Below are 72,089 nucleotides of genomic sequence, written 5' to 3'. Positions count from 1 at the left end.
TGTTATTAAATATCTTTTTATATTATTTGCAAAATACATTACTCACTGAGGCAATTTGTTTACTATAAATTGTTGATCGATTTATCAGTTTACTCTTGTCAGTTTGCAATTAATTTCTTAATAAATACACTCATATCAGCCACTGATAACTTCTGCATTTCTTTTGAATTCTATAATTATTTTGTTGATTTCTTTGATTCAAATTATAAATGCTCCATTATAATTCAGTTTTATTAATTTATATCACGTGATGCTCAATCAAAAACCAAGTGAAATATATTATAATTTATTTATTTTGATTTACATTTAGTAAATTTGTTTGCGGGTCACATTTATTAAATAAACTAGGAACTTACTATAGTTATATAGTTATGTAAGCATAAACCATTCTATAAAGATGCAATAAAATATTAGTAAATAAGATAAGTGGTCACTACTAGATTGATTAATAGTAATACTGTCAGTATTTCTAATAAATCATATAATAACAGAAAATACTTCCAATGCCAGGACGTACCGATAAATATATTGAAATTGACTAGTAATTAACATTGTCGAGATAGATACATATGTGATTGAAATCTTTCTCTAAATATGTCAATTAATTTAATATAAGTGTTCAAAATGAGAATTCTTGTAAATGGGACACATAAAATTTTACTGAAGAATTTATTTGATTTTATTTATAAGATTATGAGTTGAATTGGATGCCATGCATATTTGATTCTACTTCTTAGTAAAGATTTATAAACTACGTTTCTACTTGATGTTTTTAGGTTACTAAGAAGAAATAAATGATTATCAGTTTAAGATCAGAACGAGATCTCCTGGACTTGTCGCCTATGGGTCCAGTCAGAAAATCTGATATTAATATCAAACAAATATTTAATGCTTATCTTAGAAATAAGAATTAATATATTCTTTAATTTATTGCGAAAAATGAATATCCTGTTAATGTTTACATGTGTATTTAAGGATATTCCGAGTCTATAAATAACACACTGTAAATAAATAAATATTGGAAAAACCAATATGCAAATATAGGAAGATATGTTTATATAACAGTTACAATGATCTTTGGATAAATGCTATTTAAACTTGTCGACAATTAGTAGTACAGTTGTAGACTAAAATTGCATGCACTTCTGAGTCTTCATTGACACGCTCAATTAATAACCAGGCTCGCTCGGTTGTTTCGGGCAAGTGTTTTGTAAATTTAAATCAGCCCGGTTTGCCATTTGCACGAATCCCGGGCGCCAAATTAAAAATTGGTGCTGCTGGTTTTTTGTATGCAAGTCTGGCTGATGGCGACGGCGGCGGCTGCGTGGCGGAGGTCGACCCCAAACTTAAGTCTACACTTTTTGTTCTCCGTTTTCATTTTGGCTTGCCATTCACTAATTTGCAGCTTTTAAAAGCAGCAAACTTGTTTGCCGCAGACCAACCAATTGATTGGGTTAACATATGGCAGTGTTCTTCGCATCCCATTTCGTTTCGTTTCATTTCACGAGAGTGACGAGGGAGAGTGTAGCGTAGTTCCTACATGGATATAATAGCGCAGTTTCGTGGATTCACGCTTAATCTCCGATTGATATGTTTCAGCGGCTCAGATCAGTCCCCGAATCTGGATTGGATGTATGCGTGTTTGGGGAGAAGATAGATCTGCATAATGCCCTAGTTTGACATGTTGATGAACGGTATGGCCGTTGCACTCGGTCCCAAAGGACGCCCAGGTCCCGACCTTGCGAAGGGCTCTGAATATTTATTGCATTAGATGCATTAAAACTGTCTGCCCATAAATTGGGTAAATATAATATAATCGAAAGGGGATAACCCTTGGAAGCGAATGCGAATTTTATACAATCCTCAAAAACGCTACTACTACTGCAGTCACCGAGACTCGACAACATCGGCCTGCGGTGCTTTTAATAACTTCGCACTTCCTGAAAAATTACAGGCCATATGTTATAAATATAATATGCAGAGTGAGCCCATTCGTCGTCCTTCCTTTTTCTCGTCTCGCCTGTACATATAAATTGGCTTAATTGAATGCCTTTTACAAGACATGGAACAAAATAAAACCAAACGAAAAGTATCCAAGATTAATTAAATGTTCAGCTGAAATTGTTAGCTCCATTAAAGCGAGTGCATTCTAACTAATAAAAATGTCAATTATTAGGATTGTAAACGGTGCGGAACACGAATTAAAAAAAATAATAAAAAGAATATTTTCGTTCACTTCATTAACTACCAAGATTTTCCAATTAACATTTGTACGGACATTAATTATTGTCGTCTAAAGAGGTAATTTGAGAAAGTAATGATACGTGAAAGTGTTCTGGATTGAATCGAGGAGGTCCAGATGACGATAATATATATTGGTGGCGTATTATTTTCGGGTAACCGACAAATATATCTAAACTCCGTCTGCATTCCTGGCCTCAGGTCTCTTTCGATAGCCGCATTATGTTGTTGTGTGTGGCAAAAAACGATGAAAAAAAAAATAAAAGAAGCAACTAACCCCGAAGAAGTTTGCTTCACAATACACATTATACTCGAGAAAGAATATTTTATACATAAAACTCAATATCAATAGCGTATACCGTCAATATGTTATATTTTAAACCAATATAAATTTAAAATTGTTTGTAATTAATTGTATTATGTTTCTGAATACGTTATAAAATATTTATTCTTATAGTATTAATTTATTTTATATTAAGATGTGTTAATCTAACAAATCTTCTTTGTTACAATAATTCTATTTGTCTCGAATTGTTATAACTTTTCAAAATATGAGTAAAATTTGATTAAATATTAAATTATATTATAAACATAAATAAGTTCTCTACTATCTCATCACTATTGTGATATATAATTTGGGAATTAAATTATTTTAATTTTGACAGAATATTTTGTAAATCGATTCGGTATTGAAATTCATAAGCAATTTGTAGATCCAAGGGCTTGAGACACTTCAATCTTCTTGTTGTCAGAAACATGTTGTCATCAATAATTCAATATTTTTGTCTACAAGTTATACAATTATGATTTTAAATAAACACTGTATCCTAACAAAGTTGCAATGTATCAACAAAATTCAATATTTATTACTAACCTAGACAAACAAAACCATAATTATATTCTGTGCGTTCACCAGTTAATATTTAATCATTTTCTACTAATTATTAAGCTTATCCAAAGAATTTCATTACTATTCAGTTAAAATGAAAAATTGAACAAATATTAACTTAGAACGAAAGAAAAAAACAATTGAATTATGTAATTGTTTTCAATGATTAATGAGATCATCATTCATTACTACCTCTTACAAAAATCTGCTAACAAACAAAATTTCTTCTTCTTTAGTATTTTATTTTTTGTCTTACAAAAACACATCAAAATATATAGCAGTTACAGGACACTAATAATTAAGACATCATTTCTAATCTGTGTAGGCAGCATTCTTTCAATTTCCATGTTTAATTATTATTTACCATTCTCGGAACGGCGGCTTCCGATAATTAACATTCAGCAAATCTTTATTGTACCGCTATTTGCGTGGAAGCGGTTTTAATAAATAAGAGACGAAATTAAATATTTATTGTATAGTTGGCCGGAGAATTCAATTGATTTTAAAACGAAAAGAATGTCTAAATATTTCAAATGGATATTTCTGGATTTACCTGCGATGTAAATAATTGGGAAGGCTAAGAGGATATTTTTAAATTCACCTCCACCAATAATAATAATCGCCTTTGTTTTCTTTTTCCGTCTGGAATAATGATGTGCTGTTCCGAATTTTAAAAATAGCATCAGCAATTAGTTTTTATAGCCGTTGCATAACTAACGGCATAATTAAACTTGTTTTTGTATTCGTTGTATTACATTTAATTGGATTTTAAAATAGATTTTCCGCAAAAAATAATTATTTAGCATATAAATGAACTGTATTATTGGGTCGTAACCACTATATTATTATATAAACAATATAATTTATTCATTTTAATTGGATCATAAATGAAGTTCTCCAAATGAAAACCATGGAAACCTACAAATTGGAAACGGTAGCAATTGTGGCTTGAATGACGCACACGTGTTTTAGCTATAAATCTCCTTGACAACACCTAACACAACCCAACGACTGAAATAGTCCAAATCATTGGAAGTTTGTAGATCATTTTCTGAATGTTCACTAAAAATGCATGGATTACTAGAAAAGAGTTGGTAAAAATAAAATGTTTATTATTGATGAATATCAAAATGTTGAGTAATATAATTGAAATTTTTGAAGAAAAGATCGAAAAGATTACGCATAAAAGAAAATCAACTACAAAGGTGCAATAAAATACGAACGGTTCATCCATAGCATTGCTTGGTTACCAAAATCCATTGCGTAAAATGCATTCTCATGGGTCCAACTAATGCAGTCGATATCACTGAATATTAATTGAAAATTAGTGAATGAATAAATGGAAGAATAAGAAGTTATCCATTGATGCGTGTTGTTAAATTTGTAGATAAAAAAATGAATATATATGAATGAGTTAATTAAAATCTGCATATATATGTCGGAAGAAAGGGATAAACGACCACGAGAAGTGTCTGTTCGTAATTTAGATATCTCCTAAATTATTCCGAAGAAGATTCACTTGAGATTCGGAATTATATATAAGCGGTATATGAAGATGAACATAAAAAAAGCGCTTAAGCTAACAAGATCGTTTCGTATATGCATTTCGACACATGTTTATAATTGACTGCATGAATCACTTTTCAAATCAAGAGTTTTATTAAAACGAATGCATGTATACATTTCTTTTGAAAGCAAATAGTAAATCGTGTTTCGGGGTATCAAATCGGATATTTAAGTCTATGTCAGAGTCTGTCATTTTTTGATTACTCGTTGATTCTCTTCAAAATTAAATAAAATTTGAAAACTTTTTATTATAGAAAACGATATGTTGCAGATATTTTATAACACCTTCTTCCATCTGGAGTTTTACGATCTTTGCGAATATGATATACTATTACTTGGCTTCAGTCCAAGAGTAATTTCTGAACTTCCTTGCTTGTAAACAACAGTGTCTTCAGGTCGCCTCACGTATTCTGATCCGTAGTTTAACCTTAATATTTGTCAGCCTTTTGTCCATATATTCCATGTGTGTCTTGGACGTTTCTTAGCTTTCATCGCGACTTAATTGTCTGACATAAACTAAATTCTCCTATTTTCCACATCAGCATGTTTCTGGCGCAGCACGTGATTGCCATTATTTCTGCTTGGAATACTACCGTAGGGTAATTCCCAAGGTTCTTCGAGACGTCTGTTCCGAATCGTAGATTTTCGACATTTCCCCTAAACTTTGATACGTCAGTAAACTATATCAATCTTCTTTCTTTACCATTTTACTCCAGAGACATCCATTTTATAAAATTACATAGATAAATATATAATTCTCAAAGAAAAGATTATGTTCATCATCAAATAAAAACAATGATTTCCTTTACATTCTTCAATAGTAACTTATTTTTTTTAATTAAAGTACTTCATTTATTAACCAAAAAGTACATATTTTTATATGTTTTCTCAGATTATTTACATTACTAATAAACTAAATTTGTAAAAAGATAATACTAAACTAATAAAGATTTCATCTTTACGTCACGACAAAAAAAATATAAATAATGAAACACAATGGATATTTTTTAACTATATTATTAATTACCTTATATATCGATTGATCTGAAACAAAAAACGACATATAATGCAATTATCAAAAGTTAATAATATTTAATACGTTTTCTCTTCCTTTTCTACACCTTGAGAATTAACCTCAACTAGACTTTGAATCTATTTTTAATATATAAATTTATTACCATTAATGTATTGGTTTTAACTTGTATTGGTTTGTTCTTGAAGATTTTTTCACTGTATTTTTATTATGCAATTACAAGTAATAAATCGGAGAGTTCACACAACTATAATATTTATTATCGCCCTTGACATTTAACTCAATGTTAATTACTGTGGCACTGTCGTTTACTGATGGGAACTCAGACATATATGTTAGGTATTTAAGTTAAGAAATTTACATATCTAGAATTTCTATTGAATTTAATATATTATAATTAAGATTATATCTGTAATTAAGAAGCTTTCTTTCTTATTCGTATTTATTTGTATAGTTATAATTTAGAAGTAAAAAAAAACATAAATTATTAAAATAAAATTGTAAAAATAAAATATTATGTTATATTAAAATATTTTCTACTAAGAATTTAAGATCTATTAGTGTGTAAATATAACTGTAGGATTGAATAACAGAAAAACAGAGAATCATGATCAACCATTGAACCATGATCATAAGGAAAAATGAAGAAGAAAAAAATCATTTTAGAAGAAATTAACATTTAAGAAACTACTACAAAAATGAAATTGACAATTGAAGATAATTTAAATGATAAGATTACATATCTAACAAGCACAACCATTATATATAGTAGGATTATTGTCTTCCTGTCATCAATTTTATTCAACTTCAGAAGCCAAAACTAACATGCAGCTTCATTAATAAGCGATCAAGATAGTAAACCAATAGGATACTTATCATTTATCAAGTTTGATAGTCCAATATTTTTTTTTTGTAGCAGTATAAATATAAAAGTTTAATATAATTTTACCAATATTATTGAAACTGTATCAGTATTTAATGTTAAATAATTATATGTTCATCATCAATGCTTTAAGAAGAGTGGTATGTGTTCTTACAACTAAGTTGTAGTTTTAGATTCTCAGTTAATAATCTGTTGGTTCTGTGAAACTAATGTGATCCAGTTTGGATTTCACTGTAAACCAAACGTGTTTTTCTTTGCACTTCAAAAGTTTAAGTGGTATTAAATTAGTCCAGCTACCGATCCTATCCAGAAAACGTGCGATTCGGTTCTAATTAAATGCAACATTTGTTTATCGTCGATGACTATTTTTACTTTATAGCCTTTAGCTCTAAAAGAGCTTGGATCAAAAATAAAAAAAAAAAGAAAAGGAACAAATAAATATGCACTCAACACAGGCGGATGCGTGAATAAATAATACATTTTAAAAGCCAAGATGCGGTAAGTAGTAACCATGGGGACCAGATTTTTTCCGAAGCTCCTGTGGAGAACGAGAAGTCCAGAAGCGGAAAATTGGTTTTAGCCGTGCGTCCATTAATGGAATCGAACCAAAGACGACGAGATGTGAGATGAAAAGCTCCTTAACATGTAACATTCTAACGGAGTTCACGTGGTTTTATTGTTGCACGCCGCTCAATAATAGCTAATTAATAAAATACCTGAGTCTCGTGCAACGTAAATAAAGGAAGCACAGCGAGCGTACCGGGATTTGCATTTCGAATCAATATAATTTGTAATGCATTTCCCTTAGAATCAATACACCTTAATTTATGCCCAACGGCAAAACCATTTTCCATCAAAAATAGGTAAATAAATCCGTCGTCCGCAAAAAGGTCTTATCTATCATTCATTCGGTCTCATAAAACCATAACATCCATAACAACCCATCCCCCAAAGAAAACATTAACTTGCAACCACCCCATATAAAATTCATGAATGCCGGCCGTGTTTCGGCCAATAAATGATGGATCTTCGTGTACACATTTCAGCTGTTTTATTATTACATGGGCCAGACAAATATAGAAGTGAATGATTAATCGGGTGGAATTTAATTAAAACCGACTGCATCTATTTTTCTACCCCTCAGAATGCAAGCAATCTTATCGGACGACCATATTTTTTTTTCTCTCCAATCTAATTAGCTATCAGTGTGTCTTGTTTTATCAACCCTCGAACAGACCAACGGGGACGTTTATCTTACCACCGAAGCTACTGCATTTTATTTTCTTCATCACATGTAATATGTGCGCGATAAAGCACTGCTCTTCCACGATTTATAGCATTTACCTGTCAACACTTATACAAATATGTATTAAAGTGTCCTTAATTACTTTCAAAAAATCTTTTAGCTACCATAATAAAATGATACAATTTACACCTTTACAAATTTACAAATACATTATACGGTTGGACTGAAATGATTAATTATTCACATATTTCTAATATAAGCAAAGAAGTTTTTCGTGGAAAATAAATCACCAAAGACCAACTAAATACTCTAATATAGTGTTTCTCAAACTTTTTGGTCCGCGACTCCCTTTTGTACTTAAAAAAGACTCCCCAAGTATTTTTAGCGAGTCCCACTTGAAAATCACTACTCTAATAGACACTAACAACTAGAAAAAATACATCAATATCATTAAAATTTCTAAATTAACAAAATAATAAAAAAAATCCTTTATAGATTTAAGTCTCCTTTTGTGCAGTCCATTTTAAAGTCTATTTTTATACGATTTCAAGCAATTCTGAATATGATGGAACCAATAACCCGGACTATACAAGGTATTGATAAAGATTATTTAAAATTAGCTAATCTAATATACAATAACAGATTACTCTCAAATTTTAGCAAGAATCTCCCACATATTTCTAGCAAGTACGTGCATGAATACAGTACATTACTTTATTATATAAATGTTAAACATTTTATATATAGACAAAAACAAATCATATAACCACATCCTGAGTATAATTACAAATATCTCAGATTAGGAGGATACTAGCAATATTTCTTAAGACTATACCAAAATATTATATAATTTAAAATAACTGGTTCCTTAATTCACTAAAACCATGAATCTTATGGTGGATTCACAATAATGATATATAAATATTGGTAATTAGTAATTTCAATAATAAACATTATAGAATATTTTATGAATATCTGAATAACCACGTAAAATTATGTTTTTATTGTTTAAATTTAGAATTTTCTATTAAATAGCGAACATTAATTTTCAAGTATATACAGTGTTAATGTTACCCCATTTTAATTCTTAGTAAAAAAAATACTAATAAATATTTAAAAGGAATTTGGCGTAAAATATGACCAGAAGTTATACTGCTTAACGCTTTGAGGAGCTAGAAATTCTTAAATGTCTAAACCTAACAAATTTTCATACAACTGAATCAGACAACTTCTTCAACTGAATCAACATCGGATAGTATGGACGATCGATTCATGGCTTTCCTGTAAATTTTCTAGAAAATTATGTCCAAAATGTGGTACATTACTTGCACCGCCGCCCCTCAAAGAGTTAAATGAGATTAAAAACTTTTTTTTTTTACTGAATATAATCTTTGTTAGAGAAGAGCTGTTATTGTTAAGCGATGAAAGAGAGACGAACATTAACTTTTTACTAAATAAAACTTTTCTTTCTTCGCTTAACAAACTAATTCAAGTTTAATATATATTAAAATATAAATAATATTGGAAATATATTTGTTCTCTTACATAAAATGCAGTCGCATTCTCTAATGTACTGCCAAAAAACATAAAAAACTATTCTCAGTTGCGATAATTTACATTATTTTTGTTTTCAAACGAAATTTCTTTTACATAAAATTTAGATAAATTCAGATATGCGCTGCCAGTACACATAAAATAGAGAATATTCTAGTATGTACGGTAATTTAAAAGTTATTTAAAACAGTATCTGTCGATTGTGCAAAACGTTTCACTAACCAGATTCGAGTTTATTTGCATTGCAGTATTTATATTTGTTTTGCACTTCAATTCCTCTGTTCATCTGCATTTATATAATACGCATGCATGTATTCATGCTCGACTAAGCAGAAAAGTATTTACTCAATCTTTGCTTATGCTTCAAACTTTTATTCAATTACAAATTTAGTTTTTAATTATTTCCTATAATAAAGCATCGACTTCCTAGATCAATTTTGATTTTAAGTTTATGAAAGTGAAAAATTATTTTAATATACAGATATTGGCAAAATCGATTACCCTCATTATGTGAAGTATTGCTATATTTTAAAATAAAGTTACATTACGAAAATTATTTTAAATTGCAGTGTTTTTTGTACCAAAAGACGCTCCTTTCTTATTTTATTTTTAAATGACTAATAAATGTATGCTAAAGTCGTGCGTTTGTAGTCTGAAAAATAGTGTATATTATTATTAAACAAGATATATAAACGATCTTCTAATCGCTTTGGCATGAAATAAACAGATTACAATATTTATTGAGCAATGGCTTTTGATGTTTAAGTAATAAAGTAACGGTTCCGAGAATTCTCTTTATATTCCATAATTCACAATTGAACGGACAATTGTATAGTTAACTTTTCCCTGACTCCGCAGAAAGTGATCAATTGGATCGAGGCCGGGCTATCTTTATGACTATTATGCAATGCCAACATATTCACAACTGCGGTCAATTGATGCGAATCAAACCTTATAAACCAAGAATTATAACCACTATAACTCAAGCTTATGCAGTTCCTGGATGGTTCCATCATTGCTATTCTAGATAAAGAAGTTTGCACAATTCCTGTTTTAAATAAGACGTAAATCTATACCAACATCATTCAAGTATAGAATTATATAAATCTTTTGTAAAGCGGATATTTCTAAAATGCGAACTGATTTACTAAATGTTCTGTTCAATAGATTGCTAATAAATATGGCAAAAAGTAACATTAAATTATAATTATAAAATAGTAATATGTATATATTACTATATAATCTAAAAATAAAAAGTTGCATAAAATAAATACGAATTTCCTTGAATTCTGTGCGCATTATAAAAAAGAATACTTGGATTTTCCATACTTTTTTTTATTTACAATGAACCATTCGACTTATAAAAAAACAAGTATTTTTATAAGTAGTTCTTTTAAAATATAATATTTCACTTGTACGTGTATAATCTTAAGAATGCCTATTTCAATGTTTACTTTAAGAGTTCTGTATAAGAGTTCTATATGAAATATTACTATTGTGAAGTAGGATTCTTGTCTTCCACTTAAACTTAACAAGACGTCAGATGCACTTTGTTAGATTGACAGAGAACACAGACAATAAAATTAGTTAATAATATAAAGAATATCAACAACATTAATTCAAAACAACAAACATAAAAACCACACACAAAAAAAATAGATATTTAAACATAGATTATTTGCAAACACAGAACAATTTACATTACAGTACAGCATAGTTCAACCTCGATTAGTCCGGTTTGAAAATTTCAAAACAAACTATTCAAAATATTAATTGAGCAAACTACAGTTAATACACGCACGTTTTTTTTTCTTTTATGCACAAAAATAGACGACTCCCTTTTTGAGGGAGAAATACAGCAATATATTTAGCTGATTCAATAATAATCGATAACTTTAGATAAAACAACAGTTTAAACAAAAATTATAATTTATTAAAATTACAAATTTACTTCAATGCTCCACTCATACATTGTACAATAAATTGTGGTAGATAAAAAGAAAATGTGTGACACTTTTGATAAGACCATTTTTAATATTAGTAAGTAATAACAATCTGATCTAGACAATATTTATGATTTATTACAACTAAACACATTTATATTACAATTTATATTTGAAGCAAAAAAAATATAATATTAATTTCAAAATTTAACCTTATATGAAGAATCAACTTACTATAAATGAAAAATTGAACTAATTTTATTTTACCAAAGTAAAATTATCATATATCGTAAAGTGCGGGTTCCGCCAATATCCCGAACTGTTTGAAACAATCGAGAATTTTAAAAGCGCATTATAATAAACTGCATAAAAATAAACTTGACTGTATAAAAGAAGATTATTTATATATAAACAAAATAATTTTGTGTACTTATTTTTTGGATATTTTTATATTGACAATTAAATTTAAGTTTGTTTGAAATTTTTAAACCAGACTATAGTGAATCCGGGATGATGAAAACCGCACTATGAGAGGAAACTGCTGAATTTGAAGATTACTCATAAAATTTGTAAAATATATTTGATATTATATAAATAACATTAAAATATATTTATTTCTCCCTGTATCAAATATTACAAAATCACTTTTTTTTCTAAACATTTTATTTTCTATATCCATAAAAATATTGTGTTTTCGTTTAGATAAACCTCACCAAAATATATCATCTTAGTTATTAAACAAAACTATGTAGATACAAATTAATTATAAATTGTTGATACAAACAATATCTATTATGTAAGAATTTGTTGAGTATGAAATAAAAATGATGCTAACTGAAAATAGATAAATGTTATCTGCGTCGAAGACAATAAAACCGAAAGAAAATAGTAATTAATTTACATTATTAATGAGCCAATGCAGAAACCGAGAAAGGTCATCATTTTAGTAATCGCAGCCGCTGACCCACAAATTTATTACAAATACAACTAGTATATGTTTTTCATATTGGATCTAATGCAACGACGACACTGTTCAACGTTTTCAAAAAATCTGTGCTTAAACGTACATTGTTCTTCAATTGATACATCTAATTTATAATTATATAATGGATTAAAGTGCTTATCATAAATATGTAGTAGGATAATGAGCATATACAAGAACCAATTTGGCATTAAAGACAATGAATTGCTCGAGTCGTTCTATTTATAAAGCACTTTATTCTTTATTTGGCTGAATTATCACCAAATATAGAATGAGCAAACATTTTCTTAAGACAAGTTAATAATTTTTGGTAGTAAATATTTTGTATTATATTAAATTGTTGATGAAATTATAGTGTAAACACGTTGTTAAGTTAAAGTCATTGGGAAAGTACAAAACTATATGGGAGAGTAATATTTGATTGATTCGTATTTGTAAAATCATTTAAGTTAATATTATTTTTCATAAATAATGCACACTAATTTCAATCTGTGTTATGTGTCGGATATAAATCAAGTTTGATACGTGTGTATATGATGATGAAACTAGTTTCTTTCGAGTGGAGATGGAAAAAATGTATGGTAAGAGTAATAATATAATGAGCTGTACCTTCGACAAAGTCCAATTGAACCGTGGAAGAGTGTTGGTCTTGTGTAACTGGTAGCAGTGAGCGTGGGAATAAATCACTTTTAATTAGTTTAGTCTCTGATTGATCCAGATCGGATTCGTATCGTGTGTCTTCTCTGTATGAGTCTTCGTCGTATCTGGAAGGACAAGAGATGTTTGAATCGCGCCACCCGCCACCTGGTCGTGTTGGACGCGCACTGAAGAAAAAAGCCGACGCGGACTCTCGCGCTGAGGAGTCACATGGCGAGACAAGGCTGTCTCGTGGTGGGGGCGATGCGAATAGGTAGAAGAGATGCATTCAAGAATGCACAGACTGAATCAGGCATTATCATCATCATGCATGCTCTACTCTACTGCAGACTACTCACTCTACTCGCTACCATAGACAACAATGTCCCAGTAGATGCGTGTCTGCACCTCGAGCAAAACCACATCCATCTTTCAACCTAATTCTACTTAACAAAACGATGATAAATACATGTTCGCTAATTGAGAATTCTTTATGTACATTAATTATCCAACGAATTGTTGATCCCGTTGGCCTTTCGACGCTTAAATCGGTAAATATTTATACCGAAAACGAGTTGTTAATCCCGAGGTGATTTTACATAAAATTTGTAATCCGTTCAGTCCAATGATACTGGCATTACGTTAACACAATTCAAAAAGAAATCTAAATCTCTAAAATAAACACATACATTGTTTCACAACTACGTCATGAATAAAAATAAATAACACTACAATCCAACAAATAATAGGAATATCTAATAAGCAAAATCTGGTAAAACCAGATGAATCTGTAGAATTATAAAGGGTTAAAACATCATTCAACTAAATGATGAACTAGTAGGGAACCATTATGGATTCTAGTGGTACTCGGTGAATGCTTGGAACTATACACATTAAGTAAAATGCAATTGTTATTGAGATACGTACTCGTATCAAAAGCAAATTTGTCAATGATCTTGAAGCAGTTTATCTTGTGGAAGTGATTTTTTCCAAAACTCTCGGAGGGTAAGGTTAGCATAGAGCCTTTTGTAATAGGTTAGGTTCCACTAGTATACATGTGACAGATTTATTTCAAGCACAAAGAGAAGTAATGTTTAGAATATGCTGAAATGCAGATTATATTTTCAATAAATAAACCCTATTTGTATCTATCCTTTACGAATTTGTTCATTCCTCTTGAATAATCACAAACGTCTTTAAATAGACAAACCATCAATTTTCAAACAAATCTTATGATAATATAATAAAACAACATAATTTAACATAACATAATCTAAACAAAAGCTACAGACGGTTGACATATTACTTTTTATGCAATGTAAATTATTTTAATAAGTAACAAAATGATAATTACTTTGACAACCTACTAGTACTTGATATTGTTGTTAATAAACATATTGTTTATTTTGTCCATAGATTATTATTTTTTGGTCTAAACTTAAAGTTGTGTTATGTATTATTGCCCACATATTATTGGTCCCGATTCACTATACTACCGTTTGAATATTTCAAATGAAACTTTATTTTTGCTAATATTGAAATAAATTCTAAAAAATAGTATACAAAATTACTTTTTTTTATTTATTTCCTTATTTAGTCCGGTCTCTAACAATCCGGAATATTGTCTATTTACAATTAGTTACAATATGCATATCATATACAAAAATACACCTAAAATAGTTTTATCTTAAAAATGGAATACACTCAAATTGTCATCTTGTTTTCCTTGGGTTTTAAAAGATGCGTTTGAATTACTATCGTCATAAATAACTGTTTTTTGTTGAGATATAACTGATATTCTTACTGAAATGTCAAGTTGTACGTATCTGATTTTGTGCGAAGTGCAAGAAGCATTTTATTTGATTACTCTACTCAGACAAGACACTACGTTTCACGATCTTTCGACGTGCTTATGCTTATCCACTACCCGGAAACTATTAAAAGATGCGCTCCATTGAAAGAATGCCCATTGTCAAGAAGTAAAATAAAATGTACAATCCTGCAAAGTATTTAATTTGTAATACACTCTTTCTTTATTGCGGCTATATAATATAATTTTATAAACTGAAATAGTATAATTCAAAAGTCATTTATTTTGTGATATATTAAAGAGAAAAACAATTTTGCACAAAAAAGTATCAAAAGTTATACTGAAAGTTGCAACAATGTTGATAGTGTTCGAATTAGTTGGATACTTACAGAAGGAACAATCCAGAAAATTATTATGCGATAAACTTGTTTTAGTTAAAATCTAGCTATAATCTTCCATCTGATTTGCTTGATGCATTTACTTATTACAGTTTTGGAATTATTTTCAAAACCTTTTTGTTCTTCAGTAGTCATGAGCAATATCCTCTATTTCTACCACCATTTCGGTTCTTATCATGCACACAATTGTTTGTGATATTCGAACCTGTCATATTTTTACATTATACACATTATATTTTACTTTTTTTTAATAAATACTGATCATCTTTTGAAATAATGTTTAAAAACTGACTGAATAAATTTAATTTTTGTGTTTGATATAAATTTAACAGAAGTGTTTTGAGTTGAGTAGATATATGTTAAAGATTCGTACATAATATGAGAACAAGAATTTTACATTAAGTACATATGAATTTAATATGTGAATTAGTATGCTGAGAGAATAATAACGAATGCTGCTGGATGGAGGAATGCTCGGCTCGTATTGGTAGATAAATGTGCGAAGGAGATATATATTAGAAGAGACATATGTGCAGAATGTGAGAAGATGCGAGGGGCTTGATAATTCAACACCCTCGGAAAATATTTCCGTACTGGAATTCTGTAAACATCAGACGAGTCATAGTGAAGTATTAGTTCCATTGGATTTGTGTGAAAAAATGTCCGTTTGTTAAATTCCCGAGTCAGCATTTCCGAAAACGATTTCCGCAGTTACAAACACATGTGACTAATTTCTATACATTTTTTGCTTTATTAATTAGAAGTATTTCACAGTTAGCGCAATAATCAGATATGGAACGCACGCTTTGTCGACGAAGCAACAACAAAAAATAATAGCAGAAGAAATATATATATATAATCATTACATTTTAATCTTATTTCCGTACAACGACGGGTGTGTGCATTTCAAGAAATACCGTGCGAGAACCGTTCAAGATTTTACAATCATTGTTCGAATATTATGCAATTCAAACGCATTCAAAATAAAATAATATGGATTATGCCCAGTGGCGTAACTTACGAGGCGGGGAAAGTGACCGCCCCATGCACGATGCACGCAGCGCCTATTAAACAATGACATATTCTAAGAAATTGCGCTTTTGTATAGTGGCAAATATATATTTAAAATAAAATGAAGTTGCGCCTCTGGAAGTATAATGTGATACCAAGAATAATGTGTCAGTCCATTTTAATAGAAATAACGCTAATTACATAACATTCAAGACAGTTGTATATATAAATAGTAATCCGCAGAAAACAATGTGGCCTAAAAATTACTAAACCATTTTAAATTGTAATATCTTTTTCAATTTTGAGTAATTCACATTTATGCTTCAATAAACATAAATTTCTTGGATATAAATTTTATTTAGTTTTAAAATGTATATTCTTTTTTCTCTTCCCAATGTGTTATAATTTGTTTCTTGGCTTATTCCATCATTTTCTTTAGGCCAACATTCAATTATGGTTCGTAGATGTTGTGTGCATATTCTTTTTTTTATAAATAGTCCCACAGGACGAAGTCTGGAGCATTTAAGTTTAGTGAAATTATCCTCCTTCAAAAAGTATACATTAAGAGTCCCATTATTTGATGATCAATATGAACCAGTTCCCACCATACTACAGTACGCACAAAATTATTATTTTTCCTTCTGCAACCTCAATTTACTTAACAAAACACAAAACTGGCTAATAATACAACCTAATATAACCTAATATAAGGACATTTGGTTAAATTAAAATAAATTATATTTTGTACCATGTTATTATTGTACATAATACTTCTTATAAAAAAAAATATTGATACGACGTACTTATTACAAATATATATGAATTAATTTTGTAATAAAATTTTAAAAAAATATTGTGATAATCTTAGTAATAAGCCTTTTCATTTGGGTTATTTTTTTTAACTCAACACTTATAAGTTAAACTGTAGAATTACCTTTGTGATAAGATAAGTTTGCACTGTGAGTTATTGATCTGTGCGATTGCCATGTAAAATGCATAGATGCGAGACATGTGCCTCATCGAATTAGAGGATCACAGCATGGAAATTGTATATATAATATAGTATTTAGTTGTTACACATTTAGATAGAAATACTACACTTAATAAATATTCCAATACATATTTTAATGAAGTATAGTCAGCATGAAAAATAATAAACAATTAATTTGAAGTAGTTAACTTTAAATGATTTATTTAGAATAATATTTCTAAGTGGAAAGACAAGAAATAATAATGTTTATGATGATTTGCCATATGTTTCTGACCCAAATCGTTTAGTGGGCCAAAAAAATTACTGAGCTTAGGTACAAATAAAAAAATAAAATTATTTGACACTTTTTTATTGTATACCGAAATTTAATATAGAAGGTGTAAACTTCAATTGGTCCGCAAAAAATCTTCAATTGGACCGCAGCCCATGGGCCGCGGGTTGATCATGTCTGCTCTACTGGTTATAACCAAATTTGTACCTATATTATTAATTAATTTCATACATATTTGAAAATAATAAAACGGGTTTTGGCCAAATGGCTAACGACCAAAAAACGCCTATACCTATGCAATTTATAGTTTATTTATTAAACCTAACTCACTAATGATATTAAAAAAACTAACTATAGAATTAATAAATATCTAATTATCTAATACTAAATTTATACTGTTATAATACGGTTCCAAAAATGATTAGTTCATTATCAAATACTAACCTAGAGCAATTGGAATAACGTAGTAAATATTCAAATACAGTAACGATAAGATACCAGTCAAAACACCTTATCAATTGGAACAGCAACAAAATATGAAACAATACATTTCAACAATAATGACTCCTATTATATCATAAATAATTTATGTTTTCATATTCCTATTAAAAAAAGCATTAGGGTTTTTAATAATGCACATACGTTGTGTTGTCCAAGGCATAAACACTAAATATATTCCAATGACCTAAGTTTTGATATATAATATAGTATTAATAAACTGAGCTTTATTTATATATTGTTCTAGTAGACTAATTTAATAATAATAAAGAAGCAGTAAGAAAGACGGCGTAGGTGGTTCAAGTATTAAGCCGAGTCTTGACATGAAAAGTATTGATTATGAACTATGAACTTTATATTATATACAAAGTCAAATAAGTGAGAGCCTAATAATATATTACAAGTTAATATTCTGTAATTAATTTTACTGCAATTCCAATCATTATTTGCTATATTTCACAACTTATTTATTGGGCTGCAATTTGCATAGCACATTTTTAAATATAATATAAATATATAAACATAAATACAGCGATTGTTGTTAATTCAGAAATGTTACAAAAGAATATATTAGCTCAATATATTAATAAATGGGGGCTTCCATTACCGGACAACGGTTTACTGGTCAATATGATTACAGAAATTACTGGTAAATTTTGACAAATACTGAAAATTTCGTTAACTTTTTTTACTCGAAAATTGAAAGTGTTTTGTACATGGAGATGTTTTATCAATTATAACTAAAATCCGAAAAGTGGAAACTTTTTTCGTCGATCCCACAAAATGAAGTTTTGCAATAATGATTGAGTCAAGAATGAATTTAGGGAGAAATCTCTTTGATTTTGGATAACAGGTATGTTATTAATATAAAATAGCCTATCATATATGGTTAAACTATTCTATCAAATCAAAAAATTGTCTGTAGAAGCTTTTAGTGCACCTAATTATATATTACTTAATGCCGAATTGATTTTACGTATTTAAGATCGTCGCACAAACTTTATTTTTTACAATTCGTGCACAATTCCCTATTATTTAGGAATTTAAATCAATAAGATAATTATAATTTATTTCAGTTGAATTAATCTATCATTACTAAATTTATTATCTGAAGATGCTATAGCTATCGTTGAAATAATGAAAATTTTAACAAGTCTGGGTGCTTTTAGATAGGATTTAGCATGTACGTTATAATTCTCAGTGTTTTAATTAATGTATTATATTTTCTTAAAACTTAATTAATCGCCCTTTCTCACACAAAATTTGCAATTAAAAAAATATCAGTCACCGGTTAAGCGGTTTTTACTAAATGTATTTACCTTTACTGGTAAACAAAAATCACGGTAAATTTGGATGTCCTAAATAAATCATGTTAGACTTCAAAGAGATAAGAAACTTTATAAAAATTCAGTTGCTAATATCGAGTCAATATTTATGATTTTCTGATCATTTTCTCATCATTAATTCGCTACAACAGATAATTTCATATACGAACTCCCGGACTTACGAACAAAATTCTAAAAGCTCTAACTTGTTATAGTGATAACTGTCCAAACAAAAATTCATAATTTCTTTAATAAAATATAATATTTTTGGAAGATGTACTATCTGTTTTGTTGCATTTGTTTCTTCTGTCGTTTTTTATTAAATGATAGTGATGTCTAAATTGAAAAGCAGTAAGTATTTTGTTTAATTTAAATCTATTTTTTCAAATTTATGCAGTCAGTAATACGGAATTTAACATATATAAAAGTAAATAAGGTGTGGTAAGATAATTATATTTTGAAATGTTTAAAATTCCCGCGACTTACAAAAAAATTTGACTTACGAACAACCCTTTGAAACTAGTTCGTAAGTACGTGTATTTATAAAAGACATTTTTGTTAAATAAAAACTGATAATAAACAATAAAAATATGATTCTAATAAAAAATAATAATTTATTTCATAATCTAACCTAAACCCATTTAGTATAACGTAATCTTAATATAACAACTTAATAGTCAAAATATCCAGTTAATTATTTGGTTTGTAAAAGCACAGTAAATCAGATGATTTAATAATTTACTTCATACTATTCTATTTATAATTTATTGCTCACAAACCAATTTATTTACAGAATTTAAACTGACTATCTATTTTGACCCTAATATTCAAAGTAGATTTTACCATATGGCACTTTTTTTCAAATTAAATTACACAAATATTTTAACTAACTCTATTAACAATTACAGTAATTTGTAATTATATAAGTGTAATTTATACGGATATAATGCTTTGTTAATTTGTTTAGAATGGTCTTTAAAAACTTCTCTCAAAATTCATGCGCTATGAAGAAAGATGTAATTACATCATTCAACTTTACGTCTAGACAAGTGATTCTCATAGCAGGTCTCGCAGAAAAATTGATGACAGACGGAACAGTATGTTTTTCTACGTTTACATATCTATTCTTCGGAGGTTCCTTTATATTTTAAGTGTAAAAGGGGTTGTGGACCAAAAAGTTTGAGAAATACTGATCTAGACAACCTATGTTCTTATGGTGAATGGCCAAATTTGACAACTCTCCCATGTATATTTTGTTTATAAACTGGCTTTAAATTTATGATGTAACAAACATTTTATTAATTAATTACTTATGTTTAAAATATTATATACAAGATTACACATATTTATATAATTCTAACTATTCGAACTAAACATTGCTATAAAAAAAGATGTTTATACCTATTTATAGCAATAAAATATACATAAACATTAAATGTCATTAACTATATTGCGTTGAGACAACTTTATTTGCAAAGTGGAAATTATTAAAATGTGTAAATATTTATTAATTTTGCACATGTGTGACAAATTATCGATATAAACAAATTAATTCAATCTGTACCATTTTATTTGTCATTTTTAATTGCAATACTTTGGAACTGTTTATTAATTAATGTTAATCACAGTAAACTATTCAACTTCATTTAATATCATTACTTTTAATTCATTTTCAAAAACAATTTTTAACATTCGTTATTTTTTGATATTTTATAATTTATTATATTTAATTACAGTCATACCTCCAATATGATGCATTCCACAAAAATACTTCATTAATCAAAAACTGCCTTTTATCTATTATCGTTTTCAATTTTATTTAAGCATTTTTTAATTTTATTTGTCTTTGTTTCTAACAAGGTTTTCGAAAACTTCCACTACAAAATCATCATCTTATGCATTCAATAAATTTCTAAAAGCGTTTTCATCAACATTTTCGAAACCCGTTGATCCTATCTGGAAAATTTTATTTCTAATTTCTTGTATGTTATTTTCTTCTTCCAGTACAACTTCTGACCATATTATATACCAAACTATTATTTCGTTATATCGAAGATAACGTTAACCGAGTTATGACTGTATTTCATACGATGCTATTTCTATCTTTCATTTGAAATTTAAATCAATTTTAAATAAATACTTTCAATTGATCCTCGTATATAATTTCCAACTTTCGATCGTCTACCACCAATCTTAAATGATGAATGCAATTGACAGTTAAAGCACGTACATTTTTTTGCGGTAAACTCGTAAATTTCATTTTATATCGCGGCGAGTCGCCATTGCCTTTTTCATAAATGATTAATTCGTAATAAATCTTATGCACTTGAGTTTTTAATACACCGCATCGAGCATTAGTTAAAATATTAATAAATCACTTTTTATTCAAATCCGACAGCTCTGTTGATCATATTCGAATTATTTATATATATATTTATAGATAATTCTTGTAATTATTCAAATTTGTTTCATATACATCAAGAGTTATTAAAATACACTTTACACGAGTTTTAAATTGCACGAACTAATCTAAATATGCATTTTTTCCTCCGGTTTCCTGAATTTTATTAAGACTATTCCATCATCAATCATCATCTAGCACAAATAAATACCGAGGTCACATCAACAATTTAATGTTGTAAACTTCCCACAGGTTGTTTAAGTAGAAATAACACTGATAGATTGATTGTTAAATCCACAAAGTGATGACGTAAAGTGCATATGGAAATGTATACTTTTTTAGTACATATTTTTAGTTAAAAAAAAACGGTAACTATACACATTTGTATAATTTTATATATATGTGCAATTATACAGGTGCAAAAAAAACTGCAGTTTCTGTAGAAATCGAATTTTGAAAAAGTAAACATGCAACAGTTTTACCTAAATCAAACTATTTTTCAGTGAAAATGTAGTTAATCTTTTTGTATATTAAAGTAAGTACTAAATTTAAAAATCTATAGGTTTTATATGAAAAAAATATATAGAATTACAAAAAAAATAAGTCTGTATTCAGTATATTATTTTTTGTTACATCTCCTTGGTCATTGCATCCCTCACAAATCCACCATTATAACTAGTATCTCATTAACTTCTTCAGCGCTGTCAACCAGGCCTTCGCATTATTCAGTTTTTGAAGTAGTTTATGAGTCAGCATCAACTTGTTGATTTTTGAAGATGGTTTTAAGAAATAAAACTCCTTTCTGAAAATTTATCACACCACCAACGTAGTGAACAAACACCAAAAGTAATCCATTCAGCCCTAAATGAAAATTTCATTGTATATTGTATGAGATGTTGTCATCCTCTTTGTTTTCACATTTTTTAACTTCTTCGTGTTCAGATATTTCTTCTATGAAATATGTTTTTTCAGCTTAACGTCTACTTATTTTATCTGCATCAAGTATAGCAAAACAAATCGTCTTCAAATGAGGTGGTTTGTAAAATAGTATTTTAGTTTGTTCATATTGCTCTTGATAACTGAAATATTTTTTAGAAACTTACTTTATATACTCCAACACAGAAATCGGAATTTCTTACACTAAATTTATCTAACACAAAAAAAAATGATTTTGACACAATCAATATGAATATAAAATATTTTTTAATGTACATTTTATAAAACGAAAACTTGAATTAAAGTAATAAGAAATAACAGATGCATTTTTTTAGTATTCATAATATTTGTATAGGAAATGAAAGTTATAAAAAATAATGTATGCAATGGGACGTAATACAAATAAACTAAATAAATTAATATTCTTCGTGAAGTTTGTATTAAACAAGTATTCATAATACATTAATTCATTTACTATTCAATACGTTTATTTCAATTTTTATGTCTTTTCATTCCGCCTTCAAACTATACAAGTTTACTTTTTGTTTTCAACCAATTTAATATATATACTTTTGTAGTTTTATTATAACATTATGTAATTTAATTTAATACTTAATAATTTATTAACTAAATTTTTTATATATATAAAATATTTTCACATCTTCTATAGACAGAAACAAATTACTTCCCTTAAATGTTAAATATTAGTAATCGAGAAAATACGTGTCATTTGCACCGAACTCAAATAACATGCGTGCAATTTAAATGACATTATGATAAAATAACGATTTACAATTCGTATGTATACGTGTATTTATTCATTGTACATCTTCTTCGGTTTTTGACCTCACAATATGCTTTCAATATTTATTCCTTACTTCGAGATCAAATTTCTCATGAAATGTACTTAAATATACAAAATAAGTATTCGCTAATCTAATCAGATACTCGGGTAAACGCGAACAATCCCATTATAATGTATATATTAGCAGTAGAAGGTTCGTCATCATTTTTTTTTATTAACTGGTCATTTAGAATGAATACTTATTTATAGATAACTAAGCACTTTCTTTACTAAAGGATTATTCCCGGGAATTTTGAAGATTTATAAAAAGTTTTTTTTTATTTAAGATTAATTTCTACTATACTTACACTCTTTTCTTCTAATCCATTTACGAAGTTTCATTTTTATCGCCTCTATTTTTATCAGGGTGGAAAAATATACTCTGATTTGGAGAATGGAGATGAAAATTTTGCAATAAAATTTTCGAGATAAATTGCCAAATTTGTTATTATTTAGAAATATTTCACGGCAATGTGTCGGTATTGTTTACATTAATAGCTAAATAACCTAACATATTTCACAGTCATTGCTTTTGAGTTAAGTTGTAATTTGAAGACCAAAAATTAGATTTTTTAAGAAAAATATAATAGTCACCGATGTAATTTCAAAATGAAAAATGTTAAGCCAAATGAGAAGGAATTGAACACTAATGGATAATATCATGGTATCTTGCAACAGCTATTACAGTATATAAAGAACAAAGAAAAAGTAGAACACGGTTCTCCTGTGGTTGGAATATTCAATCTACAACATAAAACTTCTCCAAACACAATTGATGAATTGATTGAATGTGTTCAAGATGCATTTAATAAATTAGAGATAAATACTCTTGATATCGTTTTTATAATATTAAAAACGTTTATGGGCTCAAATATGTTAACAAGAGGGCGAAAATTTCTATAAATTTCTTCATATGAATAAAGTAAACCTTCGTCGTGAGAGTTGATTAACTGAAATGTATACAAAATGTATATGTTCAAAAGAAGCGTTCAACAAGGTTAAATCTCACTTTAACTAAATTTGAGTTACACTAAATTTATTTGTATTTATGTGATAATAAAATGAATTTAATATCTTTTTATATTTGATTTTTTTTGGAAATGTATACCATATTTTCGGACAAATTTGTATTTACATTTTTATACCATATTTTCGAACAAAGGCAGTTATAAAAAATCACATTACACCTGCGAACATATATATTAAAAAAGGAAAGGTTACTATACATTCCCTACAATTGTTGCAAAATATTTTAAACAAGCTAACCAAAATTTGTTTACGTGATATATTTTTTTATTAAAGTATTTTATATCACTTTTACTAGGAACGGAAATAATCATTTGAAACGTAATGTATAAATTAAGAATTCTGAAGAAATGCTCATCATCAAAGTAATGTTAATTTTGTTTCAAGTTTGCTGGTACTCATTCGGCATCCGCTTCACCATTTGCATGTTAATCTCAATTACAATGCAACAAATCGTTAGGTCTTTTGTCTTAATTTCTTGTCGCTGTTGTAATTAGTTCGTCTCGTGTCGAAATTGGTGTACGCACATAATTGGGTGACATAAATCAATTAAACATTTTAATTCGGGCGATCTGTGAACTTTGCGCCTCGCGCTGGTGGCAACAATAAAGTCTTGTTAATTTAATCTGAAGAATTAAAATTTATTGTGTGAAGTCCGGGCTTGCGCTGGACATTATATTAGAATAAATTTTAATTAATTAATGATAGTCTTAGGACAGCGGCGGCGACAATGCACAGAGGAGGCCAGGATGTTTCGCTTTGTCTGTGCTCCTAGTAAACCTTAAACGAGATCTCACATTTGCGCGACTCTAGTAACAAAATACAGTAAGTGGGTAGGTAGGATGAGCCAAGATTTATGAAGAAAGATTTATTTATTATAATGGCGCATTAAATGACTCCCATCCGGGATGGATTACAGACAGGACTTTTATTTACTTATTACATAAATACGTGAGTGAGCTAATACGCACAGAAAGCGATGCTGTCTTGCATTTCTTTCATAAAGCTTAACAGGTCTGGCATGACTCACATATAAATCACTTAAATTTGTAGCTACTGTTTTTTCAGTTCTTATAAATCCTACGAAAATTTCAACACTAGTCGTTTAAACTTAAAAGATTCTTTAGTAATGTAGTTTTCTTCATTTCTATATTATTTACCTCAAAAGCGATTAATCAATAATAAACCACATAACTATTATTATTTGAATTATATCGGCACTTAGATTATTAAATTGTAGTTAACGCTATTTGTAATAATGAAGCATCATTATAACAAAGTCCGCAATTGTCTGTAAACATTGATAATTTTTGGAATTAAGTCACTAAAAATAATTTAATGAAGATAATTTGGCGCAAAATATGACCAGAAGTTTTCTAAAGATTAGAGAAGAAAATAACATCCATGAAATTAAAGAGTTATTCAGATGTATTGGTTTCGAAAACGTCGATGAAAGGGACGCTAGAAATTTGATTGAAGGATATGATTTTTCATTGTAAGATTTAGACCTTGTTATACGAAGAAAATATACAAAAAAAACTTTTCTTTACTTGTAAAATATTCTTAAATTTTACAATTTTTGTTGTTAATTCTATATTTATCTATATCTATTCTTCTCTATTCTGAAAATTTACATATATATAAACATTTAATTTTTGAAAGGGTAATCTTCGATGTAACTATTTCTGCACTTAATTCAGCATTTTGAAATTAGCTTTCAGTAATCAATACGATTAGAAATACCATAATAATTTTATATTTTTAAGTTGAATATGTTCAAAATTTGAAAAAAAAATAAAAATGGGTAGTTTTAAAGTATGGTTCTTAATAGGAGTACAAAACACCAAAGTGAGTTCACTTTAACTTAATATAATAAAAAGACAATAATTCAATATTAAATATTGAAGTGACATTGCTACATACTACCGGACGCTTTAAAAATACCGTACAAATGGCAATCTTTGCTATATTCAATTAAAATGTAGGCTACGTAGTTGATGTACAATATGAAGATGTTCATGCATGTTCACGGTATGCAACCAAATATACGAGATAGCAAGAAAGACATCTAACACATTCATAAAATAAATGTTGAGATAACCTAAATTATTTCATTGTCTTTTTTAAACCTATGACCTATCATTGATTCTTTATGTAACATTTATATTGAAAATTTATATAATTTAATTAATAAATATGACTGACTCCATTATATATTAAACTATACATCAAATAAATATATAAAACATGATGGTTTATTAAAGGTAAAGGATACAAGGATAAGAAAATATAATATTTTATGCATGAATATTTATTAACCGATGTTCTGTAATGAAAACATTATTGCCTGAAATTGAAAGATTAAATATCCAAATCTGCGAGTACTATATCAACGAGAACCATTTTCCACGAGAGTAGTATTCGAAAGAACTTCTCTGAAGAGATTTTAATAGCAAGATCTTACCGTACCTTATCCAGAATGCGGATTCCAAGAAAATTTACGTAGAACTTTGCAATACTATCAACCTAAAGAGAAAAACAAAGATTAGCTCATTGAATACAAAAGTAACATACATGTAATTTGTTTAAACATTAAAAGTAATTGACATTGAAGTATTTGAGAATAAAAAGATATCAATATAGAATAATCCAAAAAATATCTACAACTTTTATCAACAACATTGAGATAGTGCATAAATAATATTGCGTTTATATCAACAATATCATGCAAATACACATTTTGCATCAATTTACGTTTTATTTAACTTATTATTTTTTTCCTGAACATTTAAGCATGCATATATTTATTTAATGTTTATATAATACTTTATAACAAAATATGCACATCGAGTCTATATATATAGAAAATTGCAATGAACGAAATACTTTACCTATTATGCACAACCCGTTCATATAATTCCATATGATTCTGATTATAGAAAGTATTGCCTTAATTCCAATTGATTATTAAGTACTTTGGCTGCTTAATATAATTTTCAAGCATGTATCTTTTCAATATAGTTCAGTTTAATGAGCGATGCAGATACTCTAGCTTTGCTAGTGAGCAATTCCAACGTTAATCTTATTTTCCGTAATAAAAAATAAACAAAACAAAAAAATAGAAATCAGAAAAAAATAGTAATACTTCTTTAGAGAGCATAGTTTATGTTCTGGAGAAGCTTTTATATTGCAAATGTATAGTTTTCTTGCTGTGACAGCAAATAAGTAAAATTCCTGAAAAAAGTTATTTCTACTATATATTGTACAATTAGTTAAAAAGATAAATAGTAAAGAAATAAACTGTTAATAAAAATAATAATAATATAAATGCATTATTGCATAATGCTATTTCATACTTACGTTGTTTATATATCAATTGCTTTCTCATAAGTTTTTTGTTAAATAATAAAATGTATTGGTGGACATTTGAAGAAAGAACTAAATACCAAGAGATAGTTTCCATGATACAAATAAAATAAATGTAGAAATATTAATTAATGAGTTGCAATAATATAAAAGTTAGTTATGTTCATCGAAAATCTGTTTTCATAGAACGTTGTTTATAGTAGAAACACTTTTGTCCACTTTGTGTGTTGGTCAATTTTAATATTATTGCAGGAATATATTTATATATATATATCTACGCTAATAATGTTTGTACTTACATTTAATTTGTTAATTGCTTTTTATTTGTATATTTTATTTTGGTGGATTTCAAAATATTTAACTGAAAGTTTTTAATTGACTGGAAATCAGACTTCTTAGCTTTGATCAGTCAATGTATTATACAATATAAATATGACTTCCATTATATGGTATACATAATATAGAAAATGTCTATCTTTTATTAGATCAGATAATCAGATTTTCTCTATTTGACAAGATTGACATAAAATAAATTTGAAACCTGACAATATATTAGTTAATTGTTAATTATTTTGAATCCAACCAATTACGTATAAAATAAAGTAATAAATTTGTCACACCTTACACTAAGATCGCTCTCCTTGATCTGTTGGATATTATTTTAAGCAGCCCATCATATTCGCCAGCCTTGGGAAGTTATTTACTTTCAATGTCACTTGGTTTAAATATAAGGCTCCAGAGTCAATGTCTCAATGTTAGAATGTACTTAGCTTATTTTGCTGAATACATTATCACTTTGAAAAAATAAAATCTTTTTTGTGGATTTATAGGGGATGTTTATTTGTCTTTGCATATAATTTGCAATGAGGTTAAGAAATATTCTTCTTTGAATGTGGATGCATCACAAGAAGAAACCAGAATACCCTTTAGCCAGCCATCAGCTTTGATTTTTGATATAAAATTCATTTATTTACATTAACTTAATTCAAAATACATTCTTACACAAATTACATTTCTATTTTTGCCACCCACTCATTCAAAAAATTGTTATTTTTTTCCTCAGTATATATATTAAATTAAGAACTGTTATTCCTTGTATAGAAAGCAGGGTAGACTAAATAAATATGAGGCAGATTCAGCTTAAATTAATATTAAATTGTACTGTAGCTTAAACATCAACTAACTAACTGTGGGACTGCCTCATTTGCTTGATAATTTATATCCTCTCATAACTAATTTATTTGTTAAGTTTATATCAATAATGCACTCATTCAAAAACATCAATAAAACTCCAGACAGTCAATGAAAATAAAATAATAAAAATAATAAAGAGAATTAACATTTATCTAATTGACAATAAGAAAATATTCCTATTTGCATATCATAATACTTTCTTGTTTAAAATTTGTCCATTGTTGAAGGACATCAATATACACTTTCATCGTTCATTTGTGTGTAAAATATATGTTTGTATATATATGATTTGTATATATAGAATTAAAAGAAATACAAATTCTACTAAATTTTATGGGATATAAATTAAAGCCACAAGTTGGAAGTGTCTTTTGTTTAATATCGTCTACCCTGGTTAGATGCACCTGAAATATGGATTTCAAAAGTTTTTCATTAATATGTTGTTGCAATATTCAGTAAATTTTATAAAACAAAAACCGTCACTTCAAAAATTATTTGAAACTAATGAATTGATATTTTATTATAATTAATATTTTCGTACAGAAATAAATATTTCCATTCCTTTGGTACTTCCAATTTACTTAATCAAGTCAATTTCAGTACTTTTCTCTTATTTCCAACTAGAATAAATTTATAGTGGTTTGTATTATTCAATATTCTTTTGAGCTTAAATGACTCTTAATAAATGTTTCATGACTTCTAAATTATTTTTTTAAGTAAATCAAAAAAACTTACCGTAATCCTGCTTGCCATAACCCCCTTGTGCTGATCCATAGTTGGATTGAGAATCTGCATTGTAAAAATCTTCATATTAGTAATATATATAAATAATTCAAACATTAATAAACAAACAAGACATATTACAATTTAAATGTGACATAAACTTACCATATCCGCCAGCGGAAGCATATCCGCCTCTGTTGTCATAACCGCCTTGGTTGTAGCCTCCACCACCACCACTTGGATAGTCTGATGGACCAGATGGGGCGCCATAACCCTGTGAACCATAGGCATCTCCACTTGGTCCATACCCTGAATTGTTTCCTTGGTAATTGTTGCTAGGATAGTTGTTTTCATATTGGTTGGAACCACCACCACCATAACCGCCGCCTCCATATCCACCACTGCCTTGAGATCCTTGCCCACCATATGATTGAGGTTGTCCATAAGACTGTGAATTGTAGGATTGCTGTTGGCCATAACCTTGATTTCCTGGATTTCCGCCACTACCACCACCAAAACCTCCTCCTTGAGATCTATTTTCAATTAAATTATTAATATTTTTATTCTGTAACTTAAAAATAACAATTTTAACATACCTTTGTCCAAAGCCATTTGAAGAAGAACCATTTTCGAACCTTCCCCTCTTGGGTCCTGGTCCTCCTTGCATGGGACCCTGACCTCTTTTCTGCATGCCACCACTTGGTGATGGACCACCGCGTCCACGTGGTGGCATACTGGGACGAGCACCACCAGGCCTTTGCATCCTGTCTGGGCCTCCCATACGGTTAATCCTATCACCTACTGGACCGCCACGACCTCTTGGGGCACCTCTGCCTCTGAAACCACCTGGACCACCACGTCCAGCACCACGGAAACCTGAGGGAGGTCCACGGGGACCACCATTCTCACCCATTGGGCCAGGTCCATCACCCATTGGTGGTGGAGGGGCACCACCTGGTGGGAATCTGCCCCTTGGTGCTCCACGCATGGCACCACGGGGACCTCCACGACCTCTCATCATGGGTCCACCACGACCCATAGGACCTCCTGGACCACCACTAAAAAAATATGTAGATTTAAATAAATTGAATAAATACAACAAATTAATGTCCCTCAAGTTACATTAATTGTATCAAAGTTATTTACCGTCCACGCATAAATCCACCGCGTCCACCTCCGCGAGGTCCACCGCGTCCTCTGTTGTTTCCGTTGCCGCCATTGGATCCAGATTGGTTCCTGACTTGGTTATTTTGTTGGGTGTTGGCGGCTTGTCCCGATGAAGCGTTTTCAGCCATTGTCGTACTAATAGAATAAATAAGGAAATCAGTTAAAGAAGCCATTATGTAAATCAAGTGCAAAATCGATAGTAACCCACGCTTAGAGGTCATTGATCCGACGCCATGTAACATTGAATTTAGTATACGCAAAAATAACAAATAGAACGAATCGGAATTGAATTCATCTTTTTTAGGTTAATAAACAATAACATGAATATATGTTTAAACTTTTCAGTCACCGAAAATGTTAAAACAAAAGTCTTAATCAAATGACTTGGCTTGGGTTTTGAAGACCGGTGCGTCACATCAATATATAATAATTATCATAACAAAATTCACTTTCAAATACTGCAAAAACATTTATAAACAACTTGTGCACTGATACTCACATTATTTCGAAAGCGACTAGTCACAAATATAAATAAACACTATAACACAAATGAATGCCTGAAATGTTACTGATGGCGTCTCAATGGAAAATGGACGCTTTTATATAAAGCGTGGCGTCACTTCCCTGTAAATGAACAAACGCGCAAGCGCTGTCCGACAGCTGCGACCCCTACATAGACGAAAAGTACAGCATATTTCAAATTTTTAGCGGGAGAATGGATAATATGTATATTGTATATGCAATGTATATGCAGATCAATATTTTTTCTGCACCCTCGTTAAATGGAAAGTCATTATTCTGCCTAAAACGAAAATGAAATATATAAATGATGTTATAACTGTTCTCATTTATGTTTTTAAATTCATAATATTTCATGGAATTACATATTATCACTTAAATTATTCTATATTGTAATTTTAGGTATATTGCAAATTATTTATAAATTAACTAAATGTCAGAACGTCAATTACAAATAAAGTTAAAAATATTTTTAGAAGGAACTACAGTCATGGCACTAAGGTTTGGATCAATAGTTTACATCTAGGCGAAGCAGATCAATAATCTCCTACGCTTAATTCTTATATAATAATACTTAATACATTTTAAAGTATTGGATTTAATCTAATTGCATTTATTATTGCTTTGTAGCATTTATGAATTTTGAGAATTACATTTTAATGTTGCTTATGGGTATATTTTTTAATACACAAACGGACATTTTTTTTTTCCTAAAATGGTTGTTGGAGTTTCTATACATACTTGGGTACTTGGAAGTACAATTAAAAGAATCAATAGAAAGATCAACTTGTTTATTTTTCTCCGAATATACCTAAGGGGTAGTGAGGGTTTGAGGTTTACGGTGAAAGCAGACTTGATTATTAAAATTGTCTGGAAACCGTTAATATTTTATAGATTTTTTTAGTGTTGTAAATAAAATGTTTAGTAAATATACATATAATAATTATTGATAATACTTTCGTTATTATATATTAACCTGTATTTTTGTTGTATGTTTCAATAAATAATATAATTTACAAGATAAAAATATATACAGTGCAACCTCGTTTAACTAGCACCTCGCATAACGAGCATTTCGCTTAACAAGCAAAATTAATTGTAAGAAAAATGAGTCGCTTAACAATCTACGTTTTGCAAAACGAGTGACGATGAAAAGAGAAGTCTCGGATTGCGCGCCAGGTACATTATTTTTAAAACTTGTGTACATATATTATGCGTATTTTTTAATATGTTTCACTATACGTGTAAAAAATTCGGAAAATTGGAAGGGATAAAACTGTATTTATACAAATTCATAGACTAGCATAATCGTTCTTGTGGTTGGCATTTTTCAATTGAAATGAACTATTTATTGCTACAAGAGACTAATCGGGCGACTTTTCATATTGTTTTGTATGTAAATATGAATGGATTTGACAATCACAGGAGTTATCTAATATAATATTCCACTGTATTTACTATATCTCTAGACTTACAATTTCCAAAAATTGATTTAAATTAATTACAATTGTCTTAAGATTTTATCGTACGAAACTTACAAGTCTTCATCATTTTTTATTGGTTCACTCTAGACCAAGGGGCTATCGATAGTTATACCTGGTTAGAATAATATTTTTCAATAAAATCTAAAATATGTTGTCTTAGAAAAGTAATCCAATATGTGTCCTTCAATTGTTCTAAAATCAAATTAGTAAAGAAACCTTAGTTCCTTACATATTGCATCTTAGATGGTACGAGATTAGACTTATTAAATTATAAACTTATAAATAATGAGTATATAAATAAGAAGAACTGCTGCAAATAAGCAAGCCGTAGTCTTCGAAGTTAGCTCTCGGCAGGTGCAAAGAAAGAGAACCAACAAATTTTAAATATTTGTTGCGGTGAGTGTAAACTATAGTTGCTTCGTATATGCATCAGCTAATAAGAAATATTTCAATTTTAGATCCACGATACGTGATTTTTACTTAATCCGACGTCGTCCAATATGTCTGTGATGGGTGAACCGAGCTTCGCCGCCTGGTCGGCCCAAAGGGCCATGTCCGGTGGGTTTGGCGGTAACATTACAGTCGTAGATAAAGTACCTCCAGAAATGCTACACATGATATCACCACATTGGTATCAGTTTCCACCCATGAACCCATTATGGCACGCCATTCTGGGATTCATGATCGGAGTACTCGGCTTCGTTTCCATCACTGGAAATGGCATGGTGGTATACATTTTCAGCAGTACGAAATCTCTGAGAACTCCTTCTAATCTTTTGGTGATGAATCTCGCGTTCTCTGATCTCTGTATGATGTTCTGCATGTCTCCTACTATGGTTATTAACTGCTACTACGAAACTTGGGTTCTCGGTACCAATATCTATTAATTGATAATATCATTATTTTTTCATTTATAAACTTATTTAAGGTCCATTCATGTGCGAGCTGTACGGAATGTTTGGCTCCCTGTTTGGCTGTACATCCATTTGGACTATGACTTTGATTGCTCTGGACCGTTACAACGTCATTGTTAAAGGATTAAGTGGAAAACCTTTGACAATCAAGACTGCACTCATAAAAATAATCTTTGTTTGGTTATTTGCAAGTGGTTGGACACTTGCACCATTATTCGGATGGAATAGGTAAATTAAAAAAATCGTTTAATGAAAATGTGACTAAAATATTTCCTGCAGATATGTGCCAGAAGGAAATATGACTGCTTGTGGTACTGACTATTTGAATACAGAATGGTTTCACAGAAGTTACATCCTAGTTTATTCTGTTTTCGTTTACTTCTTGCCACTCTTCACAATTATATACTCATACTGGTTTATTGTGCAAGTTAGTTGACAGCTGAGAATTGCTCTGAAGCTCTTAATTTTTATTCCTTTTCATTTCGTTTTTAGGCTGTTTCTGCCCACGAAAAAGCTATGAGGGAACAAGCTAAGAAGATGAACGTTGCTTCTCTGAGGTCATCCGAAAATGCTCAAACCAGTGCTGAGTGCAAACTGGCAAAGATCGCCCTCATGACGATTTCATTATGGTTTATGGCTTGGACACCATACTTAGTGACCAACTTCTTGGGCATTTTCCAAACTGGAAATCTATCTCCTCTGCAAACCATCTGGTGTTCGCTTTTCGCCAAAGCCAATGCCGTCTACAATCCTATCGTCTATGGAATAAGGTACACATTAATTTTAAATCTTTGGAAGCCTATACTTTAGATATTCTCTTTTAGTCATCCTAAGTATAGACAAGCTCTTCATGAGAAATTTCCGGCGTTGGCCTGTGCAAGCACACCTGAAGCCGATACTAAATCTACGGCCACTGGTGCAACAAATACAACAGAAGAAAAGCCAACCTCTTAGATTGTCTCATTTTTCCTTTGGTATATAAGTACAAACAAAGGACGAAGTAACGGACGGCAAATGACGTTTTAGATTTTTTTTTTGTTAATAATAAACCCTTGCAATGTGATGAAAATTGTTTGATTAAATAATAACCCAAGTAAATACTTAATGAAATACAATTTATTTCAAGATTGAGGTACATATTAGAAATGTGCAACCAAACATATTTGAAAATATGAATAATCACAATTCGATAATCATATTTCCAATTTAGAAATAGAAATGAAAAAAGTTGCTTTTTAAATAATTTGCCCGATTAAATTAATCTCAACAGGCGAAACATGCATTCTTAACAGAAACAGGCAAATTCATTAAACAACACTACATGTGCATTCTAATTAAATACCATCACAATATAATTTTATTCATTTAAACATATATAATAGGTCTATATATATAATAATAAAAGTCTTTAAAAATAGAAATAAAAATAATTTAAATATTAACTTTTTTAATATAAAAAGGTCAATATTTAGTTTCAATAAACCGCTAATAATCAATTGGGAAATTACCAAAAGTAATGTAGCAATATGTATCAGTCACAATAATAAATGTATCTCTGTTTACAAACTAAGCTATAATTAGTTTTGTTAATTATTGAATAATATTGGAAACTCTTTGGATTATTTTTTGTTTTAAAATTGAAAATATAAGTGGGTCCAGTGGAATTAGACCAAGACAATATTTGCAACGGAGCTGGCGCAGTCTATGACTTCGTCGTAGCCGCTCTCGTCGCTGCAGGCGCTACCGTTCTCTTCCTCCGAACCTTCCTCTTCGTCGAAAGGCCGATCCGTGAGAGAACACCTTTTCTTAAACACTTTCAACGAACTAAAGTCTGGATGCGATTCGCCGACTGGGATGAGGGATACCTCGTCCGGCTCCAGCAAGTTGTTGTTCAGCGTGCAATACTTGCCGGTTTTCTCGAAACTTTTCACGCGGGAGAGCACGCAACCACCGACCTTGAAGTCCAGTTCAGCCTTTTTATTTTCCGACTCTTCGTCGAGTTCCTCCAAGATGACTGTGAAGCCCGGTTGATCATTGTCTGAGGTTACGGTGCTGGCGCTTTCGCAACCGCTCGACAATGAGCCCTCGTCGTCAGGTTTCTCGTAGTTTCTTAACCAGTTGCCCATGTTACAAGATTCTAAAAGATCACTCGCAAACGTATCTTCGACTAGCTTACCGAGTATTAACTCGCTCCTGTCGTCCATCGAATACTCGAACATTTTCTCGTCCGCTTCTGATTCGTCGATCGGGAATATCGTTTTGGTAGAATTGAGCATATTCCTCAAACTGTTCCTCTTTTCTAATATTGCACCAACACTATCACAATGTTTCAGAATCTTGGGGTTCCGCGGACGACCCTCGAAAATTTCCTCATCTTCCTCTAGATTCTCCTCGATCATGGTCAACTTCGGAGCAGATTTGGATCGCTCCAGAGGAGGTCGGTAATTCGTTGAACCTGTGCTTAGAAGAATCTTGCGCCTCGGGATCGTTGGGTTCTCGTATACCGAGTTTACGAGCGAGAGGCGGGCGTTCTGCTTGGAAATCTTGTCCCTTCGAAATTCCGTCAATGCTAGAGCCAGAGACTCCTTCAATTTCGCTTCGATTTGTCTGGCAACGGAAGCGGATGGACATAGCACGGCATGACATCTCAGTTCGTGTCTTAGGCGACGCCCTTCGTGTCTATAGACCCAGCAAAAGAGACGAGGGAACTGCGATGGGGCAGCGCAGGTGGTCAGCCGATGAGCCCAGTACTCGGTAAGACCATGATCGCGGGTGGTTGCCTTCAAACCGCCCCCGCTAACGCTCAACTGCATTCGGACGTCTGGACGGGAGGATTGCGTGTAATTACGCCAGAGGGTCGCTAACGGCTTCTCCACACAACCTTCACCTGCAACAACCAAGAAAAAGGGGCGAATAAGTAAACAGGTTAACAGGAAATGGAACAAGTGCTTCGTAACCATATGTCGTCTCTTCAACCCGTCTACTTTCTTTCACCAAACACCGAATATATTTTAATCGAAAGTACACGATTCACTTGATTTCGAGAATTATGCAATAGCTATTGTTATTTATTAATCATCATCAACTTTTGTTCTCAGAGGAAAAACAATTGCACATAATAACCAGGTATTTCCAACCACGCCTTATCGCGTGTTAGAACTAACGAATAAACACATTTTACACTAGAAATACTGAATTATATAAGTAACAATATTTGAAATTCATTAATCTACTTTAATTAACTTTAGCTGTAAAGTTCATTGGCTCAATGTTACATATTTAACTTAAATTTGTAAACTTGATTAAATATGAAAACAGACTGTATAATACATTTATTATGTGAACGCATATACTATAACTTAAAAACAAACATTTTATCATAAATTTAAAGAAATTGAAAATGGTTTATGCTTTTTATTAACTTTCACTATGATTTTTAATAGAGACGTCAAACAGCAAACGTCAATTGTACGATTGCATCCACATTCTGTCTTCTTTCATTTAAGAATCGATGGAAGGTAAATAATGTAATGATGATTTGGATCAATTACATTTCTCATTGAATGTTCTCCATGTACGTAATATTCATGTGGCGACACGCAAAGGTCATATTCATAACCGAATTGGCTTTACAGTAGCAAGTGTCTGGACATTATCGAAAATCAGAATTATACCCTAATAAACATCATTTCATTAAGTTGCGACCTTCAGGAGAGAAAATAACTAAATTACAGTATTATTCGCTGGTTTGTCATTCCTCTTGTTCTATCCACTAATGTTTTCTTTAAATATGATCTCGGTCAACACATGAAATTTTTTTCATTTAATTATTGTATATACAGAATTCAGAGTCCATTTATATACAGTGAAACACATTTATATACTGGCTTAACGAGTTTAATCCGTTCCAAGATTTTCAGATTTTTACTCGTATAGTGAAATACTCGTATAGTCAAATATATTAAAAATACACATAATATGTGTACACAAGTTTTAAAAATGACTTTTCTTCTCATCGTTATGCGAAACATCGCTTGTTAAGTAGGTCATTTTTCTTACAATTAATTTTTCTCGTTAAGCGAAATACTCGTTATGCAAAGTGCTCGTTAAGCGAGGTTTCACTGTACAGGGTAATTTAGAAATACGTCAACAAGAAAAATTATAATATTTTAGGGATGTTGAACTTATTGAAAATATATTACATAATTTTACAGGTTTTAAAGTTTTTCTAAAGAAGTAATTATATTCTGTTAATTCAAATAACATTTTATGATTGGTATACTACTCATATTTCCATCTTTTTTTTACTTTTTTCAATAGTTTAACAAATGTTTTCTACAATTTAAAATAAACACATGAAAATTATATACGAAAATTCTAATATTATCAGAAACTTTATCGCTATATCGTATATGTAGATGAGGGAACATTAGATTTTACTGCAAATGAAATAAAATCCAGTATTTATATATAGAGTGTACGTAGAATCACCGATGCAATACTCTCAAATGCACTGCAATAACATAAATGTATATACACCAAAGTGATAATATCAAGTATTGCAGGAGTTTTATGTAGATGAATTCCACAACCGACGTTGGAGTCCATTCAGGTTTGTAATGTATTCATTGTACGGTTTATAAACAATTTGATTCGATTAAAACCTCTCGGTGGCGCGGTTGCGTAATCAGCATTATTGGACGTCAAGGTTGAACCAATATTTACACTTGTTTCGAGCCCAAACAAAATCGAAATAATTAAAGGTACACGAAAGAAAGAACACACAAAAAAAATGACGATATAAAATTATCTCCGGCCTCGGACACTAATTAGGTTTCATTTTCATTTGATTAACCGGATAAAGTAACAGTAATAAATTGCAATTTTGCACGGCAAATGTGAAATTTATTTATCGAAATTTAAATAAGAAACATAAAGTTTCCCGCGACCGGAAAAAGTAAATATATAGAATTTGGAATGTGGAATTGCTGTATTATTTTTGCGAATCAGTACACGAAAACAAACAATTCCAATGCGCGCGTGTAAATTATTAGCATCTCGTTCCATCCGTTTCCGCTTTTGCTGTTTTCTTTCAACACTTTGAATATATAAAAAAGCGGGGATTTCATTCCGAGCGCATCTCACATATTGGTCAAGGTTAAACGAATACACAATGCTGCTACTAAATGCAACAAAAAATAATAAAATTCAAGTTTCACGAACTTTTTCGCAGACACTTTTTACCAATGCTATCGAATTCAAACATAAAAAGTATTAATTAATGAATTAATATTTATTTGATTCGTTTCGTATTAAAGATTTAGAGGTTATTCGACGATAAGTCTAGACATAACTCTGATTATGAGTAAACCTAATTAATTATGTGTTTTGTTTGTTTTTAGGCCTAATCAGTGTTTGTATAAGGACGTTAGATGTGAACGTTGTTTCAAGATATTATGTACAGCGTTGCGGCTGGAATTCGCGCATTTCTCTCGCAGATTGTTGATGTTGAGTAACCTACATTAAGATACGAGTTGCAAAACATAATTGATATTATATTTTAATGCGCTTATAATTAATAGACGTAACGCCGAGCAAAACACTTCCTTGTTTTACTTGAAATGCTTTAGTATTTGATTGCAGATTTATTAAATAATAATTTCAAAGACTGCAGTTTTTTTAACGTATTTTTATGTATACAAATAAGTAAATTGTACATACTTCATTTCCATATAAAAGTTTTTATATTTGTTTCACTTGTTACATTTAAGCATCTTCAGTATAGATAGGTAGGAAAATGTTAGATAGAAATGAGGAAATTACATATTTTCAACAAATGACGCAAACAGTTGATTGCATTGAAATTATCATCTTTGGATTTTCCAGAATCATTAGAAACGGATAGCAATTAGTGTAATTATATAACTTAATAATATTTGTATACGTTTCAGAATATAATTGTGATTTACGTTAAACAAAAGTTCAAAATTGTTGATGAAATGCTGTCGCGATTAAGCATATCTGACCACTTACAAAAATAATAACAGACATGTATTTCCGGAAACACAATTGTTTGTAAAAGGAAACTTTACACTTTATTCATCGTTTTTTTTTAAATTATCGTTGAACATGTAAGAAATGCTTATATGATAAACATTTCATAATAATTTAATTATTTATAAAATAGAGGTTATATAAATTCTAATATATATTCAGATGAAATACCTGTTTATATCACCAAAAACATTATTAAATATTTTACGTAATAACATGAATCAAGTCTTTAGAAATATAACATCTTAATCAAATAATAATCATTTTTTTATTTCTTACAAACTTAATCTCCTAATTTCTCTAATCTTGAATACATTTTCTCAATTTATGTATTTGGATTTTTCAACCTAAATAAGTAAGTAGTAAATGTTGTATGCACAATAAGAAATATTAATAGACAAAGATGTACAGTAGATCATAATTACAACATATTGAGTATAAGTCTTACATCGATAAGTCTTATAACGGCATCTTGCTGCATTACATCCAGATGATGAGCTGTCTACATCAAATGATTGAGAACATGAGTATTAACCCATTTTATTAGGTGAACAAAAACAAAAACCCAACTAAGACTAATGGCTCAAGTATAACATCCTAAGTAATTACATGAGCATTGAAACGAAAAAACAAGTCACATAAAATAGGTAAGCTTGTGGATGGATGTATAATAAAAAGCAAATAATAGCGCTATAAATCGAGCTCTTAAATAATTTAGAAATAAATGATGAAGCCGGTAATCATTGACCCTGGTCTAATAACAATGAAAAACTTGCTGACATGTTTGAAATCTATTAGCGCTTATTATGATTCTAATGTAATGTTCGTATATGTTATTTCCGTATATGATCGACGAGGTTAATACCAAATAAATGGAAAACAACGAACGATCCTTGACTTTGGCATTGCGGCCGAAAACATATCGATTCTATTTTGTGTATGCCGTTTCCATTAGATACCAGGGAAGGCCAGGAAATTGACATTGGCATTTGAGGAACTCATTAAACATTCCACGATTTCCTCGATTAAAGGAGTTTTTAGAAGTAATTGCTTATTTATGATATCCAGTATCCGCTCGGTGAATATCAAATTCTACAATGCACGAACGAAGAGAAGAAAATCGAAAACAAGTTGCTGTTCTCTCTCTGTGGAACCTTGGATTTCTGGTGAAAAGTGTGTCAAATTGTAGTATGATAAAACATACATAGTGAATTAAATTCAAATGCAAGCCCATTTTCTGAGCATTTTCAGAAATGCTTGATCTCCTTGAGAATGCGTTCACGTTGCTGCATCCTAAAAAAAACAACATTGCTGAATGTTGTGTTAAAGAATATGAAAGAATGATAAAGAAGGCAGACGGCTCGAGATGAGAACGCTCAGTGTCCCAGTTTAAAAACTCGTCGCTGGTAATTTAGCCAAAAGTTATGCTTTCACCGTTCTGTTCTACTCCGACGATCCGAAGAATAATACCAGCAAGATTGAAGACTCGTACGTTTTGTTCTTCAGCAGGAAAACATAAATTCTATTCAGATTCGAACTTATGCAATCACTGTTTGCGCAATTAATAATAATAATAAGCGTGACGTGTATGCGAGTGTCAGAGTCTGGTCGCAATTATTTACAATTAGAAAGAAGAAATAGAAGAATATATATGCAAGTGCATAGACGGATGATGCATGTGTTGTATATGTGTAACTACTTCCTCCATGCATTTTACAGCGGATCAAATTTCCTTCCAAGAAACGGCCTCGCGCTGAACTCGATATTCAAAATTCCTGCGGATAAATGATGTAATTGCGATTTCGTATCGCACCTATTAACATTCCTCTACTCCATTGTATTTACATTTCGCTGCGAATGCCTCAGAATCCTCTTGCAAAATGGCTACCGTTATCATAGCATCCATTATTCAATCCCAAATGCTTATTTAATCTACAAAAATATGTCTTCGCAATGTCTGACCACAATACATTTGACTCGAAAATTTCAATTATACCAGTTTTTTCGAGCAAGTCGGCATTTCACAAATAAATGAACTAGCACACTGTTTTCAACATTTTTAGACAAATTATTGGTTTGCCATTCCATTTGTTTTTGATAAAGTAATCGTGGAGCGTAGTTTATTATTTATTTTCAGTATTAGTCCTTTAAAAAGTAATAGACATCAACAGAAGTACTTGGTAACAAGTATGATGATCTAACTTTAACAGTTAATAAAAAACGTATATTACTTAACAAATATGTTATTGAGTTATTATAATGGCCCTATTGGCTAACTAGTTGATCGTGATCCACCAGTCAATCAAGAAGCAATTTTTGATCTATCATGAACAGTTAGACATAATAACGGATATTTCTTCATTATTATATTTTAATTGATATAGATTTTAAAACTCATTGTTTAAATTTTAATAAAACTCGTCGCCCCTTTTAAGCCGCCATAGATAATAAAAAAAATATGGGGCGTATGGCGTCCTTGTGCGGCGTACAATTTGCACACCTAGTTGTGACTGCCATGTTTCTTAGGAGAAACCCAAATATAGTGTATGAGCTATAAAAACCACAATAACCAAATTTGATTAAAACTATCTTAATTTTATTTCTAAAAAATAGATAACAATTAAATTACAAGAATATTATGTTGATTGTATAACCAAAATGTGTTAAAATTACGGAGAATTAATATTTTTCGAACGAAAAAAGAATGCTTACATTTCACATAAAATTCATTGGCGTTAAATCAGTCATAAAATGTATGGAGTTAAAACATTGTTCCGCAGTAAATAAATCAATTATAAGTGTATTCATGCATATACTTATGCAGCAAGTCGCATTATTTCGCTAGACAATGGAAGGAAAGAATAATTTATGGCACGTTTCATATTATAGAGATATTCTCATACCTCTCACTATCCAACTAACTAAATATTTTGCTCACTAGACTAAAAACAAAACAAAAAGTCATTAGGTATTGAAAAACATAATAATTTTAAGCCTGATTTGTTGGTGCTAAAGCTGTGCAAGAGTTTAATAATGGTAAACAAAATGGCAGGTGAAATCTCTTGAATTGTGAAAGTAATAATAAGACCGTTTACGGATTGATTTAAATTCCTGAACGTACGGAAACCGATATCGCCGTGCTCTTTTTATTCTATACTGAAACGTAACAATCTAACTAACCTTTATTAATTTCAATTTCACGATTAATTCCGAATCCCGTGTTGCTTTAATTAAAATTTATTGCGTCCTTTGTTCAAAAAATTTCATGAAGAAAAAAAAACGACGAAAAAGTCCCACGCAGCGAGTATTTACATTTTTTTTGTTCTCTCTCTTGTTATTTCGGTTATGCTTTGTCGTGAGGCGTAGGTTTTTGAGGCAGCCAAGCAGAAATCCTTAAAATTCAATAGAGGGCAAATCCTGATTTTTCCACTCGAACGAGATCAAATCTCTTTCTTCCGAAAGCCTTGAGTCATTCTTAAATGCACACATTTGAATTTTTCATAGAAATAAACAAGAAAAATAACAACTATCAAATAACTTAAGATAAAAAATGAATTAACATAAAACGTATGAGATAGATTTTGTAGTAAGGTTAATGAATTATATTTTATAATTACCAAGGTAATAACAAAGTAAACAGATTTACTAAATTGTAAGTTCTATATTCAAATTTTTACTATACAGTATCAACATGTTACCTTGACTTACTCTGTATTATATTTTAAATAATAAATGGCACAACATTTAGGTTAAAATTTGCTTACAATTGTTGCATTTTTATTTAATGACTGTCAAGATCATTTTCTTTAATTTAAATTCAGTGGTTGTTTAGTGATACTGACTATAGTAGCAGTAATCAATATTATATCAGAAATAATGAGAACAATAAATTATTTCTATAATATCGAGAAATAATAAAAATTGTACACGTAATATATTTGGCGGTAGATAGTAATTACTAAAGATTAATTCATTTTAAATTATTTAAAATTTGTAATTCATAGCATGATCTTATTACCTTCGCACATCATGCATGAATAAACAGCAGGATTTGACCTTAAATTTGGTATTTATGAGAAGCAAATGTGAGTAAATTACGTTGCGAGTAATTAAATCTGCGAACTTGAATTTCAAGCAGTTCCTAACTTGCCATGAATGACACGAATTTTAAATGGATTGATGACTTTGAAAATTACTTATAATGATTTAATTAATGATCTGAGTGGGCAATCCAATTATTTATTAGAAACACGAATCACTATTATATGCCCAAATTTGTTGAATAACGTATGCCGTGACTCCCATTGAAAAGATTAGGAAGTTTCAACCTTGTAAAGAAAAAATATAGATATTTTTACAAAATTATCATATTTATAGTGAAGTTACAATATACAATATTCAGCAATTTTCTATAATTCAAACCAAGTTGTGGTGACTCGAAATTGTTGCATGTCGGTGCCCCAAGACTGGCAGCGACTTGAGAAATAGTTAAGTTGTTCAAAAGCAACAAGTGGCACGATAAGTATAAATCTAAGCAGTTTGGAATACAAAAGATAAACAATTACAAGAATTGAAAAACAATTACTAACATAGTATGAGCTATCAAAGTACAGGCGTTAATAATAATTAGTTAACGAGGCAATAATTTCAGTTGTAATGCAAAGTAAGTGTTTCAATTATAAACATTATTATCGTGTCATCAACAAACGTGTCATTTATTGAGGTTTCGTTTAATCTAATTTGAAAATAAATGATCTTATTTATTCTAAAGATAAACATTATTAGAAATTATGTTATAAGAAGAAACCGACCGATGTAACAATAAAAACATTTGAATATTTCTACAATAAGAGAAAAGTTACAATTTATTCTAAAATAAATTTTAGAACAAATCGATTCTTACTGTTTCCAATTTTCCATAAATTTGAACGATTTTATGTTCAAATAAATTGAAAATCGAAAAATAATTAATCCTGGTTAAAAATTATAATTCAATATTTCAAAATAAATTGTTTACATTTTGGGGCTCTGGATTATTTCTTATAGATAAAATCCCACAAATTTATCTCAAAAGTCAAATTGTATCCTGTAACGGATTGATTTCACTGTATATCAAATTATTAATAGAATATTTAAATCATATTTATGAGCCGATACAAAGTTTTCTCATTGAATATCATTAACTGGAACAAAGTCCATGTGAAATGTTTCTATATAATTTAGTGTTTTTAGTTGTTAATCATATTTATATTTGAATTAAATTCTGGCTGTACTTCAAATTATTACTACCATTGTTATTCGTGTGTCTATTGTGTGCTTATAGCTACATTTTAATTTATAAGAAGAGGTTTTATGATGTAATTTTAAATTTATGATATTTTTAAATATTCTGAGATATGACATTCTGTGGAGAAGCAGCATATAAAACGCAGGAAATACTCAGCTATTCTGAAGCAAAAGTGTGTCGTAACGTTCTTCAATAATGAAAAAGAAAATTCACGTTACGCAATTAGCCGCAGTGTTGCAAGCGCCTCATTGTGTTTACATCATCGATTGAATGCATACATTTTCCGTTCACAATCGTAACCACAGGATTTTCCAAATGCGCTGGAAGGTCCGATTGGATTTGCGTTATCGGGGTTTGCGACCTTTCGCAAAGTTATTTCACTCGAGTGCCTTTTGTGAAATATGAATGCGCACTGCATTTGCATAAAATAATCGAACAATAGTTTAATTTGTTATTCATATTAACGAATTGTTGCCGTGGAATGATTTCCCACTGGTCTTCACGAAAAGAACTTCAAGTCTACAGACCGCAGCATTACGAATTCTATCGTAGGGAAACCGCAGGATGTGCGAGGTGCTCGAACTCACCTTTGGCCCAGCCAGTAACGACGTTTCCTAGGTACGCCACCTTGTAGGTAGGATCTGGTTGGGAGATCGTTGCGCTGGCACAGCGTTTCAACCTAAGCCTATTCAGGAATGATTTCAGGACCCTCTTGCCCCTTTCCTTATGGTAAATTCTTCCAGGCATTTCGCTGTTCAGCGCCTCGATGGAAGGCATCTTCTTTGGTGGTTTCGAAGGCACGAGCAGAATCGGCGCATCCACGGTATCCTCGGTCATAGTGATTGATAGCCACCGAATGAATCACCTGCGATGCTATCGTTGTTCGTATTTATTCGGTTCGAAAAAAAAAGAAACGTTTCTGTTTCCTCTTATAACATACGGCACTTGCGTAAAACTTTGAACATCATTTCACCGCAACAGACACCTTGTTCACCTTGTATCCACCTGCAAGAAAGAAATAAAACAATTAATAAAAACAGAGGTTAATTAGTTTGTTGTGGACGATCGATAATCGTTTACGGTTTATCAGCGTGAACCCGAATAATAAAAAAAAATCGATGCATTTCTAACCACCCATCGTTAAATTTGAATGAATTTAATGTACAAAAATAAACACACATAATTAATTAACTCCTCCTGGAACCGTTATTCCTATATTCCCATGAATACAATTTTTCTCAAAAGATTTTATCACGTCCTAAAAGATATTTTTTTTAAAACGTTTCTCACACAACAAATTTATGCAACTCCAGTTGATTAACCTTACTTCCGAAAAAGGTTAATAAAGCTTAGAGCATATTGCGCAACTAGCACGCAATTAATGTTAGCTTATTCTTGTGACACAACTCAATACAAGAACAGACGAGAAGCATTAGTAGACTTTGTTAAAGTCCAAATTATTATTGACAGTTTTTTTATTATAAATCGCATTATTCAATACAATCATAGTTCAAATAGACTCAACTTGTTTTAATATATTATATTAGTTATGAGACTTTTAGTTATAATAAATGCATATCCCAAGCAGTCAGCATGTGTCATGGATATGATCAGTGTCGTCTTTAGGATTCTGAGTCATAAATATGAAGTGGGCTCCATACAATACATGAGCGGGGGTAAAATATGTGTGAGGGGCAGGATATCTCAAGAAGGTCCAATCGTAGCGACGCTACTGGATATGATATAATCAATTTGTAATACAGTGGATGATTTTTCATAATTAACTTAACCATAAAGTGGTTAATAAAGTGAAAGTTAACATTTGTTAATGTTTTCTTATACTATATGTAATTCTATTCGACTAATTTAATAATAATATATTATTTTTGACAACTAGTTATTTTATTAAACGCGTAAAAAGGATTAGCGAGGAGTAAGGAGGTCATCCGTGTATTTACATTTAGAAAGGATTTTGGAAAGATAATTTACTAATATAAAACGTTCTAAAAATGTACGATCAAATAATTGGATTTTAATTGAAAATAAATCTTCGCATTCTTTAAAAACAATTCATTTTACTTATTTGGAATAATTAAATATTTAATAATTTTAATTGTCTTCCCTAAAATCGATTATAGATTCATAATTATCTAAAATATAAATTATTGTTGTCAATGTTGTTAAAATCGTTATTATCATACAATTAAAAAAAAGTATATGCTCATGTAATTATATTTAAAATTATGTATCATTTAGAATAATTAAAATAACTGTTTAAATATTTTACATGCTTTTATTAATGAAAAGGTTGAAAGACTTCGGTCAGTGGGTTTTCTGCATATTATTATCCCGAACAATTTTGTTCTGTCTATTAATTAGATTACCATGTTGATGACCCAATTTGATTTAGTATAATTTATAATAATTATAATTGCATGGTATTAATGAAAACTGAGTATTCATTTAAAAGATTTTCAATGTTTGTATTTTATGATACCACTGTGTGGTAAATTACATACAATAAATTTTCCATTAAATATTGTTATCCAATCAAATCCAATGCCATGTATTTATATATATACTGAAATAAAATGTACATACGTTACGTGACACAAGATAATTTCAATTAATCGCGATATGAAGAAAAACAATATATAATTGTTGTGTTTTTAACGAAAACATGCCACACGACAATAATATTTTGATAAAAACAATAATATTTTCCAATTATTTCTTATTATTTTATTTTATGATCAACTTAAAATCAAAACAAATAAAATCACACCATAAAATGAACACAAATTAATTATATTAATTTTGAAATATTATAAGACATCTCAATGATGAATTTAACAGAATATAATCAGCTTACGATACTATTTTTGGAATTGTGGTTCTGATCTCTGAAAGCACAAAGAGGGTAAATTGAAACAAGGTTGGATGGTTTTCAACATGACAAGGCCAGGCAGGAAAATTGGTCTGGCACATAATGAAATTGATTTTGTTGTACAGTAGTTCATTAGGACTATTATGAAGGCAATTTGAAATCGGACTAAGGGTTGCTCTATTCACATCTGTAATGATATTCAGAACGCGTCGCTTACATTGCGAGGCAATTCTTTTTTATTATGATTACTGCCCTATTTCTGCCATATGGATCAACAATTTTAGCGAGACACGACTGACTAACTAACTCTTATTTGATTTGCAAATTAGCAAATGATTTTAGTGTACTACATTTTACATACGAACTTTGTTATTCTCGTCTAAACTAAGATGGATTCATATTATCCATAATAGTTCATATATTTGTTATTTAATGCTTAACCTCCGCGCGGTGTATTTTATACACCACTTGTATTACTACCAGGCGGAGTGCATAAATGATTGTATTGCGACAAGAAAAAACTTTTTCATATTAACTTATGCTTTTTTGTTACATTTATTACTATTTGTAATACATTAATATAATAATTAATATAAAAATTTGTGAAATTATCGTCTTTGCAGAGCAAAAACGAACAAAAACAACTTCTTTGTGCCGCTGTCAATACACTATTGCACCGGCATTTAGTAAACACTTTGAGCATAGGTTGCTTCATGGATCATAGATGGGAGAAAGAAAATATAGAAATTAAATCTTAGAAAATTCGTGTACTTTTTAGACCAGCGCGATTAACTACTCGGGTAATAATAAGTTTAATATTATTCAATTTAATTCTGCAAATCACAACACAGTATATAATATTTAAATTAATTACTTTAGATAGATTAAATACGCTCACAATAAATCTGAATAGTATATTATTATTAGTTTCTTTCTTATTTTTCCTTAAATTATAGAATTTGAAACTAATGACTTATACCGTTTAATAAAATACAAACAATTTTACCTTATAATTTAAGATACATGCGTAATAAACAAGTAATAAAATTACGTAGGAAACGTTAATTGTATATGAATTACATAATAAATATATGCATATCTGCAAACATGCCGTTAGATATGTAGATTATACTTTGTTTTTTATTTGTTATGAGTGTTAATAATAATTTTATAGGTCAATAACTAAATATGTAAAAAACAATACAACAAATATTAGTATGAGAGAGGCAACCGGAAATTGACCAAAATGATCTTATACTGTGATAGAAAAATAAAAGACAGTAACAAATATATATATAAAATAGAATATCAATAATATAAAATAATTGTATGTGCAGTAAATAAAATAAATATACTAAAGTAGAAAAATTTAAAAAATCTATTATGTATTACCATTTCTTATTATTGTTTATTATAATGACTTTTTATTCATATTAACCAGTGGTTCCCAAACTAATTTGGCCTACCGCCTCCTTTCCAGAAAAAATAGTACTCAGCGCCCCCTACATTTTTTTTAAATTAATAGCAATTAAACCGAATGATATATGTATTACTTTTTCTATCCCCTGGATTGCTGCAGCGCCCACTTAGGGAATCACTGATATATAGCATGAGTTATTGAGTAATTGCAATAATATTATGCATACTTCAACGTAATGTTATATATAAAATAATACTTTTTCAAAAAGTAATTAGTACCTGTTATTACTTTATTTTCTGACACAAATGATGATATGAGATGTGCAATAATAGTAATAATGGTGTTTCCTTATTACGAAAGAATCCGGGGCACCGCTGATCATTATCATTTCAATTTAATTTATTTCCAGATTTCTTTTTTACACCATAAACTTTTATTATTCGCCGCTCCTTTCCCTTATTATTATTTATATGTTTTTCATGCGGTTATCGCGAATGCACGAGAGTCCGACCATTTAATTCGACGAGAATTGACCGTTTTTGTTTTCATGCATAACCAGTTTTTTGGGGAAAATCCAAAACAAATTCTGCGAAGCGGGTGTATCCTAATTGGATATGCGCTTTGCGTGGCGTCCGCTCATGAATAATCCTTATAATCGGCAGAGAGAAAACATAATTTATTCCATACGAATAATAAAAACCTAGGACGGGAAACAACACGTGCGATCGCAATAATTTGGAGCGGCGCGGGAAAAATTTGAATTATATCAGTGAAATTTCATGCATTATTGATTGCGCCGCTCGCGATTAAATAGAAAATGTAGCCGCGATAGAAATCGGAGTATGTGCTCTTAAAGTGCTGCGCATTCTCCATACTAATAATTTGTGGGACAAAGAAATGCGCGGAGGATAATAAAGGACGGGCTCCCTCCCTCTCGCATCACCATCTTCCAGGCTTCTAACATGGTGTGAATGAACTGGCTCGATGTATGACGCTACTCATCCCATCGAGGGTAAAAGGTAAAAGCGAAGGGCATTTAATAATGCATGTCCCATTATGAACGTGAAAAATATCCGTGTATAATTTGTGTCTAATGTTTATAGTCGAAGACAGGCGAAAGTTGCCTTGAGGGACATCGGCGCTACGTGGCATCTCGGGTTCGACAAACTAAATTTCCCAAACAAACACTTTTATCACGAGCGGACAACAACAGAAGAAAATAATATACCCGAGACGCGACCTTTCATAGATTCATCCTGCATTCTAACAGATGTATAATGCATTATAATTACCGGACTCCACATAAAACATCATCCTAAACACATTAATTTTCATAACAATTACCACCGCTCGCTATCTCAGATAATCTCCATAATTCATTCAGAGAAAATGAAAATTTCCTCAAGGCAAGTGTATCTCCGCCGCACAAAGAAAACGTTTATAAACAAACAGGAATACTCGACTGCATTCATTATACCGTGTACCATTTTGATAATGTTAATAGTTTACAAACAAATTGTATTAAAATGCCGGCAGATATTCATTCTGAAAGCAAAAACCATATTACTAATATGAGAGAAAATTATACAAGAACACAACATAAATAATGGTTAAGCAGATATCAATTTAAGAACATAAGTGTATTTTATTACGAATTCATGAAATATATATGGAACCTCGCTTAACGAGTTTAATCAGTTCCAAAATTTCCGGATTTTTACTCGTGTAGTGAAATACTCGTATAGTGAAACATATTAAAAAATACACATATGTGTACACAAGTTTTAAAATTGATGTAGCAGGCGCGCAATCAGGGACTTATCTTCTCATCGTCACTCGTTATGCGAAACGTCGCTCGTTAAGCGAGTCATTTTTCTTACAATTCATTTAATCGAAATGCTCGTTAAGCGAGGTTCCACTGTATTTTTAATTATGTGTTATATAATGTGCAAATGTAAATTTTCTATGAAAATAATGTTTGGCGAAGTCGCGGGTTATGTTCAATTGTAATAACGTCAAATCAATTGTACTAAATAATGAGTTTATTTATGGAAAATTTAATCACATGCACTAAACGAGATTTTATAATATAACATAATCATAAGTAAAAATGTAATCCGTATTATGCTGCACCCAGAAATAAATGTCATGAGACATGACTGTCAGCTGTACCAACTACTAAATTCAAATAACAACAGGCTGTGTAGCTGACAGTTCAATGTCAATATACCCATCAATAGTTGGTACACCTGAGAGACATTTATGTATCTTGTCACACATACTGTCTATTAAAATTGTATTCTAAAAACATTCTTTAATTTAAATATACAATTGATTTATGTGCAATACATTACTTTAGTTAATCCTGTCATTAAGTTGTTAATGTATAAGAAAATCTATCTTAAATTTAATTTTACTGCAAATGTTGAGACTGCTGCATTTTCATTCTGGTTATACGCACAGTCGGCTTTATAATAGAACCGGCATATGACCTAGAATCACGTTGACAAGAGGACCTGTCTTCGAAATCAAGTGTTCAGTTTGTAATGTAACTTTACACTTGCACATACACATGATATTTCATCTTTCCTATTTTACACAATGAATTTGTTTCTAAGTTCAACATTACAAATGCTTTAACACACATCACAGTTTTGTTGTGATGTTACTTCAGTGAGATTAATAGATTCTATTTTTATTTAAAATCTATTATATTAAAAATTAATAGAAAATTTCATCGCTGTTGCTATAAAAACTAAAAATAAGTAATATTAAAAATACATTTTACATCCACATAAGTCTATGTTTACAATAATTACAGACTTAAGTACATCAATAATATTTAATTCAACAATTTACATTATTTTATTTCAATAATAATAATAATATTACATTCATAGATTTGAATACTTATTTAATTAACACTGGGAAATTAAGAAACTACGTCGTCGTCATACTAAATATTCTATTAAAATTTGCCAAAGAAAAACTTTGTGAAATCTGTGCAAGCAAAACGTAGTGCTGATAATAAGCAAAATGATATTATGTAAACATTAATTAAGTTTTAAACCAGCAGCAAGCAAATATTATGAAATAATAAAATTTGTTACTATTGTTTGTCAAATATTGATTTTTAATACGATTAGAGTCGAATGTTATAAAACTAAATGTTAAAATAAAATATAAAAAACATTTTGCAAAATTTAATTAAGAATCATTGTATAGTTAATAGAAATTTGAAATATATTTTATAAATTATAATGCTATATTAGTCAGTATAAGTAATAAGTTTTATATATGTAACAAAAAGTGATGAAAAATTGAAATAATTAAAGCACTAAAATATTTGTCCTGAAAACAGAAAGAGCTTCGAATTTTGTATGATATTAATCTATATCAGCGTTTCTCAACATTTTCTCCGCGAGACCCAATTGATAAGAGTATTTCACAAGTTACTGCTGTCATTTCGCAACCCAAAAGTAAGTTTCTGAAGATATTTTTTTAATTTAATGACAAATGTTAACATTCATTTCAATTTAAATTGTATTAACAGCGTTTTAAAGTAAGTTGTTTGTATTATTTCATGTTAGATAATTCTGAATATATTAAAAAAAAAACTAAAATAGTGGAAAAAAATAATGCGTATTTTAACCTAGATCGAAAATGCAACTGTAAAAATCTAAATGAAATTTTTCTCGATTTACATTAAAAATGTAAATAACAAGAAGTTTACGGTATCTAAATTAATAGAGTATAACATATGTAAGAAGAGCAGGTTGTTAACTAACATTTCTGAAATCAATATTCAACAATTATATAAAATCCAGTTTTAATTAGATTGAAAAATCGTAATAATTTTAAACAATGTTTATATATTTTTCTTCTTCTTATAAATAAATAAAAAGAATCAATACTTACAATGGAGAAAGGAGAATAGAAACGATGACGAATGGATGAAATCACCTTTAATGATTGCTCTTTAGTTGAGAGCAGTGAGTATGTGAGTGTGATTCAACAATGATCGTGCCGCATGAAAAATAAACGCAACAAAACATGAATGGAAAAGTTCGAGGAAAAGTCTATATCAATTGCAACGAATTATATCCGATTACGAAACCATCATCGAAGCAATTAGCATGTTTGCATTAATTGACATTTATTTTTATTGGCCGGGGTCGACTCTTCGATGTTGAGAACAGAAGAACAGTTTCTCCTCTTCTATTACCCAATTATTATTTTGCGGCCTCGATAATTGGTGGACTCTCCTATTTCGTCCGAATATAAGCATATTTTATAATTACTGTATACCGTGGACCTTCAATCGGGTCATAGAGTTTAAGATAATTAACAAAATTGTATTAATTGACATACTTTGTTTCAAAGCATTTTATTTCCTAGTATGGGGAGGTGAGGAATGTATAGTAGTTTCAGTCCTGAATAAAATTTGGATAACGTATAAAAGTGGAGAAATCAGAATTTCAAATATGCTTTGTTGAAAGTACATCTGCATAAGGAACCCATCTATCGGAAGCAAACAAAGAAGCTTTCTTCAGGAAAATATTTGACCCACAATACACAATGTTAAGAATTGAATTAAGAAAATACCAGACTTGTGACAAATATTTTAATCACCTTAAGTATGTTGTTATTAAAACAGCTACTAATTCCACCTAAAATATTATTATCCGTTTTCTAATGATTTAACAAGAAATAGATCAATAAATATTATATGATTTTTACCAATAAATGATTTCTTAAATTATTATTGGATCTCAACTTAATATTGGGTTGTGTTAAATGTTAAATGAAAACTTAAATGTTATAAACAATTACAAACTAATCTGTCTTCAGTCTAATAAGATGATCTTTTTTACTAAGAGTAGTCGCTCTATGAAATCACTTTGAATCTACTAAAGTGTATCAATTTGTATATAAGTTTTAATGTCAATGAAATGAATATAATATGAAAAAGTGGTTATAATTTGTATATGCAATAGAACTTTTGGAATAGTACTTTAGTAGAATGGATATAATTTATAAGTCGTGTTAACAACAAATGGTACAAAATAAGAGTAAGCTCTGACGAAAACCTCAATAATTTAATGTTATTTACCATATTTGCTTATGTGATAAGTATTCAATTCATAAAATTCAATAATAAATTTGGTGAAGTGTTATATTCGCCGGTTGCAATCAAAATCCACCTGTTAACATATGTATTATATTTGCAAGGGGATTGAAACCTGACCGTTCTCCGTTTTCACCAATAACCTTGATCATCGACATCGAAGGACATTATTGTTGCATATAAACAACACGTTCAGTATACGCTCTACATGATACACATCGAAATACCGGTTAACTAACTATACGATATATTTTTAGGGAATCACATGAATCTCAGTCGCATGACTCAGATTTATATGATTGTTGTTGTTGCTCTATTAAAAAAAAACCTCCATTAAATTTCCACGAAGTTCTAACCATGTGAACTTGAACTTGGAATGAAGTACGCTGATGACATCAACCTGATTACCCATAAGAAAACAATGCGATGCGCATTTTCCAAGACCTCATTTCCTAAATGCAATCAAAGTGTTTATCATTTATAAATCCGTTGCAATGAATTTCCCATTATTTTATTAACCTTCTATTGGAAATTAGAAAGTCCTTCGAGTTTAATAGGATTATTTTACTTTTATTATGAACGCTACATTAGAAATGCAGTTAACGTCCGTTTTATTTTAACAAAAAGTTAATACGAACATTTACAAATATATATTTAAAAAAACATTATCCTCACTAGTTTTATAATGAATCGAAAGGAGTTCGCAAGGACGATTGATTTTTTTCTTGATTTTTTGGAATCAGGTCAAATGTAAATAATGATTCAATCCTTCCGTTAATAATAATATTCTTAGTTGTCGATGGTAATAAATCTGTTTATTTAATTTTGCTTAAAACAAACTACATACAAATTCCTAAACATTACTATTAATTCAAGCGATCCCTGCAGTCGATGACGTCCGAACTGGTCATTTTCTCCATGGAATTTCAATACCCAATAAAATTTAGTCATGAGCATTTCGAAACTGAATACTCCAAGAGCCATCGCTTCACTAAGAAGAATAAATACTAACGATTTCGAAACGCAGTTAAATATTTCCAATGAGAGATCGTATCTCAGGTCTAACGTTTTTCGCTAAAAATGGCCATGCAGATGTAACAACAACTACAAAAAAACTGTAGTAATAATAATGTGTACGGAGCCTAACGCCCACGCTTCCCTAATGCCGTAACAGTTGCGTTGCGTAAGTCGCTACGATTTGCATTAATATCCTACGCTCTTTGGGACATTTGTTACTTTAATTTATTTATTTATTGATTGTTGATTTTCAACCCAGTTTTGTCTCAGCGGACGTATCCGGCCATTCCACATTTGATGAGTGGAATTGATTAAAACGCACCGAGCGTAGAAAAAACCGGATTCAAGAATTTTTACTTTTAATATGTACATGTGCGCGTGTATTTGTATTTTGTGTGTAGTTGTAGAAACTCGTTTTTTTTAAATGCTGTGTCCTAGGCGTTAACCAAAGGCGTTTTGAAAAAACAAGTCACGGTATTATGGAACAAAAAAATAAAATATAATCATCATCGTGGCATCTACCTGATTTCAATAACAACATACAAGTTATTAATTATACGCTTCGGTGGCAAAGTCCAAGCATCCAAAATTATTGACTCTAATTAAGTGTTAAATCTCTGGTAGTATATTTTATTTCAAATTTCAAATCATTTTCGACTATATTTTTTGTTAACATTCTTGATTTACTGAATTTGTTTTGAATATCAAAATGTTGCTCATTTGTACAGTTTAACCTCGCTTAACGCAAAATGAAATATAAGAAAAATGACTCGCTTAAGGAGCGACGTTTCGAATACGAGTGTCGATGAGAAGTCCTCGGATTGCGCGCCAACTATATCATTTTAAAAACACATATTATGTGTATTTTTGAATATGTATATACGAGTAATAATCCGGAAATTTTATATAAATATAAAGTTTTTTGAAAAAAATATAAGTTGCTCTTCCATCTCAAAACAACTTCTATGACAATAACAACAACCTTCAAAAAGAATAAAAAAATGAGAATATTAACAACTTTATTAAGGTTTAAGCCATAAAAGTAAAAACAAAAATGACACGTGCGGATATTACCGACAAATTGGTTTTACTTTAAATCTAATTCATTAATCAGTCGAGTTTCAATGCATTTCTATTGCTAATTGTGCGAATATCTAATCTACATTTCCATTCAAAACACATCGATTCGCAGTTATTTCAACATGCAATTATATAATGGAACGGTGAATATCATTGTCGCTCGTTTTTTTTTACAATGTAGTCGCTATTTTTTTACATTTGCACAGAGACTTATAAACTTATAAAACACTCGAAAGGCAGCTTTATCATTAATATACATTGTTTGACGTAATATTTTAATATACATATTGTTCGAATATATTAACTCAATCATTAAAATTTTAAATATAGAAATGTAATCATTGAAAAAAATGTGATTGTATCATTAAAAATATGTTCAATCTCTAAGAGACAACATCTAGAAAAATGAATATAAATACATTAAAGCATTGTAAAAACCTTCTTCAAACTTTACTTAAAAGAGATTATATGTTTTATTTCACTACGTAATCTAAACGTTTCTCTAAGTATTATATCACAGCTTCAGAACGGTCTAACAAAATGTTTGTTTTGTCCAAAAGCAAGAGATTACACTAACTCATATTTGAATTTTCCCCCAATTTTAATGACAGTACTACCAATACTTGGCGCCATGCATTACAATTTATCAAATATGTTGACTCAGTCTCCAGTTCTCCCTTAATCTTATCTTTTAAAAAATATAATAAAATATATATCAAGAATGTAATCATAATACCTTGCCCAGCGCGCCTTCAATTAGTCCGAATTTTCGACAGTTTGAAAATTTAAAAACAAACTAAATTTTAATTGAGCAAAAAAAAAGATAGTTATTTTCCCTTTATATAGTCTTTTAGTGCGATTTTAAAGACCTCGATTAGTCTGATTTCAAACAGTCCGGCATATTAGGGGAACCTATATTGAATTCGGATTGTTCGAAGCCTCTCTATACGAGGTATTATTCAAGAAAAATAAGCAAAATTTAGAAATATATAATAAAAATACAAATATTATTATTACGTATATTTGTTTACAATAAACACTCAATTTACGACTAAATAAATTAATGTTGATTTATAAACTTCGTATAACACAATCCATACATGTTAGTTGTTTGATCTCAAACAAAACTGAATGAAATCAGCGAAATTCTGATAACTTGCACCCACGCAAATAACAATTTTATATTTGTTTATAAGCGAAGGCATCGAACGTGTAGACCATAAATAAAATATCAGAGTGTGTTTATAAAATTTCTCCTTTCTTTAGAATCCAATTACCCTCAACGTGCTCCTGCTAGAGGCACGTTTAGGAAAGTAAATATACAAATCCACGTATTTTTTTATCTCCCAGACTTAAATTGTAAATACGTCTGGAGTCATTGAATTCAAACATTTATTCCTATATTTGGAATGTTTTTAGTGAAAGATTTATTTCGAAACATCCAAACGCATGAATTATATATTCGATGATCATCAAACACTTTTCGTTTTTGATTTATTTACATTTGATATTCGTAAATAATCGCAAAGTAGTGAAGAGTAAACGTTTATCGACCTCGGAAGCGAAAACAAATATTGATCAAAGGAAAATAAAATCAATGTTAAATCAAATTTGAATATTCATTTTATTTAAAATATGTATGTACACATTAGTGCAGGGTTATGTATAATAAACTTCAGTAGAAATCTACACACAAGAATTAATTAGTTGGTTTAATATATCAGATTCAATGCATTTAATAGGCGAAGGCTTTTCAATGATACACTTTATAAATTAGCAAAAAAAACATCTTATTTATGAATAAGAAGTTTGTTTCATATTAATACAGTAATTTTTACTTATAACTGAATTCAATATCGTTCACCAATTAAAATTGTCTACTATAAAATTAGAAAACTGTTCAACATAATATTTTTGTGCAAAAACCATACTATACTATATTAAATGCATTACAGACAAAACAAAACAAGCAAATGTCCCATTTATACATGTTTTTCTTTTTCGGTTAACTTTCTACAAACACTTTTACCTGGTCTTCGGAGAACGACCTTTTTGTAGAGAAAAAAAGTAGATCTTTTTACTTTCTTAACAATAGTAGAGGTGGACAAAGCATGCAGCTTGCATTTCACACGCTTTGAATACAACTTAAATAATGCAAAAAAAAAATCTGTCGTGTATAGACAACCTTCAAACCAAAAATCTGTTAGAATACAAGCAAACGCGAGAACCCCGTAAACCAAGCCTTAAAAAGCTCTCACCTTTTCTTCGATTACGTAATCGACATTTAATAATTTCCTGATTACATATTTAATATTAAATATATGTTTTTTCTTGATTAAAAGAACGAAATATAATTGTATTTGATAATAATTATATAACGTTTACGAGTTAGTGAAAGGTAAGTAAATAATTTTAGGATTGGTGAAAATAATGTGCAATTTTTTAAATAACATTTACCAAATTTTGATAGAAATGGTATTAACATAATTTATTAAAGAAAAATTGCAAATACAAATATTTTCGTATTGAAATAGCAATTCACGTATATTAACGTTTAATATACATGATAATTTGCAAACGATTAAGAAAGTTTTACAAATCTTAGTACCGTTTCATTATTTTGTAAATGTGACAATTTTCGTATTTATTTATTTTTTGTCTGTTGTCGTTACAAATAATCTAAATGCTAAATATTTTCGTCAACGGTGACGCTCCGTTATTTGTGTTCCTTTTTTGTTTTGGTTCGGCTAGTTAACATTTAAAATGTTTCAAATAATTTATAGCAAATTCTTTAACAATTTATTATGGAGGATGTAGGCTCTATTCACCTCTATCCACTGAGCCAGGCCAGGCGTTCATACCGTGAATTAATAAATGTATAAATAGCTTTAACTGTAATCCGTCTGTTATATTTCCATTTCAAATATTTATTTAATGTCTGTTTGAACTAAGAAAATGCAACTAAATAACCACGGTGCGCTTTAATTGGAACCAGTTCTCTAAACTCATTTTTCTTCCTGTAATCATTTCAAATAAATGTTATGCAAAGTATTTGAAAACTTAGTAATTGAATGTAAAATATTTAAATAATTCAATTTACACATCAATAATACAATTCAACTCTTTCCAGATTATATGTACCATTACATCCCTCATACTCTTATTTTTTTCGCAAATATCTAATATAAAAATGTGTCCGGAACAGTCCGTAATATTGACAAAACCTATTATCCGCAATGTGCAGAATTGCTGTATTCATACACTATTATAATGATAAAAAGTCATATTTAAAATAAAAAAAACAAATATTTCATCTTCAATTAAATTTTATTTCAAATATCTATACGATTCTGCGAAAATCAATTAATGAAATTATAAATTATTCATATAAGAAAAGTTTCAACCTTGTTACGCGTGTAACTCATCTATATTTGAAATGATATTAGAAAATATAATAATTCTAATAAAAAATATATTTATTTGACCTTAAACTATTAAATATATTTTGCAAAGTTATGAAATGATCTGTGACGTCTTTGTTATTTTTTTTAAATTATGTTGTAATATTCTACAAGAAATATCAATATATAGCAGTTCTGAATCTAAATTCTTTGAAAGTAGAAACGAAACTCATTGTTTATTTGTAATTAATGATTTATAGGAAATTAAAGTACGAAAAGGAAGCATTTAAAAGCATATTTAAATTCTATTTTTGGATAACCATTTTAATGACTGAATATTTTTTTGCTATTGTTAAATAGTTTCTTATAATTAACAGAAATGGAATAATTTGAAGGGAAATGATGGGTAAATTGTAAATAGAATTAATTGATGTTTATAAAATCAAAACAATCGATACTTATTTTTTTTAATCGTTTCATTTCTATTTACTAAAACTGAATGAGTACTTGAATTGCATTGAAGTTGGGAAATCATAAATAGATTTGTTTGTTGTTTCAAATAAAAACTGTCGGTACATATATTTTGCTTTCGTTAATCATGTGAATTCGAATAATTACAATGAAAGAAATGTTTGGATTTCATTGAAGTTGAGAAATTATAAATAGACTAGGTTGTTGCAATAATTAGCTTTGTCAAATAAAAACTCTATGTTGGAAAGAATAAAAAGAGGTGAATTTAATTGGAACTCCGAGCTTGTGTACATTTTCGTTTTTGTCTGTACATTCTAGTATAATTTCCGAGAAAATATGTACGAGACTTAATTGTTATTCCTTGTGGAATGTTTCAAATGTCCTGTGGAAGTTGGAAGGTTTTTGTTGATGAAATAATGTTTTTTTTGTTGTTATTATTAAATATGTTATACTTACACTTGCTGTATGTGTGATTCGTTTGTATCTTTTTTAATCCAATTAGTGATTGGCCTCTTCCTCGTATTCTATCAACTGTATAACTGAATCCGAAATAAATAATACACACCGATTCGGAAAATGTTCCAACGTATGTAACATATACGAGATAGATATGTATGTGTGTATATATATATATCTATATAATGTAAAGTCGGTCTATGGATTTAATGTCGGAATATAAAAGAAAAAATGTGAAAACTTGTTTCAAGTTTGTAGGACTAGGAGAGTGGTTGTTGGGTATCGCGAGAGAGGAGAGCTCGATCACTGAGACTGAGACGACGAAAAGCGACCGCTTCTAACCACTCTTTGTGAACAACTGTCGACCAGAAATGCGCCGCGTCCTGACTACTACTATGAGCATGAGGAGGCTCTGGAAAAACGCGCACACGTACACACGTATCTATCTATCTATGTGTACTGGCTATGAATGTATGGATGTATGCATTGATGTTGTTGGTTGGCCTGTTTTGTTGCCTGTTACTTGTTGCCTTTAGCCTGTTGCCCGTTGCCCGTTTGCTGCCCGTTCGTTTCTCTTTCTTTCGCCACGGCACGAAATATAAAGAACACTTAGATACACTCACTATATGAAACCAATAAAGAATCGGTTAATATGTTCACCTGAGTCATCGAGATTGACTCGAACGCTCGATCCTGCACATGCAGAAAACCAATGGTGGTAGGTGTACCAAGAGTACCATCGACATGTCTCTGTCCCCCGAATCCGGCGGCTAGTTTGTACCACCGCAAAGAGAAGGGAAACTCGTTTAATTACATTATTAAAAATTATAATACCCGCCGCATAGTTTTAAAAAAAATTCTCGCGCACACACATTTTTTTTTGTTCACTTATTTTTCTTTAGTCATTGAGTTTGAATATTCAACGGTGCTCATAAACGCATATGGCCGAACCGACTTGATATTATGCAACGATACTCTCTATCAGATCACACATCCTGCCCCACAATTATAACGCACACGAACAATGACTGTTAACGAAAGAAAAAAACAATAAATATACAAACATATAAACATTTAGTGACAGGTTACTACGCATCTATCTACGAACTTCGCCAATTCTACGTCGCAAACAATTAAAAAAAAAGACATACGTAATTGCTGGTCAAAGTGCTAGAAGTGAAATGTTAGGAATTATATTATAGTAAAAGATTTTTACAAATTGACAAAATATTCCAATTATTATTGTGGTTATTTTGCGAGTAACAATTTATAAAGAATATCTTACTTTTAAACTGAACCTATCGATTTCAAATTAAATATAGTTTTATGAAAACAAATGAAACATGTTTATTTATTTGTTATTTTCTAAGTATAACAAAATAAACATGTTCTTAATATTGTCGAATTATTTTGATTATTCTCAATGATTACTTTACGAGTAACTTAAAACAAAACAGGTGCCATCTTATTTAATTATTTTTTAATTGGTTACAAATCTACTATTAATTGTTAATAACAACTAAAACAACTTTAGTTATTAATAGTAAATGTCGTAAAAGAAGCATTACTATTTTATTTTTGCGCCATTTATTTGTGTTAAGTATATGTCAGTTTTCTGTCCATTCTCAAATAAAACTGAAACACAAATACGAAGTTGCTTTGCACAAAATTTTTATATAATTAAGTAAAATAAAAACTTTCTTATGCAAAAGTATGCAAACAGTGTGGACAATAATAAAATAAATATTTATAACAATAAAATTTAATTGTCTCAACAGGTGTAAGAAAATAATAATACTCGAAGAATATATCGTGCATATGTAAATTAATTTGTTTCTTCGGTTTAATTTTAAATAATCGAATAGAAAGAAAAAAATAAAACTATTCTTTATATTAAATTTGTGCTATATAATTTTAATAATGTTTTTATTTGCAAATAATAAGGAAATGACACTAAATTGTTAACAAAGTTTTAGAAAAGAGTCATGAAAAATGTTGGCATTAGTTCAGATTAATATATATATATATATATAAGACATGCTAACTATCTATCAATAACATAATAGCCACTTGTTGCTACAATAATGTTTAATTAACAATTATGTATAGCAGTTGCTTCTTGATTGATAATCAAAAAGTGGTTTCATTAATCAAACAACATTTGTTTAGAGAGACAAAGTTTTTAGCTTAAAAGCTTATCTTTAAAGTTTAATTATATTTAGCTCCATATTGTACAGTAAATATAGACACTTCCTGGAAAAATTCGTGATATAAGTAAACACCTACCGCAATGTTTCATAGCCTTATCGATTATCAACCTCTTCTTTAGGATGACCTAGTTCGTCGACCAGGATTTTCACGCATAGCGCATACAGCAATCGATATTGACACAGAATCCTATTATATATAGACTTCAGTCTTTAGTCCTAAAGCAATGCCCGTATACAAAATGTCAATGTTTTATATTGTATTTTCAAATTTGGTTATTAAGATCTAAAAAAAATTTTTACAAATTTATTTCATTAAGTGAAACTTGGATTTCAGGGGCAAAACAATATTATAATAAGCTTTCTTTCAAACAAAAAATCACGGTTTAAAGTAACTGTATTTAACTATAACATTTCTTCCTAAATCAGGATGATTTTCAATAAAAAAACGATTTGAATATAATTTTTTTTGTTACATTTTTTCGAAATAAACTTCTTCATTTCATATGTATTTTCTTTGTCTTCAAACCTTGAAAGTAGATTTTCCAAATGTTCCAAACGATCATCTTCTGCATTCAAAGATTCTGTTTATCAACATTTACTATTGATTGAGTTATCTGGATAAATTAATTTATAATTTCTTTGGTGTTATTTTCTTCATCCAATACAACTTCTGGCCATATTTTGCGCTAATTTCGCATTAGCATTTCTTAGTAATTTATTTTCAAGAACTATCAATGTTTTAGGACAATTTTGGATTTCGTTATCAAAGGTATGACTGTATTTATTTTACATTTTTTTTTACAATAGACCTAATATGTCATATTTTAAATATAACTCCATATTTCTTAATTTGACAAAATTATAATATAAATGTCTAGACTTCATGTCGTCGATAAACAGAAACAATAATTTGTGTTTAGAATATTTATCGGTCAAGTTAATAGATAGTTATTAATGATATATTTATCAAATATTAAAAAAGGAGCTATTTCGGGTACATTCATATATTAACATAAAATAAAAATTCCGATGTTTCAGATGTTCCTCAAGGTTGTATGTAATAGGTTTTATCATTTAACATTGTTTTATACCAAAGACAAATAAATCATGAACAAAACTACACCAAATTATGATTAATTTCTTCTGATTGTGAAGACAAGATTTATAAAATTATTTATCATTTATTCATTGGATACTGCATGAATGAATTTATGGGTTATGTTACAATAGATTGCAATGATCCGCAATTGTAATAAGGAGAGCAATTTCAATTACATAGAATTAACAACTCGATTGAAATCCATTAAAAAATAATTTATCTAAACTCGGCTGTACTATGATTTTAAATTGCATAAAAAATGTTCGAGATAACCACGTTGAACTAGTCCGGAAATAATAATGATTAATGAATCTTTAACTAAGGCCACCATCTGTCCAATATTAAAAATAAACACAAAAGAACACGAATAATTGAATTTAAATCAAACTAGTTTATTAGATTATAAGAATTATTCAATAACAAACAAACGCTTCTATTATTTCGTAAAATAATGTTTGTGTTTAATTTATTATCTCTTACAAAAACTGTATGAAAAACGGATAAATGAACAAATTGCAAAAAAAAATTATTAGGTTATTAGTATAGTAGTATAATAGAGTTATAATTGCTACCTAACAAACTAAATGGACACACATTTTAAATTGCATCAAATACATTCTCAAATTAACAATTAACATTAGTTGAAACTATATCAAATGTATATATCTGTTTTACATATTATAGAAATACACATTGGCTATTGAACTTCATTTATATCAAAAATTTAAAGTTATTTATATTGTAAATAAGTTCTAACTAAAAAAGGAAGAAAATATTTGTTATACCAATATCGATTTTCAGGAAGACACAATACCACGAGACAAGAAAATCGAGTAGTGAATTCTATAACTTAGAATCTGTAAGAAATACAAATATTTATCATTATTTTTATAACACCTCACTCAATAGGTTCGTAGGATGACTAATGAAAGTAATCAATGAATAAAATTCCGTGCGCATCCCAAAATACGGAGGCCATAACCTTACCAGCTGACATTTGCGTTTTTGGCTGCTTTCGACGGTTGTCCACTCAGCTGACTCTGACGTGTAAAATCTTTTTTATTTCGCTTGAACAGCTCCAAACAGCGCTCGAAATCATCATCTACTGTGAGCAAACGCCATACCCATGTCAAACAGAGCTTTCTCGTCAAAATGTTCGTGAAAAATGGTGAATACACTGCCTTCTGATATCTTCAGGGTGTCACCTATTTCACGCAATTTCAATTTACGGTCGACCAAAACCGTTTAGTGGATTTTTTTATGTTTTCTGCAACAATTGCCGAATTTGGGCGATCATTCAGTTTCATTTGTGTCTGTACGACCGCGTTTAAAATCAGCAAACCACTTATCTACCATTTGTCTCGACAAAGAAGCCATTGCTTTGCTTGAACGATATTTTTCCCATCAAAAAGCAATATTTTATCAACACACGAAAATCAGATATTTCGATTGTTTTGAAATTTACAAAAGTAGCTTGTGTACTAAACGTCAGATTGCCATGAAATTTTGACAGGCGTCATCTGAAGGTTGTTACTTCCTAAAAATCATATGGATTCGATATAGGTGCCATTTATATGTTATCCTACAAACTTATTGAGTGAGGTGCTGTGTTATACCAAGATTTCCCAAACTATGTTCCGCAGAACATAATAATTGCTAAATAAATAATGAATGTTTTATCTCATTTAAAAAAAATTGATTATGTGTTATTACCTACCCTATAAAATAAACAAAGTGTTCCGAGAAAATTTCTGGATTTACGAAGTGTTCCGTTGCAGAAAATGTTTGGGAAACCCAGTGTTATATAATATGAAATATCTACTTTATATAAACTATAATCATTCTAAATATCATATGAGCAAACGGACTATCAATATTGGTCTATCTAAACAAGCAATTTCAAGAATTAAATAATGAAATAGTCAATTCCGACGATCAAGCAAAATATAAAATTACATATAAATTAAATCCAAAAGAGTAAAACAATGTTAAAAAAAACATGATTTCCTGTATCGAAACATGGGCGTGGCTAGACAGACGCAACTTGATTAGGGTACAAAAAATTGCTATGTTAACAATGAGCCAACAGACATCCATTTGCATATTCGTACCTCTTTTAACTTAACAAAGAGGCTTAATCCGCTTTTATTTAATCTTGTCATACTAAGTCTTTCTTTTGTATCGATTGTGTATTTTCAGGAAAGTAAATATCCGGTCGTGTTAGGTAGAAGTGACTACATTATATTTCTCGGAAAAAATGAATATAAATGAAATAAATACAGCAATACCTCGCATAGTGCGACTTTAGTACCATTTGTAAATTTCAAAGCAAACTAAATTTTGATTGAGCAAAATAAAAATAAATTCTAAAAATTAGTACTCTAACTTATATTTTATACATAAAGAATCGCATTTTTTTCCTTTTCTTTAATACAAAAATTATTATTTTTATGTCTATTTGAAGTCCGATTTACACGCACTATGCGATACATATTTTAAGACAAAATGTAAAAATAAATAATAATGTGATAATTTTGCACGCAAATAGCATGTCTTGTATAATATGACAGGTCTAAAATTTGTATGTGTGACTTCTTATAATCTTCCGATTAATAAACATGGATTGCTGCATGAAACAAAAACGCGTTATTAATATTTAAACTTAATTAAAAGTTTGCAAACTTTTTGGAATTTTCTTTTGAAATATTTAAATAAATGAGTCCTCAATTCGAAGATTAATTAAAATAGAAAATTGGTTCGATTCTGGACAATAAATTACCCATGAGTTCTTGATCGAAAACATTGTTTAACTCTTTGAGGGTCCAGAAATTCCTAAATTTCTAGTCCCAACAAATTTGTAGACAACTGAATGGTATGGCCTATCAAGATTCATCCTCTGACAAACCAATGAAATTAAAGGATAATTCCTGTTTCCTGTTCATGTTCCCAGAAAATTATAATAATGCCCGACTAGGCATGTTCAAAAGTAGGTACAACAAGAATTAGACGTTTCAAGTAGTCTGCGTAACATTTGTACTTTACAAAGAACTAAAAAATTGAATAAATAATGTGTTTAATTAAAAAATAAATCCGGTAATCATTTTGGGAATCAACTATTACCTCGCATATCGAGCATTTCACTTAACGAGCAAAACAAATTGTAAAAATGACACGTTTTTCGAGCTAGGTTTTGCTTAACGAGTGACGAAAAAAGTAGAAGTTTTAGATTGCGCGCCTGCTACATCATTTTCAAAACTTGTGTTTACATATTATTTATATTTTTATATGTTATTTGTGATTTTTTTGTGAAAAATTTAATAACACTTGCATGTCTCCGAATAAAAAGCGAAAGAATAAAAATAACCATTAATATGAAAAGCAAAATGATTAAAAATCAAAACGAAGTTATACTTTTTTTTCCAGCATGTGCAAATTGTTCCACTATACCAGTAAAAATCCACTGTATATGTATTATTTATTTAATTATAATTATTATAAATTAAAATTAACAACAGTTGATTATATTTTTCTAAATAAAAATCATATTATATACATAAAATGAAAATTCATAAAGAGGAATATTTGATAAATTGATATGTAATTATATTTAAGCATTTATAGTTACGAGGAAACACTTAGAGGTAAATTTAATTGATTTCCAATTGGGTTTTTTTCATTTTCATGGTCATAAATGTTTTTCATTAAATAGAATCAGACTACAATGTTGTAGGAATTAAGTATGCTCAATATAAATGTGAATTTTAATACACATGTAAAATCATAAAGATTTTCGAAATTAAAAATTAAACTTTTTGTAATAAGCTATAGAGATTATCATGTAATTTGATAATTTTAAATATTAATTATTAGCTTAAAACCAAAACTCATTACGCAATCAATTGGCTGATTTTAATCGAGGTTGTTATTACAGATACAAAAAATAAGATATATATAAAAAAAAAACACCAAATATTTAGACTTTATATGTTTAGGTGTCATTGAAAGTGAATATTATTTATAGGAATGATCTCATTTTAGTATCTGGAGTAAACTATTTGTTAAAATGGAAACCAGCAAGGGAAATCTCACAATAAATGTAGTTGGCTTGTGCGGTGCATATTGAAAGTGACTTGGCGTGTGCTGAATTTGTTTGCTATTTGCAGAAAGTAACGAAATTTTGTAAACATCAAGTTGGGATTGGTGCGAGGGACACGAAAGCCGGTACAAAGCGCGACGATGCAAAGAACGTGCACCGCATTACACATACGTGCATTGAAATTGCATTTGAATTCGAGCACGATCGTTTGTGCGTGGTGAACCATCGCATGCACCTCCATTGAAATTTAAATAAATCTACGAACATTTTTTTTCGATGCGCTTGATTTCGCTTGCCTGCCATCGTGCTACAACTCCAACATCGAAAATCTGTACAGGAACTAAACATAATGTTATATGCTATAGAACCTTTGCGGTTAGTTTTTGATGACCCCTTCAAAAATGTCTTGAAATCGACTACTTACTATTAATTACAATAGAACAAACAAATTTATGTAATGTTTGTATATTTTTTGTAATGTTTATTATTTATATAATAATAACAAATATTAAATTAGAAAAATTGCCTGACATTGTCACTGTCAATGTGACTGTGACTCTTATCAAGATTAGCAGTATTGGATTCAAAATTAGTAAGTTTTAACTTTAAATTGCCAGGAAAATCTATATTTTCAAGTTCAACCTTACATGAGATATTAAATACATTAGAACTTGTTTTTATGCAATTTTATTTTTGTGCGATTTCTTTTGTGCGGTATGTGAAATCCAACCAATTCCAACGGAGAAGTAGAATTTTGAAAAGTGTTGGATATTCTGTACAAAATTTATATTCCAGAACTAAATTAATGTTAAAAACAATTCAATCTTGTATGTTATATTTGTTATCTTGTACATGTTGTAAGTTACCTGCATTTATTATTTTATGATTTGGAATGAATTTTCGAATGCACCACAATGTAACCACCACTATTGACTACAAGTATTTCCGCTTTAAAGATAAATATAATTATACATTAAATTGAGAAATAATCATAATAAAATCATATATATTTTATATGCATTTAACTACTTGTTTAATTTTATGAAAAAAAAACCGGTTAGACAATAATTTTGAAACTTTTTTAGATGTCTCATAAGTATTATAAATTATAATTTATAATATTTAAATCATATTCATTTTAGAGGGCGATTTCCAGCGGAATGGTTAAGTCGCCCCACGATTTCGTGGGCGCCGGTTCGAATCCTGGTAAAGCCATTTGTAAGTCCTCTCGGTGCTTGCAGCAACAGGGCCATCGTTGCTCTACAGATTGACAGTCAAATGAATTAGGTTCAGCATATGGACCTTCAGCCAAGTCGATGGACAATGACAGTGTTAAGGATAGCAGTTGATTCACAGTCCAAGGAAATAGTGGAATCGCAGAGCATCAATATACTACTGAAGTTAACCTACAAGACGAAGTTTAATGAAGAAACTATTATAGAAAACAATGTTCAATAATCGATTAAAGTTGCGAGATGTATAATCCATTTTATAATTACATTTTGATATGAGATTTTTTTAATTTAGTCATTCTATTTCTTGTTGTTGTAATTTTGAAGAAAGATGATGAATAATTGTGAATAAAAGCGGATAGCTAGAAAGAGCTTAAAAAAAAACAAGATTAATTTCTTAATAAATGAGATCGTTGGTTAAGAAAATAATCATCACAATTGAATAAATAAATGTTGACAACATAACAAAAAATAGAATCATTTAGTTTATATTTTAATCACTAAATTAAGTGATTAGACAATCATTAGAATATACCTTCAAATCTTAGGATTGCAAAGTTTAGACATTATGTCAAAAACTACACAGCTAAGAAACTTTACGACATTGAGAATATTACAAAAAGTTCCGGATAATTGCTCCAATTACATTATTCTTATTTACATGTAGGCGAATAATTTGATAGTGATTTATCTAATAGTTATAGTCTATCAGTTAGTGTTTTAGTATTTGTTATTGATTATTAATTATATGATACGTTGTATATGATATTAAAAAAAACTAATATTATGATTATCTGATTCTTAACCATTTTAAATTCTCTTTAAAATGATACAACTCTAAGTTGGACTTCGTAAAGTGTTGTTATCTTGTCAAATTTCACCAATTCATAAATGATAGCACAATTAAGTTAGTAATTAAAAAAAGAATCATGCAAGTTAAATAATTTATACAAATTAGTTGACATCCATCATAGCACATGATCAAAATTAAAACTATAAATGTCTATCACAGTTGAGAGATCTCAGACGCAATTTAATTGTGAAAATATTTCCAATTCAACCATTTTTTTTAGTTAAAAAATGTATCGGTTTTTGAAGTTATGAGGCTGCTTGCTTGCATTAAGTAAATGCAAGGATAAAATAAATGCAAAGTAGTTCTACTTGATTAAAGATATTTATTACAATTGGAAATTAGTATTCAATGACGTCAATCATTAATGGAATTTGAATTTTATTTTTGAAAAACTCAAGTCGTTTGTATTGAAAAATATGTTGTGATTATTTATTACTAAAAAAAACTCCATTACGTATTTATCGAACGGATCTTATGATTCGTACTTTACTTGTCAAAATTACTCTTCTTTTATATAAACTTCGCTTAGACTTATATACTTACTTATATTAATTAATAGTTCATCTTTAATTAAATAGTTGTATCTTCTAAATGCAGACAATTTCTGTTAAATTCTCAGTATTATAATTCAACTATATTATTTTATTCAAAATATTCTGTAACATACTTTGCATAATAATAATCATCATCACTAGGTTATTATGAAAATATACTTAGTTTTATTACAATGATTACAAATTCAATAAGTAACAATTGTAATAGTGTATAATAAAAATTCTTGATCCATTTGTTTATTATGAAATGCAAATTTCAGTTGGACACAAATATTTTTGTAATTATTATACAAATTAAAGTTAAAGGTTTCAAAGACTCCAACGCATTTCCTCATGTAACTGCAAAGTAATTAGTGAATTGATTACACCCCGAGTCGATATGTACAGTTAAAAAGTGCGCGTCCTCCTACTCTCCGGCTCATCTCGACAATCTCCTAATAGCATTACGTAACGACGTTCGAAAATTATATTCACACTGCCGCGATTCCACTAATTGATGGCAAGTTGCATAACGGATTCCTCGTAAATGCTTTGTCTTTGTTTAACCAGAAAAAAAAGTCCGAATTGACATTTGATGTCGCTCCAAGTATCATTCAGATTAAATGAGCGTGGCTGCTTATACAACTCGAAGAATTCGAATAATCTTTTAGGTGAGACGGACAATGGGAATGGCAGAGACGGAGAGACATCGAGTATGATATTTGACAATAAGGGGATTATGAAAGGATTCTGAATGAGCCAAAAACATATATTATGTACGCTTGACGTCAATTATATTTATTATATGTCGCTTGGCATTTAAATTTTGCGGTACATACAATAAAAAGGCCAGTTTTATTTCTCTATTTATTTTGAATATAAGTCGGATAATCACATACATGTCAAACAATAATTAACTAATACGAGAACGGAAATAGGAAAATTAGTTACATTTGTGAAATCATGAGAATATTTTGCAAAACCCATATTAGGCCATTTCCAGCTTTACGTTAA

The 72,089-nt window shown here is 29.7% G+C and overlaps 4 protein-coding genes across 9 annotated transcripts in view; 1 reads left to right on the top strand and 3 right to left on the bottom strand.

The window, feature by feature from the left end:
* Nucleotides 1-13,191, bottom strand: part of LOC108568279 (extracellular sulfatase SULF-1 homolog) — a 103,220-nt gene extending 90,029 nt beyond the window's left edge. The window contains exons 1-2 of one of the 3 annotated variants that reach the window (XM_017929257.1): nt 12,947-13,191; nt 5,724-5,740 (exon numbers count right to left, since the gene is read on the bottom strand). The gene's annotated coding sequence lies outside the window, so the exon portion shown is untranslated. The remainder of the gene's footprint in view (nt 1-5,723; nt 5,741-12,946) is intronic. The other 2 variants (XM_017929256.1, XM_017929258.1) reach the window with 2 other exon arrangements.
* Nucleotides 13,192-26,934: 13,743 nt separating this feature from the next.
* Nucleotides 26,935-31,562, bottom strand: LOC108568301 (glycine-rich protein DOT1-like). 4 transcript variants are annotated; one of them, XM_017929300.1, is made up of 6 exons: nt 31,434-31,562; nt 30,914-31,069; nt 30,364-30,825; nt 29,933-30,300; nt 29,780-29,833; nt 26,935-27,010 (listed from the first exon to the last, which is right to left on the bottom strand). In XM_017929300.1, the coding sequence occupies exons 2-6, from the start codon at nt 31,060-31,062 to the stop codon at nt 27,006-27,008; spliced, it is 1,038 nt and encodes a 345-aa protein (XP_017784789.1). In that variant the 5' UTR covers nt 31,063-31,069; nt 31,434-31,562; the 3' UTR covers nt 26,935-27,005. The 4 variants fall into 4 exon arrangements, with proteins under 4 accessions (XP_017784789.1, XP_017784788.1, XP_017784784.1 ...); XM_017929299.1 differs by having other exon boundaries at nt 29,780-29,848; nt 31,434-31,561; XM_017929295.1 differs by lacking the exon at nt 26,935-27,010 and adding an exon at nt 29,342-29,448 and having other exon boundaries at nt 29,780-29,848.
* Nucleotides 31,563-33,233: 1,671 nt separating this feature from the next.
* LOC108568283 (rhodopsin-like) lies at nt 33,234-34,914 on the top strand. The gene is made up of 6 exons (XM_017929265.1): nt 33,234-33,333; nt 33,396-33,807; nt 33,866-34,079; nt 34,131-34,278; nt 34,344-34,621; nt 34,676-34,914. The coding sequence occupies exons 2-6, from the start codon at nt 33,438-33,440 to the stop codon at nt 34,803-34,805; spliced, it is 1,140 nt and encodes a 379-aa protein (XP_017784754.1). The 5' UTR covers nt 33,234-33,333; nt 33,396-33,437; the 3' UTR covers nt 34,806-34,914.
* A 404-nt stretch (nt 34,915-35,318) lies between these two features.
* LOC108568307 lies at nt 35,319-61,506 on the bottom strand. The gene is made up of 3 exons (XM_017929308.1): nt 61,053-61,506; nt 45,780-46,197; nt 35,319-36,738 (listed from the first exon to the last, which is right to left on the bottom strand). The coding sequence occupies exons 2-3, from the start codon at nt 46,027-46,029 to the stop codon at nt 35,516-35,518; spliced, it is 1,473 nt and encodes a 490-aa protein (XP_017784797.1). The 5' UTR covers nt 46,030-46,197; nt 61,053-61,506; the 3' UTR covers nt 35,319-35,515.
* Between the last annotated feature and the right edge of the window lie 10,583 nt (nt 61,507-72,089).

The sequence above is a fragment of the Nicrophorus vespilloides genome, unplaced genomic scaffold (assembly GCF_001412225.1).
Source record: "Nicrophorus vespilloides isolate i.1.1-1 unplaced genomic scaffold, Nicve_v1.0, whole genome shotgun sequence".
In the NCBI taxonomy this organism is placed as follows: domain Eukaryota; kingdom Metazoa; phylum Arthropoda; class Insecta; order Coleoptera; family Silphidae; genus Nicrophorus; species Nicrophorus vespilloides.
This window is presented reverse-complemented; position numbering and strand designations above follow the sequence as displayed.

Excerpts from the sequence above, each read along its gene's own strand:
- LOC108568301 (XM_017929295.1), bottom strand. The coding sequence starts at position 31,062 with ATGGCTGAAAACGCTTCATCGGGACAAGCCGCCAACACCCAACAAAAT. Across the intron at positions 30,826-30,913 it reads GGTGGATTTATGCGTGGACG|TGGTGGTCCAGGAGGTCCTA; the intron begins GTAAATAACTTT and ends ATATTTTTTTAG. Across the intron at positions 30,301-30,363 it reads TCAAATGGCTTTGGACAAAG|ATCTCAAGGAGGAGGTTTTG; the intron begins GTATGTTAAAAT and ends AATTGAAAATAG.
- LOC108568283 (XM_017929265.1), top strand. The coding sequence starts at position 33,438 with ATGTCTGTGATGGGTGAACCGAGCTTCGCCGCCTGGTCGGCCCAAAGG. Across the intron at positions 34,080-34,130 it reads CCATTATTCGGATGGAATAG|ATATGTGCCAGAAGGAAATA; the intron begins GTAAATTAAAAA and ends TATTTCCTGCAG. Across the intron at positions 34,279-34,343 it reads CATACTGGTTTATTGTGCAA|GCTGTTTCTGCCCACGAAAA; the intron begins GTTAGTTGACAG and ends TTTCGTTTTTAG.
- LOC108568307 (XM_017929308.1), bottom strand. The coding sequence starts at position 46,029 with ATGACCGAGGATACCGTGGATGCGCCGATTCTGCTCGTGCCTTCGAAA. Across the intron at positions 36,739-45,779 it reads CGTTACTGGCTGGGCCAAAG|GTGAAGGTTGTGTGGAGAAG; the intron begins GTGAGTTCGAGC and ends TGGTTGTTGCAG.